Source organism: Cynocephalus volans, chromosome 11, assembly GCF_027409185.1.
Source record: "Cynocephalus volans isolate mCynVol1 chromosome 11, mCynVol1.pri, whole genome shotgun sequence".
In the NCBI taxonomy this organism is placed as follows: Eukaryota; Metazoa; Chordata; class Mammalia; order Dermoptera; family Cynocephalidae; genus Cynocephalus; species Cynocephalus volans.
Genome location: NC_084470.1, coordinates 62,004,334 through 62,072,708, shown reverse-complemented (window position 1 = coordinate 62,072,708; position 68,375 = coordinate 62,004,334). Strand labels below are relative to the sequence as shown.

General features: G+C 49.5%; 4 protein-coding genes across 6 annotated transcripts; 2 read left to right on the top strand and 2 right to left on the bottom strand.

The window, feature by feature from the left end:
• Positions 1 to 906: 906 nt before the first annotated feature.
• GLYCTK (glycerate kinase) lies at positions 907 to 6,346 on the bottom strand. 2 transcript variants are annotated; one of them, XM_063114758.1, is made up of 6 exons: positions 5,626 to 6,346; positions 5,173 to 5,305; positions 3,687 to 4,102; positions 3,301 to 3,452; positions 2,487 to 2,662; positions 907 to 2,144 (listed from the first exon to the last, which is right to left on the bottom strand). In XM_063114758.1, exons 3-6 carry the CDS (start codon positions 4,061 to 4,063, stop codon positions 1,278 to 1,280), a joined length of 1,572 nt encoding a protein of 523 aa, XP_062970828.1. In that variant the 5' UTR covers positions 4,064 to 4,102; positions 5,173 to 5,305; positions 5,626 to 6,346; the 3' UTR covers positions 907 to 1,277. The 2 variants fall into 2 exon arrangements, with proteins under 2 accessions (XP_062970828.1, XP_062970827.1); XM_063114757.1 differs by having other exon boundaries at positions 6,077 to 6,346.
• A 9,526-nt stretch (positions 6,347 to 15,872) lies between these two features.
• WDR82 (WD repeat domain 82) lies at positions 15,873 to 35,938 on the top strand. Its single transcript, XM_063114802.1, has 9 exons — positions 15,873 to 16,325; positions 21,502 to 21,599; positions 24,576 to 24,642; positions 29,456 to 29,555; positions 30,352 to 30,468; positions 30,710 to 30,865; positions 31,293 to 31,362; positions 31,925 to 32,067; positions 33,116 to 35,938. Exons 1-9 carry the CDS (start codon positions 16,165 to 16,167, stop codon positions 33,143 to 33,145), a joined length of 942 nt encoding a protein of 313 aa, XP_062970872.1. The 5' UTR covers positions 15,873 to 16,164; the 3' UTR covers positions 33,146 to 35,938.
• Positions 35,939 to 37,955: 2,017 nt separating this feature from the next.
• PPM1M (protein phosphatase, Mg2+/Mn2+ dependent 1M) lies at positions 37,956 to 44,471 on the bottom strand. Its single transcript, XM_063114388.1, has 11 exons — positions 44,453 to 44,471; positions 42,503 to 42,918; positions 41,705 to 41,828; positions 41,295 to 41,549; positions 40,747 to 40,859; positions 40,290 to 40,374; positions 40,065 to 40,183; positions 39,830 to 39,893; positions 39,471 to 39,578; positions 39,207 to 39,355; positions 37,956 to 38,854 (listed from the first exon to the last, which is right to left on the bottom strand). The coding sequence occupies exons 2-11, from the start codon at positions 42,781 to 42,783 to the stop codon at positions 38,710 to 38,712; spliced, it is 1,443 nt and encodes a 480-aa protein (XP_062970458.1). The 5' UTR covers positions 42,784 to 42,918; positions 44,453 to 44,471; the 3' UTR covers positions 37,956 to 38,709.
• An 8,795-nt stretch (positions 44,472 to 53,266) lies between these two features.
• LOC134390704 (twinfilin-2) lies at positions 53,267 to 66,689 on the top strand. Of its 2 annotated transcripts, none has more exons than XM_063114382.1 (8): positions 53,267 to 53,471; positions 56,128 to 56,306; positions 56,787 to 56,882; positions 57,089 to 57,193; positions 57,321 to 57,446; positions 58,077 to 58,227; positions 58,321 to 58,442; positions 63,588 to 66,689. In XM_063114382.1, exons 1-8 carry the CDS (start codon positions 53,375 to 53,377, stop codon positions 66,672 to 66,674), a joined length of 3,963 nt encoding a protein of 1,320 aa, XP_062970452.1. In that variant the 5' UTR covers positions 53,267 to 53,374; the 3' UTR covers positions 66,675 to 66,689. The 2 variants fall into 2 exon arrangements, with proteins under 2 accessions (XP_062970452.1, XP_062970453.1); XM_063114383.1 differs by lacking the exon at positions 63,588 to 66,689 and adding an exon at positions 58,894 to 59,490 and having other exon boundaries at positions 53,290 to 53,471.
• The last annotated feature ends 1,686 nt before the right edge of the window (positions 66,690 to 68,375 follow it).

The following is a 68,375-nucleotide window of genomic DNA, read 5'->3' as shown; positions in this document are numbered from 1 at the left end:
TATGGCTTTTTATTCCTATGTGATTCTACTGCTCACTCATATAGGGATTGGAGCCGTGGCGCACGGCGGGGACAGCCAGCAGAAGGCTTTGATACTGAGCAAGGGGGCCCAAATAGAATTGGGATAGTGGTGCCTACCTCTCAATCCAGGCTACTAGCCAGGCCGAGGGAGCCATTCCTCTGCTACTCTCCTCCCCACTCATCTCTCCTTCCACCAGCTGTTAACAGAGAAAGGGGCAGAGGGCTGCTGGACCCCATCACTGCTCTGACCCAACATCCCAACAATGGAAACCCCCACTGAAAGGTTGGCACCAGGGCCTGGACTGCGTCCCTGGAAGAGTGGCTGAGGGAACTGGGAATGTTCAGCCTAGGAAAATGGGTTGGCACAAGGAAACAAGGCCCAGCATTCTGTGTGGGTGGGGATAGTCCTTGAATAAAGAAGACTGGGAGGTGGTACAGATTTCAACTCAACCAAAGGTGAAGTCTGTAACTAAGGGCTGTCCAAAGACGGAAGGGATGTCCTTGGTGGCAGATAGTAAAATCCACCTAACAAGGCACACAGGCAGAGGGCAGGTAGACAGTGGTAAAGTTGCCACAAGGGAGTCATGGTTGAATGGGTGGCCAGTCACTTCTGGACCCACATCTTAAGCCTGTCATCTCTGGGGTCTCTGCTTACGAATATCCAAGCTATCAGGAGCCAGGCTCAATCCTAACAGACTCTAGAGAGACAGGCCCAGGATCCCATTTACATAAAACAAGTCCTGAGTGTGCCCAGCACCCAGAGAGGGGTGTGGGAAACTCCTGTCAAGTCCTGGCACTGTGCCTGCAGCCATACCACACTCTCCTTCTCCAGGGGCTTCCCTGTAAGTCCTTGCTTGGAAGGAAGATGCACCAAGAACCCATAGTGTGCTATTTTTATTTTCAGTCTTTCTTGCTTCACTCCACAGAAAAATCAGGCCGAAGGGCTCAGCAGAGGGGCTGCCTAGGGGAGAACAGGAACAATAAACTGGCCAAGAGGCTTGTCCTGGTCCTCAACGGTATCTGCTGCCATGTCAGAAAGTGGAGGTGGAGGGGAGCCCTCATATGCCAACATGGTTGGGAAGAACAGACATGGACCAGAGAGGCCCTGGGTGGGAGATATGAAGGCCAATGAAGCAGCCAGGGCCAACAAGAAGAGGGGCCCTAAGGCCTGGTGAGGCCCTGGGGACCAACCCTGGTCTGCCCTAGAATTCTGCCCTTATAAGCCTCCTCTGGAGTCCCAAAATGGGACCTATGCCATCACCAAGGTCGCAAGAACAGGAGGTGGGTGTCCATGACGTTGGTACCTGTCAGCCCTGTTCGCAACAGGTGTGTCCCGCCCTGAAGGCGGCAGAAGAAGGTGTGCGAGTCATTGTGGGCTAGGAAAGTGGCCATGTCCAGGCCTTCCGCAGCAGCCTGGCTGGCAAGCTCAGGCGTGACCCAGGCTCCAGCAGCCTCTGTGGGCCCATCCTGCCCATCAGTGCCACCGCTCAAAAACAGCACATCGATGGGCCCCAGTGGCTGTCTTCCCAGCTCTGCCCCGACACGCAGGGCCAGTTCCTGGTTTCGGCCACCCTTGCCCGAGCCCTGCAGCTGCACTGTGGGCTCACCACCAGCCAGCAGGCAGACTGGGACTCTAGCCCCCGCCACAGCCTCCAGAGTCTCCTCTAGCTGCAGGTCTGTGAGCTGGAGCTCAGCTGCCAGCTCATGGAGTTTTGCAGCCTCCTCCTCAGAAGCCCTAGCCATGGATGGGGTGAGGTGGGTTCCAGCCACCCGGGCCAGCAGCCCATAGAACTGGGCCACGCTTTTCACATCACCCTGCACGGCTGCGCTCAGCACCATGGCCCTGTAGCCCAGCGCCTCAGCCTGCCGCTGGGCCTCAGCCAGTGCCAGCACATTGGAGCCAATGATCACATTGAGGACGTGACCACAGGTGTGTGGCCCACGGGGGTCAGAGTCGGCCCGAGCCAGCACAGTCTTCACAGAACGTGGCAGGGCAGCACGAAGGCCATAGTGATTGAGGATATGCAGGCAATCTTGCACGTTGTGGGCACTGGCCACAGTGGGGCCGCTAGCAATCACCTCCACAGGGTCCCCCACCACATCTGACAGGATCAGGCTCACCACCTGTGGAAGGATCACAGGGAAAAGCTCAGTCCCACCTTCTCTTCAGCCTATAGCCCATAAGGACAAACTGCCTCCGGAGTACCCATACACTCTCACACCATCAGGTGCATTTCCTCACCCATTTCTAAGTCCTCTCAGGTGGGATCACAGAACATCTGGCCACACAGACTCAGCCTAACCCTCTCTGGGCACCCCCACCCTTGACATTACCCAGACAGCCTTTTGGTCTCTCATACCAAGCCCCTGCCAATTTCTCTGCTGTTCTAGGCTTTCATCTCTCTGGAACATGTGAGTCTGGCTCCACCAGCCCAAGGAAGACTAGGAAAGAAGCAACTCACGCACCTGAGCAGGGTAGGCAGCTTGAGCCAGTCCCCCACCCTTTAGCTGGGACAGAGCCTTCCGGATAGTGTTCAGCTCCTGGATGGTGGCTCCGCGGGCCGCCAGCAGCTTGGTGAGCATCTGCTTCTCCTCCAGTGTGACAGGTGGGATGGGGGCGGGCAGTAGGGCTGAGCCCCCACCTGCAGAGATAGTGAGGGTGTCAGGCAGAGGAGACATTCCAACCCAGGGAACCAGGCAAGCAGTGGTGGACAAACCCACATTAGGGAAGGAGGGCTAGCGAGGTGGTGTTAGGGTGCCCCCGTGTGGACATGCAGTGTGTGTGCACAGTCACCACACCCAGGCTACCTGAGGTTGTCCCCTGCCTTGGGGTACCCCAGATTCTAGCAGGCAGTAGGAAAATTAATTATTCCTTAAGAGCTTGGAACAGGGGGAAGAGCAGGGGGAGACAGCAGAGGACCTAGGGGAGGGTTCCATGAAGTCTGAAGACCTGGGTTCTAGCTGTGGGTGACACTTATGCAGGCAGCTGCAACAGCAGTGATATTTTCTGAGGGTTTTGCTGATACACAAAGCCCTGCATTAAGTGCTCCCCATGCACCCTCTCACTGTCACCCAACAAGGTCAGTTCGGGGGGAGGACCCCACAGCTCAAGGAAGGCCAGACAACTGGCTCAAGACCATCCCAGGGGTCACCATCCAGGTTTCTCACTGCCTCCCTTGCTCCCAATTTTACTTTGTGGGGCTCAGACCTAATGTCTTGAAGACCTGATATTTGAAGCATCCCCCCTGCCAACTGTCTTGAGCCAGTCTAGCACTCTCACCTGAGATGAGGACGAGCAGCAAGTCATCGGCTGTGAGTCCCTCAGCCAGCTGCCGGATGGCCAGTGCAGCCCGCAGCGCATCACGGTCTGGCAGGTTGTCCTCTGCACCCTCGAATACCTGGACACGGCTGTGTGGCTTCAGCAGCATCTCCCTGAGAAGGGAGAGAACAGATAGGAAAAGATGGGGTAGGCTCCTCTCCTCCCACCTAATTTCTTAGCTGCAGAGGTGGAGGTGACATGAATGAGGATGCCCACTGACCCCCATGCTGGAGCCAGGCCAGATCCAGGAGAAAAGGGAAGCTGGTGAGGGAGGGAGGTCCTGATTCAGCCTGGGTCTGGGCTCAGGTTTCCCTCCAGATGGACAGCAGTCCCCCGTGGCTCCTTACCACTTGCTGGCGTGCTCCATGGCAGCACGAATCCCCTTGGGAATGCTGATCACACCTTGCACGAGGTGCTGGCCCAGTAACTCCTCGGCTGCAGCTGCCATACCCAGCACAGCCTTGCCAAAGCCCACGAGGTAGAGGTTTTGCCGCAGGTGAAAGCTCCGGTCCCGCACCTTCAGCTGTCTGCCACCAGGGTCCAAGGACAGTGCCCGGTGTAGCATGGGGCCCGGCAGCACAGCTCCCACAGCACTCTGAAACAACTGCTGTGCCTGTTCTGCCAAGGCCATGCCACTGGCCAGCCGGACCACTGGGCGCCCCCAGAGAGGTGGACGCAAGGGGGCTCGGATCAAGCAGGGCAGGACCTGCAGGGCTGCAGCCATGCCCCACTGCTCTCAGCACCACCTGGCACCCATGGCTGCCTACAGGGGAGAAAGCATGAGTGAGGCCGCTGCAAGGCCAAGGATAGGAGACCCCACACAGCGACCCCTCTGAGGGCTCAGGACTGGGGAACACCACAGCTGCTGCTTCAAGAATAAGCCATCTGATAAACCAAGGAGACTTCCTGAAGCCCACGGCTGCTTGATCTCACTCCAGTCCTTGGAGCCCAGCCCTGCCACCCAGCCACGTCCTCCTCTTCTGCAGACCACAAGCTGGCCCACTAGACACTCTGCTCCAAGTCCAAAGTTCTTGTTAGCTGAGCCCTCCTCCTAGGTCACCCCCTACGGCTGGGAGTTAATGATTCACATAGGTAGTAACTTATATCAGTGGGCTCCCACCCCACCCCTTTCCCACCTCCTGCACTTCTGAGCTCTCACCCGGTGGCAACGCCCCTTTCTGGCACTCCCTCCTTGCCTCTTTACCCCCTCTGCTGCTAGGAGGCTGTTGGCTATACCACTAGCTGACCCCCAGCCTGCTCTATTTCATTATCTTGTGGGACTCGGCTGGGGAGCCTGGGAACACTGGGTCTGTGTGGAGAGGCTGCAGGCTCACCAGGGCACTGACAGGCTAGGCCCAGAACACATCCACAGGGCATATGCCTGAGGAATCCCAGAACTCTGGGCCAGTCCAGCAAGAGGTTCAGCTTAAAATCAGGAGTGGCAGCGAAGTCTGGCTCATGGTGGAACCTTAGGGAAATCCCCAGACACCAATTGAGGCCTGGTGCCATGGGGTCTAATCTATAAGATAAAAAAGGATGCCCTTCCACCAACACAGCGGGCAAGACCCACTCCTGCCCAGAACACCCCTTCTGGCTCCAAGATAACAAAACAAGCCCTGGGTCACACCACCCACACTAGTGAGAGCCCAGTGGCTGGAGCAGGCCAAAGGCCAGGCTCACATAGCTGAGCCCAAATAATCATTTTCCTCACTGGGCAGAGTAAAAACTAGAAAATCCTTGAGGTGAAGGTCAGGAAGCTGTAGAGAAGTTTAGGAACAATAAATCTCTAAAGAGTTCATCTGTTAAAAGGAATCGACTTTAATAAATGCCTACCATAAATACTGCAAGATGACTGCATCAGCAAGTGTGGATCCAGCAGGGGAAGGAAACTGGTAATTGGGGTTTCAGCTCTACCACAGGTTTTCTGAGCGGCAGGGATACCTCCATTTCTCTTACTGGGCCTCATCTGCAAAATGAGAGGTGGGGTGAGATTAAGATTACTGCTCTCCCCTTGACATCTCAGGCTCTCTGATACCTTCCGCTGTAACACAGAAAACCCCAAATGCCAATGGGTATCCCACACCCAAATAACATGGCAACTTCTAGACCTTGGCCATTTAGTCTATCCGGTTCTCAGCTTCCCATTAAGAGATTAGCCCTGCCTGTCTCCTATTGTGAAAGAGAACAGAGGTCACCACCATGGAGACTCTGAAAATAAGCCCAGCTCTTGCCAGGGATACCCCTGAGGCTTGCCCATTAGGCCTGGAGCTAAAAGAGTCTCAGTACCTGAAACAGCTGATTCTTATAGCCTGGGTGAACTTTGTTTCCATTTCCCAGACAGACAAAGGCCTACAGGATCCCAGCCTTGCTAGCAGATACCAGGGCCCAGATGGGAGGCCACTCAAAGCTAAGGTTGCCAGATACTTACAGGACGTCCAGTTAAATTTGAATTTCAGTGCTGGCCGGCTAGCTCGGCTTGAGTACAGCATTGTAATACCAAGCAAGGTCAACGGTTTGTGTTCCACACACACACACACGTGAATTTCATGTACACAAGTAACTTTTCAGTATAAGTATGTCCCATACAATATTTAGGATATACCTACACTAAAAATTACTTGTCATTTATATGAAATTCAAATTGGACTGGTCGCCCTGTAGTTTTATTTGCTAAATCCTCCAACTCTACTTAGGACACTGTCTCTCCTAAACTTCGGAACGCAAAACGCAGAAATACCACGAAAATCTGTCTTGACCCCTGCCAAGCACCAAGCAGGGCCGGCGCTATTTCCGTTTTCCTCCGGTCCGCTTCCAGGAAGTGACGTCATCATCAGGCCGGGGCTCCGGCCTTCGCGAGGAAATGGCTGACGCTTAATGCACAGTGACTTGAGAAATAAGTGCCTGCTGCCGCCAGGGCCCGCCGTCACCCGGCCCAAGGACTGCTTCCGAAGGCTATGCGGGCTCCTGCGGCGCGGACTGTGCCCCACAGCTCCGAGCGTGGCTTCCAAAGCTATAGACCGGAAGTACTCACGGGTGGGCGGAGCGGAATCCGGAAGTGTGGGATGGATGCCAGGTGCGAGCTCTGGCGGGAGGGGCCGCCGGGGAAGCCGGAGACCGTATTAGGTCGCTGCATCTCCGCTGCCCACCGAGCGACCTGGAAGGAGTTACCTTCAGGCCTGTTTTTTCATCTCTACAACGGGGGTAATAATTCTCGCCTCACCGGATTGCAATAATCAATCCCCTTCTTTATCCTGTACGATCCAGTCAGTCACCAAATACACCCCGAGCTCCTGTTAGGTGCCAGGCACTGGGCTGCACAAATGGACTGAGAGTCACTGCTTCCCCACCACCCACCCCTTCTGGAGCCAGATGAAGTCTCCTCGCTCCTTCCGATGGCTATAATCCCACAATAGCTCATTGGTATTCCTCCCTCTTGCCCATGGGCCACCATATACAGTTTTGGCTCAGCAAGAGAGTTCTTTCCCGTGATCCTCTAACACAGAAGTTGCGTGTAAACACGAATGACACACTGGGCTTTCTTCGCTGTCTCTGCTCTCACCCTGTGCCCGCTGGGCTTGATGCCTTCCCACATTCATAAGACAAGTCCTGACCAGACTCCAAAATCAGAAGAGTACACCGTTTTTACTGATGTATTTTGGGAGAGATGGGGAAGGGAGTTGCATCATAGATCACACGGCAGACTTACTAAAAGTCTTTTAAAAACATTTCTGGCCGACCCTGTGGCTCACTCGGGAGAGTGCGGCGCTGGGAGCACAGCAGCGCTCCTGCCGCGGGTTCGGATCCTATATAGGGATGGCCATATCGCTCACTGGCTGGGCGCGGACCCAAAAAAGGACAAAAATAAAATAAAATTCAAAGAATTAAAAAAAAAAAAAAAACATTTCTGCCCACCCACTCCCTTTGGCAGTTGCTGCATTCTCTCCATGATCTCCAAACCACGCTCTGCCCTTGTCATGCACTACTCCCTGCCACGTACTTCCAGCTCTCCCTGGATTTTTCTTTCCCTTTATAATAGAGGACCTTTTATTCCCTCTCCCAAATGATTTCCCACTCCATCAAAACAAAGGCATCTTGTGGAGGATCTGCCGCCTTTAATGTGGAGAAGATTGTAAACACCTAGAATTTCATAGTTTTTCTTTGCATATATTAAGCTGTCTTCAACCATTCATGCATTTATCTATTCCTGCATCATTCAACAGACATTTCCTGAGTGCCTTCTATGTGAACCAAATGCTGTTGCTGCTGGGATGAGTAAGAAGTGGTACTTTAGGTTAGGAAACTTAATCTGCTTTTCTGATTACCATTCTACACTGCTATTGGGAGTGTAAATTTGATTACCTCTCTCATTGTTTACTGACAAACTCTCATAAACAGACACCATTTACTGTCCCAGGAGACTAATTGTACCCATTTTTTAATCCCCCATTGCTACTCACGAGATGCATTTAAGAATAGCAAGGTTTAGATGCCCACTGGACTGTGAACTCCTGGAAGGTGGTGACTTGGTCTAACTCATATTTGTATTTCTACTTCCCTGCATATGATCAGGCACAAATAGAAGCTGGAATTTCTTTTTCCTTTTCTTTATAAATAAATTAACAGGAGAACAGTGAAGTGCTGAACTGCAAAGTACTACAGACCCTAGGTGGAAAGGATTTCACTAAAGGAAAAGAGTGGTGGTGAGTAGAAGGAGAAGGCTTCGTGAAGCAGTGGAATTTAGGTCTGCAAAAATAATTAGGCTTCTCAGAATGCTTACACATTCCTTGATAGTGGGAATAAATATATGTCTACAGTCTTTTTAGAGTACGCTTGGCAATAAGTATATCAATATCAAAAATTTGACAGGCAATTTCACTCCAATTAAATAAATCAGCCTATGGATACAGACAGTGTAGAGCAGGGAAAACTTTTTCCTCTACCCTCTTAGGTTCAGTGGCTGGGGCCCTATAAATTAAACTCACAAGATAGATAAACTGGAGAAGCTTTATTTCATATGCATATGGAGGGCCTTACAGAAAGGAAGTGAACCCCAAAGAAGTGAAAGCTTATATGCCATTTTAACAGGGAGTGATAAATTGTGGAGACCTAATAAGTCAAAAAGGGGGTTGAGCTTCTAGGGGCAATTAATTGTGGGAAAGTAAATATATGGGGGATACTGTTGGAAGATAAGGGTTGTTTTAGTAAGGTAGGGTAGGTGTGTTAGTCCATTTCTGTTGCTTATAACAAAATACTTGGAACTGGGTAATTTATAAGAAAATGAAATTTATTGCTTACAGTTTCAGAGGCTGAGAAGTCCACAGTGCAGGGAACACATCTGGTGAAGGTGGTGGTGGTGGCGACAGTGAGGCAGGGTATCACATTGCAAAATGGCATGGCAGAGCAGAGAGAGCAAGAGAGACTAACCTCATGCACTCTCTTTTTAAAGCCCTCAGAACCATCTCATGACCACCATTTTTAATCCATTCATTACGGCATGGACCTCTTCAAGGCCCCACCTTTCAATTACCATAATAGGATTTCCCACCCTCTTCACACTGTCACAGTGGTGGTCAAGTTTTGTGGGGACACTCAACCCAAGGGAGTAGATTTGTACAGATTGATCTCACCTGGGTGATTCTCTGTCTCCAGTGATAAGAATGTATTCCTCTTCCTGGTACAGGGAGGCCACCTTTCTCAAGGAAAATTTATGTCCTGCTTTTAGGTTGAAAGGGGGAGGGCAGGGAGTCCTTCCTGCATCTGCTTTTTCCTGAATGCTTTCAGCTCAAAATAACTTTTCTACCAATGTAGCATATTTTGGAGTGGCATACTATGATCCCCTTCAATTGACATGAAGAAATATACAGCCTAGAGATTTTATGAGTGTAAAGCAACCTAAATATCCATTGATAAGAATTTATATAAGGAAATAATATTTCTTTCTTTCTTTCTTTTTTTTTTTTTTTTAAAGATGACCGGTAAGGGGATCTTAACCCTTGACTTGGTGTTGTGAGCACCACGCTCAGCCAGTGAGCAAACCGGCCATCCCTATATGGGATCCGAACCCGGGGCCTTCGTGTTATCAGCACCGCACTCTCCCGAGTGAGCCACGGGCCAGCCCAGGAAATAATATTTCTAAACAGACATTTAAAATATTACTAATACTGGGCCAGCCTGTGGCTCACTCGGGAGAGTGTGGTGCTGATAACACCAAGGCCACGGGTTCGGATCCCACATAGGGATGGCCGGTTGCTCATTGGGTGAGTGTGGTGCTGACAACACCAAGTCAAGGGTTAAGATCCCCTTACTGGTCATCTTTTTAAAAAAAAAAAAAAAAAAAAAATTACTAATACTGTTAAGGCAACATACATGTTACTTTTTTTAGGTGCTATTTTATGAGTAAAAAACTGTCGAAAAGGCTATTTAATTAAATGTAGAATATAAGCTTTCCCTGTTATTCAAGCAAGCTGAAGGAAAGAAAGTGATGGGGGTGGAGGAGAGTTTACTGAATGTATTCATTCAAGTTAAACTTTACTTTGAACATTCCCTTTGCCTGTTATAGCAAAGAGGAGGTGGTTCCTGGATGCCACCTTAAAATCTACAGTAAAAATAAAGCAGGGATTTGATTGTTTATGCAAAACTTGAGATAACTCAGAGGGTGTCAATCATCAACTCCAGACTCAATGCAGCTGTCCCTCAGGAGGTGCTCCTGGTCTCTGGCCTCCCTCCACTTGTCATTGACATCTTGAACCTTGGAGTTAAGAGCTCTTTGCTCAGCCTCCTCTTCCTTACCATTCATCCCCTAATGCCTCATAGCGTTTGCACCAGCTTGTGCAGCACCGGCCACAAAGGGTTTCAAAGTGCTAAGGGGTGGAAGAGCTCCTTTGGAGGGCTTCCAGGGTCAGTTCTGCAGTGAGCTTTCAGCAAAGTCCCCCCACCACCACCCAGCCTTTGGCTGTGAAGTCTTGGATATTTCTCCAGGGCAGCTCTAGTGCTAGGATGGAGTCATGCAGGATTGCACAGTGGCAGGGTAGAGTCGAGGTGTGTCTGTAAGCAAAGGCTCTAAAACAAAGCTATTTTTCTTGGAAGCAGTGGTAGAGCAGAGTATAAACAACTCACCCAAAGACAGCTCAGCTATGACCAGACAAATAACTGATGAGGAAGGAACACAAAAGTAGTGTATGTTGGAATGTGGGAAAAGGTTTTTAAGCATTTGGAAATAGTTCTACTGTTTTAGAGATAGGCCCTTGGGCTGTAGGCAGTTCCTCCTGGCTCCAGGCAATCAAGGCTTATCTGGAAGTTCTCATCCCCTCCTTCCAGAACAAGAAGGCATTGTTTACCAACAATGGACTTTGTTCAGTGTGAATGGTTATTTGCTACTTGCCCTGGAAACAGCTGGAGCTTTCCAGTAGGGAAACTGTGTGAATCCAGACTCTAGCACTTGCTTACTGGCTATGTGACCTTGAGAAAGTTACTTAAGCACTCAGAACCTTAGAATCTTCATTAAAATGGAGTTAAGAGCATTGAATAACATGTTACAAGTGCATGCAGAAAGGCTCAAAGTTGTGGCTGTACTATTCCTGGGCTGGGCTAGCTTCACAGGTGTGTGATCTGTGCAGTCACACAGGAAACCATGGTAACAAGGGCCCAGCACTTGGTTTAATATTCTGTTATTGCCATCTTGAGATTCTTAACAATTTTTCAACAAGGGAAAGATTTTTTAAATTTTGTACCGGGCCCCACAAATATGTAGTTGGTCTTGCTATCAGGGCAAGATGCCTTCCTTTCATCCAGGTCCCCTATTCCTGGAGTCTCAGGATCTCTCTGAAGGATTCCAGTAAGTGGATATATGTCAGCAGTGCCAGTGCTACACACTGGGGGAGGGGGAGGTGGCACTCTGGTTCCCAGGAGGCTGTAATGATTAAGTCTGAGCTCCCTTGCTATGACAGGTATGTCCTCAGCCAGGTGGCCAGGAGAAACTGCCTAAGCAGTTCCTTCTAAGCAAGTAGCTTAGAAACCCCAGGCTCAGCTCATTCAATAGCACCCCTGGAAGGCCACTTTGAGTCTTCCACAGTTGACCCTTGGGGGAAACTGCACAGTTTGTAATTCAGAACTAGTAGAAGCTCCAGGAATTGATAATGAAATCATCCACTAGTTCTTTGCCATATTAAAAATCAAATGTTCTGATCTTTTAAAATGCTTTTAAGCATATATTAATTTGATCATCAGGGGGAAAAAAAAAAGAAACCAATAGAAAATATGTTTAAATGAATAAAACCATTGCTGAGGTTGCCTTTAACTCCGTAAAAGATGTGGTAATTTCAATTTGATGTAAAATATTACCTCCACTCAGGGCCTTCACAGAGCATTTATTTCCTGTTGGTGGTCAGTGAAATGAAGCATTCATTTAGTAAATCAAGCAATTTGTCAGGTATGAAGTGGTTATGTGTGAACTGCCTATGACAACTGAAACATGCTATACAAAATTACCACGGGTTGCAATTATGTTCCAACATTCTTGCTTTTCCTCTTTGGCAATTATGCTCACACACACATTCTTCCCAAAGAAGAGCGTCACCTGATTCTAGTTATTCTGAGGACTCCTGTAAGAAGTTAATCAAGCTCTAGGGAAGCCCCACTGCACCGCACTCTAGTTCAGAAATTTATCTGAAAGAATTAGAATTTGTAAGGAGCTCTGTTTTGAAAAAAAGGATAGATTATGACAGGTTCCATTTAAAATTGTATGTCATGAAATATAAACATTTAATAAATGGGCCAATCAAATATCTGGAGTCCTTGGTTAAATTCATTTTTTCAATTAATATATATTGAGCTCTGGCTGGGCTGTGGATAAAATGGAAAGCAAAATTGCTTTACAACCACAATGGAATAGTATATAGCCATTCAAAATGATTGTATAGATCTATATTTATTTACATGGAAGATGTTCTTCATAGTATTATATGAAAAGGATAGGTTATAAATAATGTATTACGAACCCATTAAAATATTTAAGGGAAAAAATATGAAAAGTTCTACATCAGAATGGTAAATTTGGGGGAAGGGGGAGAGAGAGGAAGGAAAGGAGGAATTGGTAAAGGGACATGAAAATCAACTACATTGTATATTGATAAATTAAATTTTAAAAAGACAAAAAGAGGGCCGCCCATGGCTCACTTGGGAGAGTGCGGTGCTGACAACACCAAGTCAAGGGTTAAGATCCTCTTACCGGTCATCTTTAAAAAAAAAAAAAAAAAGACAAAAAAGTAAATTTCATGTTACATATATTTCACTAAAATTTAAAAAAATGTAATGGTGCCGACCTCTGGACGCTGTAATTTATTATTCTTGCTGTTTTTTACTTTTTCTGCAATGGATATGTGAAAACTAAGTAAATAAATGAAATGGTGATTAAAAACAAAAGGCAAAATTAAAAATTAAGTCTGATGCTCTTTTTAAGGCAATCTGATTCACTCCCAACTACAGCCTTTCCTTCATCCACCCATTACTGGAGCAAGCCTTTTTGGGTCACTTTTTAAAGTCCATTCTTTAAGGCAGCGATGCTGTTGGACTGGAAGCCAGGAGAGCCCCTGTAATAGGGCAGGGAGCCAGGCTAGGAATGTGAAACAGGGTGAGCATTTCAGGACACTCATAAAATATGAAAAAATGCCTTTTTGCATTCCAAAAATAATGTAGGAAGTCAAGGCTTGGGAAGCTTTGGTCTTAACAGTGAAATTTAGGGGCCGGCCCGTGGCTCACTCGGGAGAGTGCGGTGCTGATAACACCAAGGCCCCGGGTTCGGATCCCATATACGGATGGCCGGTTCGCTCACTGGCTGAGCGTGGTGCTGACAACACCAAGTCAAGGGTTAAGATCCCCTTACCGGTCATCTTTAAAAAAAAAAAAAAAAAAAAAAAAAAAAAAAAAAAACAGTGAAATTTAGAAAAGGTACAGGGAGTACAATACTTGAAAGATACCCTGCAAAGATTTCTTTTGGCTGACACATTCAGTAGATTATGGCTATTTCTGTGGTTATTTTTATAGGTTAACATGGACCAGAAAATGGCATCTCGGGCCGGCCCATGGCTCACTCAGGAGAATGTGGTGCTGATAACACCAAGGCCATGGGTTCGGATCCCATATAGGGATGGCTGGTTAGCTCACTGGGTGAGCATGGTGCTGACAACACCAAGTCAAGGGTTAAGATCCCCTCACCGGTCATCTTAAAAAAAAAAAAATGGCATCTCACTGGGCATTCACTTCCCAACAGTTCCAGGACATGGCACCAGATCTGTCTTTGTTGCCATCTAATGATTCAAAGCAGACTCTCATCAGTCCTTCTAGCCTCTGAAATAAAGACATAGGAATTACAGGGAAGTAAGTGAGTGATCTGGGGCACAGAGGGCTTTTCTTCCATTGCTTTGCAGTTTGGAAAGCTGCCATCCATTCAGGTTTCACTCATATTGGCTTGCTTTCTGCAGACCCCAGAACAAATTGTTGCCAGAAGTTCTGCTCTTTGTCAGGAAGCTGTTGCAAGCCAGACTTAGCCACGATCTTGCCCTCTTCCCTTAGAGAACATCATCTTTTACGTGTAGGGATTCTGGCTCTCCTTTTACCCAGGGGTGTGGGACACAGCTCCTAGTTCTTTCCAGAAAGAGACCCAACTGTCCCAGGGCTTCCATTGCCCAGATTATATCTGATTTGCTGGATATCACATCTTCCTAAAGCCAGTGACTGAGATGCCTCCCAGTCTTTCCTGGTTTTTCTCCCTCTTTCACTAAACAAAGCAAAATAAATAGGCCCTGTCTCCATTGTTGAAGACCCCCGGCAATTAACCTTTTGAGGAGCTGCACACAAGTTAGAGATCTAAGATCCTGCATGGGTTGCACCAGTTTAACCCCTTGCACAGAAAGTTAAAGCCATAGGGCTAGCTGGTTAGTTCAGTTGATTAAAGTGTGGTGCTGATAACACCAAGGTCCAGGTTTTGATCCCTGTACCAGCCAGCTGCAAAAAAAAAAAAAAAGTTAAAGCCTTAAAGCATGGCTTCTATTTTGTGATCAGATATTGCTTTCCTTTGCCAGAGATCAACTTTCCTTCCTTTTAAGGCAAAGAATCCCTTTATAGGATAGAACCATTAAAACAATACTGTTGACTACAAAGAAGGTAATGCAACTAACTGTTCTATATTTTGAATGTCGTGGTCATTGCACAACTGTATATGGGTGTCAAAACATGAAACTGTCCACTGAAAAGGCTGATTTTTACTGTGTGTGAATTATACCTCCATTAATAAGACCAACAACAGTCTGGTTTACTAACATGAAAAGATGTGTAAGATATAACACTAAAGCGGGGAAAAAAGGGGAAAAACATCTATAAAGTTTATGTGTATGTATGAATGAGAGGGAGAATATCGGAATTTACAACTGTAATCTGTTGAATAAGGAGATAACTTTTCCTTTTAAACATTTCTTTTTAATTGATGCTATGAGTTTTGGTTTTGGAGCTGCAAGTACTTTTTTTTTTTTTTTTTTTCTAAAAGATGACCGGTAAGGGGATCTTAACCCTTGACTTGGTGTTGTTAGCACCATGCTCAGCCAGTGAGCTAACCGGCCATCCCTATATGGGATCCGAACCCGTGGCCTTGGCGTTATCAGCACCACACTCTCCCGAGTGAGCCACGGGCTGGCCCCAGCTGCAAGTACTTTTTAAAACTTACAGATGAGTGTTTGTTAAAATGTATTTGTAAAAATGTATGGAGCTGTACACTTAAAATTAGTTCGCTTTATACACTTTATGTTATATCCCAATTAAAAAGTTTTTATATTTATTTATTTTTAAAGGATGACCGGTAAGGGGACCTTAACCCTTGGCTTGGTGTTGTCAGCACCGCTCTCAACCAGTGAGCGAACCAGCCATCCCTATATGGGATCCGAACCCGTGGCCTTGGTGTTATCAGCACCGCACTCTCCCGAGTGAGCCACGGGCCAGGTCTGCCCCCACTTAAAAAGTTCTTAAAGAAAGCTTAAAGTTCTGGATAGTGGTCACAAGGGTGTATATCCAAGTAAAAAAAATTCATCCACTTAAAATCTGTCCGTCTACTGTATATTATACCTCAATAAAATAATAAATCGAAGCTCTCTAAGCGAGCATTGTGGCGGACGTGGTCAAGCCGCCCGCGCTAGGTTCACCTGATTCACCCCCAGGACAGGCCTCCAGGGGCGTACCGGACCACACAGTATCCGCTCCCACGCGGCCTGCTGTCGGGGCGCCTGCAGGGGGCACCCTAGTCCCTCTGGGATTGCGATCCCGCACAAAAGCCCTCGGCTACCGGGCTCCCGAGGGCCCTATGGGCAAGGTCGTGGGCGTCTCGTACCGTCCCGCCCAGCAGCGCGCCAGGGAACTGGGGCCTTAAGCCACTCTGCCACAACACTCTTCAGCTGCCGCGCTGATGTCACCACCCCGCCTCCCCGGCTCGCGGTACGGTTCCCGCCCCGCCCCCTTTCCCGGCGTGCGCCGCGGCTGAGGCTCCTCGCCCTCGGTTTCTGCTGTCGCCCCAAGATGGCGGACACAATGAGCCGGCGCCGCGCCGGTTGGCCCTGAGGCGACTGTGAGGAGAAACGGTCGGCGAGGCCCCACAGTCCAGGCAGAAGAGCGTTGCCCGAGCAGGAGGGAGAAGAAGAGGCGATCTGACTGTCGGCCGCCCTCCCTTTCGCCACCGACGAGGCTCCCGCCCCGCCCGGATTGGCCCCTCGGCAACCCGCCTGCTCGCCCGCCGCCGGGCCCCGCCCCGGCCCTGCTCCGCCGCTGCCTTTAGCAGCCGCCGCCATGAAGCTGACCGACAGCGTGTTGCGGAGCTTCCGCGTCGCCAAGGTGTTCCGCGAGAACTCGGACAAAATTAACTGCTTCGATTTCAGCCCTAACGGCGAGACGGTCATCTCGAGCAGCGACGACGACTCCATCGTGCTCTATGACTGCCAGGAGGGCAAGTGAGTGCGGCGGTGGCTCTGGGCCCGGGGCTGAGTTTCTCCCTCCGGTGGCCCAGCACTGGCTCCGCGGCCCGCCCTTCGTCCTGACTGCGGCCCCCAGGCAATTTTGCACCCGCTTCAGCCGGGGCCATCTCCACCCCGCAGCCGTCCAGAAGGCCTTTTTAAAAAATAATAGTAATAGTCATAATGATAATAGTAATATTATTTGGTACGTCTTCGCTCTCCTCAGAGCGCTTCTGCATCGTTTGCCAGCCCTCACTTTGACCTTGACCTTTAAACGCCCTGTCCGCCCACCCGGGGCCCCGGGTAGCTTTTTCCACTCCTCGGGCAGTCAGAGGTGCTGGTCGGCTCTGGCCTCGATGCAGAACTGCAGGGTCTGCTCTCCTGCCTCCTGCAACAGCGTCAGCTCTCTCTTCCTGCCCTCTCCGCGGTGACCTCGATTCAGCCCTGGCACTCCGCCCATCTCCTGCCCCTCAGCTTCCCGCGCGGCCTTTCTACCGTCAGGCCGCGTGGGTTGCAGTTCTTAGCTGTCAGGATTTATTTGTTATGCCTCTTCGAGCCCCCCCTTTTTTTCTGTTCCAAGCCTTTCTCTTAGTCCCTCAGACTCGGTGCCTACCTTTGTAGTGAACTTTTTAACAACATCTAAAACTTTTCCTTTTTGCCAGACACAAACGAACTTGGCTGTCTCATCCCGACCTGAATGTTTGCTCCTGTTAGAACAAAGAAAGCACCGCAGAACAATTTCGTACTTCCACTTATACTTTTGCGGGGGTGGGAGGGTGGTGGAGGGCGGCTGGCCCATATTGGGATCTCTTATAGTTTTTTGGGTTTTTTTTTTATTACACTTTATGGTCTACTTGGAATTATCAAAATTCCAAGTCTGACTGTGAAGCTTTTATGTTGCCCCAAGTTATCTGTAGACCCACCACACACACACACCTGCATCTCTTTGCATTATTTTATAAGCACAGCACTTTACTTTTTTTCCTGGGAGCCTTGTCAGTCTCACCTCACCCCTGTGGACTTGGTTCAAGTCCTTGCTAAGTAGTGAGCTCCTTTGAAACAATAACTGGTTTAGGCTAAATTTGTTTTTGTTTTTGTTTTTTCCTATATAGGGATCTGAACCCATGGCGTTGGTGTTATCAGCACCACACTCTCCCAAGTGAGCCATGGGCCAGCCCTGGTTTAGGCTAAATTTGATTTACCCTCAGCCACGTTCCCCAAGCACGTTTGCTAATGTTTGGTTTAATTCGGTGGCTACTGGTTTTGTCAGACTTCATTTTGTTACTTAGTTCCAGATCTTATTTTTGAAATCTTGGATTTTTCTCTACCTTTTCCATGTGTTTCTTTTGCTTTTTTTATTTTTTTTTTATTTATTTATTTTTTTTTTAGTAACTTATAGTCTTTGTTTTGGAACTTGTCTCTTCATTTGTGAATTTGATTATCTAAGGAGATGCTGTTTTGATCTTAGCTATTATCGTATCTCCAATTTTCTCCCATTGGGGTTATGAGAAAGTATTATGTAACTGGCTCTGTATCTGCCTGTAGTATGTGGAAGAGTGGCCAGCAGAGGTGATCCTGGGGGAGAAGGAATTGTTAGCTGGACGGATGAAGTCCTGAAGCTAGAAGTAGTTTGAAGCTAGCTTGCTTGAAATGTTTAGTGCTTGTGCACAGATTAGAACCTGTCCCCAGAACCTGAGGATAGAGATGCATATTCTCGTTCAAAGGAAATGAAAGTTGTCATAGCATTTCTTTAGTTCGTCTCTAAATGTGGCATAATTTCGTCTGGTTGGGAAGGATGACAGTGACATGAAGTCCTCTTTTTAAAAGTAAAATGCTAATTTTATGTAATAGTGCAATTTATTTACTCCATAGCATTATTACATAATTACAAACTTACAGAAAGTTACAATAGTGTTTCAAATAACTCCCATATGATCCAACAACTGGTTACATTTTGCTGCATTTGCCTTAGCACTCCGTAGGTAAATATTTCTTTCTGTGTATGCATTTTTTACTCCTGAACCTTTAGAGAGTAAGTTGGAGGTGTCAAACCCCTTTATCCCGAAACACTTCAACATGGGTTTCCTAAGCACAAAGACCTTTCTTACATAACCAGGCACAATTATCCAAATTAGAAAATTTAATATCGGGCCGGCCCCTGGCTCACTCGGGAGAGTGTGGTGCTGATAACACCAAGACCACGGGTTCAGATCCCATATAGGGATGGCTTGTTAGTTCACTGGCTGAGCATGGTGCTGACAACACCAAGTCAAGGGTTAAGATCCCCTTACTGGTCATCAAAAAAAAAAAAAAGAAAATTTAATATTGATACTATAGGGCACGCTCTTTTGAATTTCCTGTGATCAGTTGTGACCTTGATTCATTGTGATCTGTGGTGAGGGTGTGGCCTGGTAGTTAGGAGACCTGGGTTCTAGTTTGGCCTTGTGACCAGATATGTGGCATTGATCAAATCACTTCTCTGGATATTAGACAGCCTCTGTAGCCACCATTATTCTAAGTGATAATGTGAAAGAAAATTTTGCTGCTAGTGTACGTCAGACCAACATTGGAAGAAAAGTAGTGTTTCCTTGGACGCATAGTATTTTTACTAGATGGTACTGATGTTAGAATTTGAGAGTTTCACACTGAAATGTGAGAATGAGAGGCTCTGGAATTATAAGATTTTTGTTTCATGAGCACAATATTGCATCATTAACATTTTTTAAGGTATGGGGCTGGCCAGTTAATTCACTTGGTTAGAACACAGCCTTGGGGCCGGCCCGTGGCTCACTCGGGAGAGTGCGGTGCTGATAACACCAAGGCCCCGGGTACGGATCCCATATACGGATGGCCGGTTCGCTCACTGGCTGAGCGTGGTGCTGCCAACACCAAGTCAAGGGTTAAGATCCCCTTACCGGTCATCTTTAAAAAAAAAAAAAAAAAAAAAAGAACACAGCCTTGTAACATCAAGATGCAGCCTTATAACATCAAGGTCACAGGATCTTGGATCCCTGTACTGGCCAGCCGCCAAAAAACCCCATTTTTTTTTAAGTTATGGATTTTTACACCAATTAATTTATTACATGTTTTAAAATAAGCATTTTTCACCCTAACTTTTATATATTTGCAAATGTCAAAACCAAGTTTTAACACCTAAAAAAAAAATTTGAGAGCTTGAAAATGCCTAAAACATTATTTATTTTATGCTTAGTATTTTCCAGTTTTAGAGTTTGTTTAAATTTTCTTTATGGGCCGGCCCGTGGCTCACTCGGGAGAGTGCAGTGCTGATAACACCAAGGCCCCGGGTTCGGATCCCATATACGGATGGCCGGTTCGCTCACTGGCTGAGCGTGGTGCTCACAACACCAAGTCAAGGGTTAAGATCCCCTTACCGGTCATCTTTAAAAAAAAAAAAATTTTTTTCTTTATAATGGACTTATCCATTGAGTGGTAGTCAGCTTGGAAGAGTATAAAGGATATTGTTTGAGATAAGTGGTGCAAATTAATCAAAGAGAAGGCTTTAATGTTATTTTCTTTGTTCGTACGTGATCACCAGAATAATAGTTTGAGGAAAGAAGCTTACCAAAATATTTGGAAAAATACTGTGCATGGACTTCGTAAAAACCCCTGAAGTGGATGCGTTATATTAGGATCTTGCTTTCAAACTAAGAAATGAAATGAGGTAATACATTTCTGTTATTAGGCACAAATCTCAGGTTAGTGTTTTTGACAAATTTGAGACAAATAGGTCTTATTTAAATGGCACCAAAAGTTGTTCATACATCACACCCTTTAACATTGGCTGTTCAAGTTCTGTCTTTACTGTGATAGACAGGCTGAAATACTTGGGTACACTTCTTCCATTTGTAGAAGCAAAATCAACTATCATTAGAGAGCAAGCACACATACACTCAGGCACAATTACTCACTCATTGGTCATCACACAGTAACCCCACAGCACAACCCCAGACAGTGGACTGGACAGGGTAGCCTTTGTTGATCTTTTCAGGGATTAGATGTTACTCTGGTAAAGATAATAATGTGGAAAATCCAGTGCATTTGTATTGAGAAGTCTTTTTTGGAAATAGTTTTTACATAGGGAAGCTTCATTGACATTGAAAAAAAATTGAAAGTGAAATGACTTCTCAAGGCTACCTGCATTATCTGATTGGTTAGCATCCAGATTCCAAGAGGATTTTACTTTGAGAGGGTGAACTTTCATTTTCATAAATTGGAACTTTTGGTAAACATTGGTACAGGATTTATGAAATCCTCCTTAAGACCTAAATATAGACATTAGAGGCTTTCTTGTTTTCTGACTTGGTTCATATTGGGGAGTTGTTTTGGCATTTGAATCTAGTTTTACATAGATATTTGGGGGTAAAAATTTTTTTGCCTAATGTAAGCTATATGTAACAAAGTTTTGGGTTAAAGGTTTTGCTGAGATCAGTTTTAGCTTTCTCTTCAAGGTTCTGTAGAGGAAGGCGTTTAAGCTTCTTCACCAAAAGAATTGGTAACCTCTAGCTTAGAAATGTGATTTTTACATTAAAGTAAAAACAAAAGACCCATTAACTAGTTTTGCTAAGGTGAGTTAGGCTTGCTTTCTGAAAGGCTAAGCCATGCTTTGGACCTGTACGATAGGGAAGATGGAAATCTTCAGCAAGAGCAGGTTATATTAGGAAAGACAAGCAGTTTTGCATCTGGTTTCAGTTTTGATAAATCACTGCCTTGAAGAAAGAGCTTTTCTAAGTGAATGGCTTAAGAAGAAAATTCTGGCCTCTCTAGTTTGACGTATTTTCATATCCCTCTTTGTTGTAAGTTATGACTTGTTATTTTGTGTGCCTTTCTTCCTTCTTAAATAGATATGCTTTTCTTTTTCTCAAAGTTTACTTTTGAACAATGTATTAAAGACTGAATTGAATTTCCAGATTTACTTCTGCTTCCTGCCTAACCTTGGCACCAGGTATTCAGAAGTGAAAGGCTTCTTTAGATGGCCGTTGAGTTTGCTTGATTGTTGTTTCCTCCTTTTTGGAAGAAATTTTGTTACTTTCCAGTGTTAAAACTTACCAAGAATCCTCACCTTTGCCACATCATTCAAGTGCTTCTCTTTATATAGAAATCCAACATTTTGGTGATGGAGGATTTTGATGGTTTTCTTTCTGTTTCTCATTAGACCAAAGAGAACCCTGTACAGTAAGAAATATGGCGTGGACCTCATCAGATACACTCATGCGGCAAACACAGTTGTTTACAGCTCTAACAAAATAGATGGTAAGCAAGCCTTCTTTTTAGGAAGTTAAGGTCATGGTTTTTTTTGTTAAATAGCTCACGGGAATCTTTGTGACTTCTGCTTTGATTATAATTAGTTTAAGTGTTTTCCTGTGCTGTTAGTAATGCTAATTACATTGTTATGACTAAAGGAATGCTGGAAGCAAGCCAGTAGCACTTTTGAGGGACTTGGAACTGAGTATGAAAAATCTCCAGTTTAGAGTGGGGAACAGAAAAAAGTAAGCAAATAATTGTATTTATGCTTTGTACTTCTTGAAACTTGAAAGAATACTTTAGAATAAATAAAAGAATACTTGACACACAGCAAGTGGTAAACAACAGGATCTTACCATTCAAAATATATAGATTTGAGGGAAGTTTCCCAAAATGCTTGAGCCATAATAATTTAAGGGAGGTAAGAGTTTTTGGTGTATGCCCAGCCTTTTCTGGTCTGTGCCATAAAGAACACTGTACTGACCTTAGTCATGTTTAATTCCAGAGACTTTTTTAAAATTTGAATTTGATCCCCTTTTCTTTTTTACTTTTATTTTATTATTTTTCGGTAGCTGGTTGGTATGGGGATCCAAACCTGTGACCTTGGTATTATAAGGTTGCACACTAGCCAACTGAGCTAACTGGCCAGCCCCTGTTTACTTTTAAATAAAACTTAACATCTTTGAAGAGTAAAGGGTTAGTTTTAGAAATTAAACATGTGAATTTCTTTCTGTAAAATGGTCTCTGTTTTTGCCTGCATTTCCCCTGGGATAAGTCCTTCTGAGTTGACAAATCATCTGGGTAATTGAGCTATAACATTTTCACATTAGGATTTTTTCTTTCCTTTTCTTCTTTTTTTTTTTTTTTTTAGCTTATCTCACTGGTTTATTGATTGTTTCACTTTTTGCAGCAAGATTTTTCTAATGTCATTCAACAAGGATTGCTTAGATTGCTATTTTGGCTGTGCCTGTCAGAGCAGATCAGCAGAAGTCTTTTTTTAAAGACTTTTCTGCCTGTACTTAAGTTTTAGTAAAAGTATATCATTTCTACTTTTCATGCTTCTATTTCAGAAGTGGTTTTCCATGTTAGCAGTGCAGTTAATGCTTTTGGACAAGAATAAAAAACATTAGCATCCCGAGGAAACATGTTAATGTGATCATCTGAATGACTGGTATATTTCTTCTGTTGGGCTGTTTTTCTGGGTGATTAAATGAGAATTCTCCAAATGTGGTACAAGATGAGGCAAATGTGTAGCACTTGCAGCTTTGCTGCCAGTCCTCTGCTGTAAGGATGTTGCCTTTCCTGTCTCAAGTGCATCCTGAAGAGTTCCTCCAACGCTCCGTTTCCTTTTGCCTGATTCCAGGCTGAGGTAGTAGTTTGTACAGTTTGAGGGTCTATGATACCACCCGGTACAGGAGATAACTGTACAGGCCACTGCCTTGCCAGGAACAGCGCGCCAGCTACTGAGTGGGGCGGAGAGGATGGCGACGCCCTGCTCATCTCTGGGAAACCAGGTAATGGGGAGGAAGTCTTTTTCTTCTTAGGGCAGGTGAGTAGTTCTTAGCACTAGAACAACCAGGAATACTTTATAGTTGTCATTTGAGAAGTTTGAAAATGTTTTCGAGGAAAACCATGTAGAGTTCAGTTATGGAGCATACAAAGAGTGCTCATTTTCCCCTCCCAGGTTAAATGCCCTCTTGTTAGAAAGTACCCTTGTGAACCATTGAGATGACTTGGTGCTTTCAACTCTTTATTTCTGTGCTCTGTTTGCGTCCAGAATGTTCTTTCTGTGCTTTCTTTTCTGCGTTTTGGCACCATTTCCTATTAACTGTTTTTCAACAACAGTTTTTCCTTATTCCCTGTCTTTTTAGGGGCACAGTACTTTTCTACTTTCCAATTCTATTCTTTATGGCACTTCATTTCCCTACCACTACCATCTTTTTTGTTTGTTTACTTTTTTAGTGGAATCATTGGGTTTTTGAGTATTTGTCTTATTTTCCCCAAGCACAGATCTCTATGATTATTGATTTCTTTGATATTGTCAAAATCTCACTGCTATGACTTGTTGGTATATTTCACGAGTTTGATTTTTAAATGTCTTAAGATCTTTTTCTCCCATATCTTGACATTACTTCTCTTTCCATTCTGTTTAATTTTAATGTAAATTGTGTATCCAGTTGAACATTCACATGGGTCAGGATTGGGTCAACACACTGCTGGAGAACCTTGGACAAAAATTTGCTGCCAGGGTACAGTCTGATCTTCAGCTAAGCTTGGCTGCCCATCTCCTTGAGCTTGTTTCCTCAGCAGCCAAATGGTTTTTCTTTAAGGTTTGCCTTTCTGTGGGCACTAGCCCAATGCCTAAAACTATTGATTTTCTTTTATTTCTCTTTTTTGGCCAGGATACATTTGTATCCTGGCAAGTTGCATTGTAACTATGAAGAAGCCAAAGACTGGTAGTAAAATAATGATTTTAAACATTGCTCTAGGGCCGAGCCCGTGGCGCACTCAGGAGAGTGCGGCGCTGGAAGTGCAGCAACGCTCCCGCCGCGGGTTCGGATCCTATATAGGAATGACCGGTGCACTCACTGGCTGAGTGCCGGTCACCAAAAAAAAAAAAAAAAAAAAACATTGCTCTATATGCTCTCAACTTAAGAACTCTGCTTTTGAGTTATATGAAATCTACGTGCCCATTCTTCAGCTGTGGAGAAGAATTATCATTACTTATTCATTACTTATTCACACCTTGCTTGGGTTATGGAAAATAATGGGTTCCTTGACCTTGTCTTTTCAAAATGAAAATGCAAAGTAAACTCCTTTTAAAGTAGTACAATATCGGCTGGTCTGGTGCAGTGGTGTTTACAACTCTTAGATCACAACCGGTTACAGATTTCTTTGTTCCTTTTCCACTCCCACTGCTTCTCTTAACTAGTCTTAAAAAAAAAAATAGTACAGTGTCATCATACTTTCTTTATCTTTTTACAGATACTATTCGTTACCTGTCCTTGCATGACAACAAATACATCAGATACTTTCCTGGACATAGCAAAAGGTAAGACTCAAGTGTTGCAGAAGTTCTTTTAACCTGAGATTACCCAGAGAATAGAAGAATGGAGAGATTTTATTAGTGAACTGAAGCTAGTTCCTCATTGCTGTCTGGCATTCCTCTTAGTTTTCTCTTCATAACCCTTCTTAAATAGTCAACTCTTGATTAACTGAGGTTGTGGAAGCAGGGATAGGGCTTCAGAAATAAGCCAAAATCTCAGTTAAAATATAATTAGGAAAAATGTGGATTAAAGATATTCAGTGAAAACCTATGTAGTAAAACTTACATTTAGCGTTTAGGAATCCAAATCTCAGCTATCCCTTAATGAAATGACCATTTGTGTTTATGAGACCTTCCAATGTAGTTGGCCCTCAGGTTCCTACATAAAAATGTTCCATTTGAAGATCTTTTTTTTTTTTTTCTCTCTCTCTCTCTTTTTTGGTGGCTGGCCGGTAAGGGGATCTGAACCTTTGACCTTGGTGTTACAACACTGCGCTCTCACCAACTGAGCTAACCAGCCAGCCCCCATTTGAAGATCTTAATGTAGATGCAAAAGAAATAAAAAAATTATGCTTTGTTACTTTTAAAGTCAAGAAACTTGTCTTCTTATTCTATATTGTAAAACAAGTTGATTCTGTCACCCCAGTTTCCTCATTTTTTTCATCCAGTTTTTTAAGTTTTGGTTGAATGTTAAACACCTTTTCCCTTGGATAATATTTTAATCACTTTGGATATTTCCTCCTGCTTTCATTTACAAATGTATAGTAACCCAGGACAGTTTAGAGCCCTGACAGGAGATGGGCTTGAGAGCCCTTTGTTGTAAGTTGCACTTCTGATTGGGCAGGGCATTTCTTGTTGCTGAAGACAGGAGGTGGCAGCTATTGGTTACTGTGTAGTTCCAGACAAAAGATGGCTTATGACAAGTAGATGTTTTTGCCTGTTGTATTCAAATTAATGTTCATAGAGTACTATTTATAATTAAGAGATGTTGCAGTTGTTTGAAATTATTTCCAACCTTCCCAACTATTCAACTTCTTGACCTCCTGATTGTTAATAGATGACTTTATCCCTCTTTTTTTGTGAAAATCAAGGCCAGCAAGATGAGTTCTTTACAACTTCTATCCCTTCCAACCTAAATTCCTCTCTCTCGGAACACTTTTTTTTTTTTTCCTTTGGTACCCTTTCCTTGAAAAAAAAAAAAAAAAGTAGCCCTTCTTAACAAAACTTGCATCCCTCTTTCACTTGGTATGATTCATCTCCTTTTTTTTTTTTTTTTTTTTTTTTTTAAAGATGACCGGTAAGGGGTCTTAACCCTTGACTTGGTGTTGTCAGCACCACGCTCACCCAGTGAGCTAACCAGCCATCCCTATATGGGATCCGAACCCGTGGCCTTGGTGTTATCAGCACCACACTCTCCCGAGTGAGCCATGGGCCGGCCCTGATTCATCTCCTTAATTGGCATTTTCCTGCTGTCTACAAATTTACTTGGTCTTCCTTATCTTAAATCTACTTATTAACCCTATTACCCACTGCTTTTCACTGTCAAACTTGAAAGAATAATCTGCACTCCTATCTCCACCTCCTCCTACTTGTTCACTATTTAAATCACTTTTGCTCTAGTCCCAGAATTATCTATGGGGCTTTTTCCAAGCCTTTTTCCTTCCCATTTCCTGCTGCCTCTAGTCAAAATCCACTGCTTTTGCTTCTTGGTGCTCAACCTCTCAGTAAAACTTCTTTTCTCTTGGCAGCTGAGTTTTCCCATTTTGGTCCTATTCTTGCTATTCTCAGCCTCTCTGTTTTGACAAACACATATTCTACCCTAACTTTTCCCCCATCTCTTGGTATTTTCTCAACTATCTCCATCACTAATTTCATTCACCTATACTCATATGACTTCCCAAATCAGTATTTTTAGTCCATGTCTGTTACAAATTCGAGACTTATCTTCCACCTGCAGGTTTTATACACATCTATGCAGCTGTCTCTTCTGTGCCCCAACCTGACAGGTTCGATATTTTGTCCGTCATTGTTATATTCCTTGGGCCAGCTCCTCTCTGTCTGCCTCATGTTTCTTCATCTCTGTCTCTTTCTAATTCCTCCGACTCAAAGCATCTTTTGTCAGTTCACTCCCTTTCCCCTGTCTTTACATCCAATGAGTTGTTAAACACTCTTGATTCTACCTAGGTTTAACCTCCTATGTTGCTTTCCAGTATACTCTCTCCTTTGCTTATGCCTTACCTTATTCCCTGTTAAATCCTAATTAATCTCCCCATCCCTCACCATCCTGCTTCAGTACCTCCACAGCCTCCCTCAGGAAACCTTAGTGGGTCTCCACATCTGCTTGTTCCTTTCCCTTTGAGTCATGTTCAACCCTCTCTGGCTCTGACCTGTCTTCTCAGTGTTATCTTCACCACCCCAGTTGAGGTGAACTCTGGGCTGCTTCCTGAACATGGGCCTCATGCCTTCCTGTATGGCACCTTTTGGAAAGGCATCTCCCATTGAAACTCCATCCACCTCAAATGTTGCTTCTTCTAGAAAGCCTCTCTCTAGCTCTCTCTTGGAGTCATGTGAACAAGACAGTTAAGCTTCCTTAGAGTGAGGGTCTTGCTTCTCCTTGTGTTCCCTGTAATAAAAATAGTGATGGAGATAGTTGAGAGAATACCAACAGAGGGGGAAAAAAGTTAGGGTAGAACCTGTGTTTATTTTATAGTCAAAACAGGAAAGGCTGTGAGTAGCAAGAACAGAACCAAAATGAGAAAAGTCAGCATAGAACTTTGTTCCAAGATAGACCACCTCTGAGCTCTTGAGCTGAATACTGTGGCTTAAAATTATATATCCATGTGCATACTGCTCACTGATTTATTGCCACCTCAGCATTCCCAGGAAATTTTGCCTTTTAAGAGTATCTTTTAAAATTTTAAGTTGAAGGTATGGCCCGTGGCTCACTTGGGAGAGTGTGGTGCTGATAACACCAAGGCCAAGAGTTTGGATCACTATATAGGGATTGCCGGTTGGCTCACTTGGGAGAGCGTGGTACTGACAACACCAAGTCAAAGGTTAATATCCCCTTACCGGTCATCTTTTTTAAAAAAAATAAATAATAAATAAAATTTTAAGTTGAGTTCTTTTGGAAGAAATGTTTTTAAGTGAGTGACTCTTGGTGATATACCATAAAAGGTGGCCTGTATCAGGAATATGGTTGTGATTAGTACAGGCCTGTGGTTCTGTTAAGTGTGGTGCCCAGAACAGCAGCCTCACCATCACCTGGGAGCTTGTTAGAAATTAGATTCTCTAGGGGCTAGCCAGTTAGTTCACTTGGTTAGAACACCATGTTGATAACACCAGGGTTAAGGGTTTGGATCCCTGTACTGGTCAGCCACAAAAATAAATAAATAAATAAATAAATAAAAGAAATCAGATTCTCAGACTTCAACCCAGATATACTGGATTAGAAGCTCTGGTAATGGATCCCAGCAATCTGTTTAATCCCACCCTCCAGGTGATGCTGAAACAGCTCAGGTTTGAAACATTGGTATAGTCCACCAACATCTTAAGGAATCATGCTTTTTTTTTTTTTTTTTTTTTTTTCATTGAAATATAGGTCACATACCATAAATTGTCCCTTTAAAAAGCATAATTCAAGGCCGGCCCGTGGCTCACTCGGTAGAGTGTGGTGCTGATAACACCAAGGCCACAGGTTCGGATCCTATATAGGGATGGCCGGTTTGCTCACTGGCTGAGCGTGGTGCTGACAACACCAAGCCAAGGGTTGAGATCCCCTTACCGGTCATCTTTTAAAAAAATAAATAAAAAATAAAAAGCATAATTCAGTGATTTTTAGTATATTCACAGAGTTGGGAAATCATCACCACTAATTCCAGAATATTTTCATCATCCCAAAGAGCAATCCTGTACCCATTAGCAGTCACTCCTCCAGCCCCTGTCAACCACTAATCTACTTTCTGTCTCTATGGATTTGCCTATTCTAGACATTTTGTATAAATGGAATCAGATAATATGTGGCCTTTAGTGTCTGGCTTCTTTAATTTAGCATATTTCTAAGGTTCATCTATGTTGTCACATGAATCAGTACTTCCTTTTCATTGCCAAATAATATTTCATTGTATGGCTGTACCACATTTTGTTTATCCATTCATTAGTTAACAGACATTTGGGTCGTCTCCACTTTTGGGCTATTATAAATAATGCTGCAGTGAACATATGTGTACATTTTTGTGTGGACATATGTTTCTTTTTTTTCTTTTCTTTTTTTTTTTTTGGTGGCTGGCTTGTACAGGGATCGAACCCTAGACCTTGGTGTTATCACCACCACACTAACTAACTGAGCTAACTGGCCAGCTAGACATACATTTCCAATTCTTGTAGATATATACCTAGGAAGAGACTTTCTGGGTCATATAGTAACTCTGCTTTTTGGAAAAACTTTTCCAGAGCAACTGTACCATTTTACATTTCCATCAGAAGTTTATGGGAGTTCCAATTTTTCCATATCCTCACCAACACTTGTTATCTTTTTTTTTTTATAGTATAGCTATGCTAATGGGTGTGAAGTAGAATCTCATTGTAGTTTTGATTTGTTTGGGGATCATACATTTTTATGCTATAGTTTTGCTTTTTCATTATACTAGTTGTCTTTGATTATTCCAGATATGCTTGTGTATGTGTGCTTTAGTGTGTTTCTTAAAATGGCAGTTTTGGTAGAACATAGGTATATATGGGTAGGCAGAGTAGTTTAGAGTTTACATCCAATTTTTGCTAATATTTTGCTTAAATTCCTATTTATCTTGATGCATTGCAGGGTGGTAGCCTTGTCCATGTCACCTGTGGATGACACTTTCATTTCTGGGTCTCTTGATAAGACCATTCGACTCTGGGATCTCCGGTCTCCCAACTGCCAGGTAATGGTACTTCACAGTTACACTTTTTGAGTGTTTTCTATGGTAGGCATTATCATCAACTCTTCCTCTGAGAGAAGGGGAAAAGCAGTGGTTCTATTCTTGGATCCCAGAGTCTTTTTAAACTTTGGGGAAAACCTATTTTACTGGTAGGTAGCTGGTAAGCAAATACCCCAATCTGGTGCAGATTGCATTATACTTTGTGGCTTATTGTTTTTGTTTTTTTTTGTTGTTGTTGTTGTTGTTGTTTTTTTTTGTCCTTTTCGTGACCGGCACTCAGCCAGTGAGTGCACCGGCCATTCCTATATAGGATCCGAACCCACGGCGGGAGCGTCGCTGCGCTCCCAGTGCTGCACTCTCCCGAGTGCGCCACAGGGCCGGCCCTGTGGCTTACTGTTTTAAAAACAGTTTTCTTATAGCATTTGAGCTACAGCCTGAAGGGATTTGTTTTTATTTGAACTTTGTGTGTATAATATTGTGCAGTTAGGGTTGAACAGAAATTTGTTGTGTGGGGTTGGCCAGTTTGCTCAGTTGGTTAGAGCATGGTGTTGATAATACCAAGATCCAGTGTTCGATCCCTGTACCAGCAACCCACCAAAAAGAAAAAAGAAAAGAAATTCTTTGTATGAAGGCTTGTTTTTTAAAAGCTTTATTTTAGTTAGTTTTGTGTTTGCGTTTTCTGTTCTATAGGTAGGCTGGTATGTGTTCATATCCTTTTCCTAGTTTCCATTGGGAAAGTGAATAACATAGTGGTAAGGTCCTGGATTCATTAACTTTTTGTCTTATTCTTGTCTTTTAGGGTCTCATGCATCTACAGGGCAAGCCAGTTTGTTCTTTTGATCCAGAAGGGTTAATTTTCGCTGCAGGTGTCAACTCTGAAATGGTCAAACTTTATGACCTTCGTTCTTTTGATAAGGTAAATCTTTGAATCTTTGAGCCATCTTGATATTATGGAAATTTAAGAGTGAGGTGGACATTTAAGAGCCTTTTCTATGGTAGAGGAGGTATTTGATAAATATTAGAGAGGCAGAGCAGTAGTTCATCCTCCACTTTCCCTAGTCAAAACGGAATCTAAAGGTGTAGAATGGGAGTTGGCTCTGGCAGAAGGAATTATTAATGTGCCTTGGGCCTGGGGCTACTATTCTTCTCTTTTGCAGGGGCCATTTGCGACCTTTAAGATGCAGTACGATCGGACTTGTGAGTGGACAGGACTTAAGTTTAGCAATGACGGAAAGCTTATCCTCATCTCCACCAATGGCAGCTTCATCCGTCTCATTGATGCATTCAAGGGAGTGGTGATGCACACATTTGGGGTGAGCTGACAGCCTTTGAGCATGGCTCTTTCCATGCTCATACTTCCTAGGCCGAGAATTGTGTTAGCTGGTTGGTGGAGACCAGCAGTTATCCTTGACTCACTGATCAAGGAAGGCATGGGCTTGAATCTTCTTTCTGCACATGAACTTGTTTCCTTTGGATTCTCACCAAGTGACCCAGGTTTGGTGTTTAGATGTAAAATAATTCCTAACAATAAACAGTTTTCTTGCCCCCTTGTATATGATGTTGGGAATAGGGGGTGGGTTGTAAAGGGTGGCAGCCACATTTGGAACCTTGGCAGCATTGTGCTTGACAAGGAGAGGGTTTCATGAAAGGAAGGTGATGTGTGTGCTGGGTCAGTGTTTCTAGGCAGTTGTCTGTATTAATGGCCCTGTAACAACAAGAAACTGCTCTGTTTTGTTTTAGGGTTATGCCAACAGCAAAGCTGTCACACTGGAGGCTTCATTTACTCCAGACTCTCAGTTTATTATGATTGGTGAGCTTCCTTTATCCCCCATGGGGTTATTTCTCTGGTACTAAACATTTGTTTGTTTAAATTATTAACAAACTAATTAAGATACTATCTGTTTGGTAGATGTTCTCAGATTTCTGTATAGCACATTATGCCAAGGGTGTAGCGTCTTTAACATGTCCTGACTTTGGAGTTCTTTACTGGGAACTGGCATTAACGTTGGTCTTCCCTGGACCAGCAGTAGAGTTAAACTCTATAAGCACCACTTTATTAGTAATACTAACTTCCTGTTATAACCCTGCATTCAGTTATCTTAGTGGCTAAATGTTGGTAGGGTAATGGTATTTAGCCCCTTTTTTAGATGAGAAAAATGAAATTAGAGGGAAAGTGGCATGCCCGTGAACTAACCAGGGTCAAGATCAATTCCCAAAGTTTTCTTCCTTCACTGTCTCTCCTCCCTCTCAGTTTCTGCTGATGGCTACATCCTGAAGCTTGGTCTCTCTCCAGACTTCAATCCATGTCTCTTTCCCTGTTGTCTTTGTATTATGCCTTGAGCTGTTACATTTTCCTTGATCATTCTCTTTAGGTTCAGAGGATGGCAAGATCCATGTCTGGAATGGAGAGAGTGGTATAAAAGTAGCTGTGCTGGATGGTAAACACACAGGCCCCATTACCTGTTTGCAGTTCAACCCCAAGTTCATGACGTTTGCCAGCGCATGTTCCAACATGGTATGTGAATAACGAGTGATGTCCTCCACCTAGGGGCTCTTTCCAGATGGGGTGGTGGGTGTCTCAAGGATCACAACAAGATGTGTTCTACATAGGTACATTACAGGAACCCAAGTTCACAGTTCTCAACTGGTGGCTTCCTTTTTTCACCTCCTATTATTATTATTTTCCCTTCTGCCTTTATTTATTTACTTTTTTTTTTTTTTCCCCTACCTCCTATTAAGTGAACTCTGGTTGGGCTGGTCTTTCACTTTTGTTATTCTTCCCATGATCTGAGGGTCACCTCTGAGCTCCTAGGAGATCACAGGTTGGTTTTTATTCTGTCCCTGGTTTTGGGCCCAAACTACGTAGGTTATACTTGACAACTTTTTTGCCCCTTAAAATACTCTGAACCAGCCTTTAGCAGCTATGACCTTCAGTTTCCCATTCCTCTTGGTTTATGTTGAATTCCCAGAATTTCTCTTGACCATAACTCACCTCTTAGAATTAACTCCAGACCCTTGTCTCTGTTAATCAAAGGATCAGCCTCTAGTTTCCTTTTGGGATCTCCTAGACCTATCTCGGTATTTGAAGATGAGGCATTTCATTACTAGCCTACCCAGAGCACATTGCTCCCTCCCTTTGTTTTTAACCAAGAAAATAATCTCAGAAGAAATGCAATAAAACCATCCAGTCCAGTCCCTCTCACTTTTTACAGCTCAGGAAGGAGAGGGCCTGGCTGAGGTCACCTGGTGGATTAGCAGTGAGGCCAGGTTACCCAGACACCCACCTCCCTGGCAGCACTCCTTTTTTTCCCCTTACAACACTGGATCACTATGAAGGAAGGTAAACCGTGAGTGTTGGAGGGAAACAAAACCAACTTACTTTCACAAAGAGGGGAGAGTGTCTCCATAGATTGCCAGACTCAGTTGGTCAGGAGAGGGGCTATGCACCATAACTCATCTACCATTGGGGTTGGGCACCTTGATGCTGTGGGATAGGGTATAAAGAACCCTCAGCAGTGAGAAGATGATTGGCTTTTTAAAGTTGACTTATGTTCTCCTTCCAGGCCTTCTGGTTGCCCACCATTGATGACTGACCTTGATGCTACTTGGCTGTTTCTGTACAGTAAGGGCAGCCAGCAGGAAAAAACTCAGAGGGGACTGAGATAATAGTGGGATTGGATCATTTGACTGGGCTGGAGAACATCCTTTCACTTGGCCTTCCCATGGATGTGCTGTACATCTGCTCAAAAGAAAAAAATTACTTTGCTGAGCTTCTTCAAAAGGACTCTTGGTGCGGCAGACTCAATAGGGACTCAGCTTTTCCAGCTGTCACTGCACCAAGCTCCTTCAGAGCAGTGGCCAGACTTATGATTAGAGTATAGTGGGGCTCTCAAGACACCTTCAATTTTGAATGTATTTGCTGCTGAGGAGCCGGTGAAGTCGTCAGTTCTGCACATCCCTTCTCTCACCCCCATAAATGCATGGGAAGTCACAGTTCTGGTTTTGAGATGCTAGGGCAGCTCAGTGCCCTGTGCCCTCACACTGCATGTCTTGTTACTGGGTCTCCATGTGTAATTGTGGCATTATTCCACAACCATCATGTTTTTTTGGTGCCAAACATTTACAGAAATAAGTCTTCATATATCTTGGGGTCAGAGAAAGGGACAAATACAGAAGGACTTTGCTTGCCAGGGAGCCTTGCAGTTAGTGTGTGAGGGTGGGTGGTCTGGGCAGGCTTCAGGCTCTGGGTGTTGGGTGGGAAAAGGCCCAAAAGCCTGAAAGGGAGGGAAGGTGGTAGCAGGTAAGTTCCTAGGGCTGAAAGGTTTAGCAGCAGCCTGGTGCAGTCCTCCATCATCAAGACAAACCTGCAGTTCTCCTGGGTGCCTACCAAGCTTGGTTTGTACGAAAGCAAGGTAGGAGTTTATTTTTGTACATGAGATGCATCACGCTTTCCTGTGGGCCAGTATTGTGGAGTGAGTCTTAGTTGTTTACACTGATGCCTTTCCTGCCCACCACAAATTGTGTATATAGTCTCCAGGTGATACCACCCCTTTCTGCAGCTCCCAACCAAGAGCTGGTTCTAGGCCTGTGTTATATGTTATATTTAGCCTTTTTATATATGACTTTTGCTTTCTATTGTTTGTATCTTAACACAGTGTGTGCACCTTCATTTAAATATATCTGTGCATACATGTATGCACATGTATATGTGTGTGTATGCATCTCTCTCTCTCTCTCTCTCTCTGTCTCATCTTAGTTTCTCAGAGTTCAGCCGAAGGAGATGGAGTCCTACAGCCCTGGAGAAAGACTGCATCCTTGCTAATAGTGTTTGCCACAAGTGTTAGTGAGTCTTCCCTATTACCTTTTTCCCTTTGGGAGACTGAATGAAGCAAAGCTTCTAGTGTTTGCTGTTTCCATGGCAGCTAAGTGAGGGTCTTGGAATGACTCCCTTGTGTTCCTCAAGCTGCACTTTGGGGCCCTCTTTGCAGTATTAGCCCCCTTTTTGCCTGGTGATGCTCTGTCTGCATCTGTGTGTGACAGTCACTCTTGCATGGCTTATGTCTGGTTTGTGGCATTTGGGGAGAGGATGCTAGAACCAGAGCATTTTCAGTTTGTTAGAGGCTTCTTTGTCATTTACAGGTCACTCCCATGTATCTGGTATGTCTGCTTTGTTGCTACTTTTCCTTGCTTTCTCTTGGGAGAGGAAGGGGCTTTAGCCAGGCCCAGGATGAGATGAGCTACAGCTGGTCATGGCTTTTTCTTCCCCTGCATGGCCTTCTTAGAGCGGAGCAAGTGGCATGTTGACTAAACTTCCAAACATACATCTATGCAGGAAGCACTCCCTGCAGATCCAAAAACTGAGGTTCTCAGCAAGGTTATGACTTGCCCAAGAATACATAGCTCCTGGGGGTAAATCAAGCCATCACTGCTTCTATTCAGCAGCAGGACTAGGCTATGAGTTGTTAGCACTTTTTTTTAAAGCAATTACTTTTTGTCTTGTTCCTCAAACTGAAAAGGCAAGAGGCGTACACCTTTCCCAGAGGTAGACTGGAATCTGCAGCTGCCGTGGTACTACCCACTGTGTAGCTCTGCCTTCCCAGAGTGAAGGGAGGTTTAGAAACCAAATGATCTGAGCTGTTAGTGCCCACCCTGTCTTTTCAGGGTAGAAAATTCATGACAGGAATAACTGTTCAGAGAGAGTCGTTGGAACTGAGGGTTGACATGAAAGGCTGGTGCTTTAATATATCTGCAACTAGAGCAGCCACCAAGCATGACTTGCTTGCCCAGCAGCAAGAAAATGATCTGTATTTGAGTTCATGAGTCCAAAGCTGAGGCACTATGTTCTTTGAAAACATGCCACTTCATGGCCTCTATTTCTGGGCCTTGTGGCTGCAGAGCTAGTTGACTCCTGAATTGGGAAGGAAAGGGGAAAGATGCAGTTGGAAGTGACCAGAGATGATGTGGTGGTGGGGTTAAGGCAGAATAAGGGAGAAGAGGCTGAGGGCCAGGGCTGCACATATGTTCCCAGTGGAGCCAGAGGTGCTCAAGCTCTTCTTGGGGGGCGGGGGGTGTCACTTGCCACCCTCTTAGGAGTCAGGGCCAAAGCCACTGATTTATATTTGATAGTGACACTGCACTGCTCAACCAACAACCAGTGGGTTATTTTTTTTTTTAAGTATTCCCCGTTGTAATCATAATTACTGCTTATTAAGGAAAAATTGGGAATTTAAAAAAGATACAGTTTGCCACTCAAATGCTATCACTATTACTCTTTTGGTGTTAAATGTTCCTCTAGACATTTCTGTGCATAGATTTTTGGTGTGTTTACATAGTTGTTATTCTACTGTATATACAATTTTATGTCCCTTTTGTACTTAACATATAAACATTTTTTCCATGTTATCAGTCTTAAACAGAATTTATGGCTGCAGCCTCTTCTGTTGTTTCTGGGCATTGTTTGCCTGGTTCCCGGAGTTGGAGGGAGGGAGGGATAGGTTGTCTCGTGTTCTCCTGGCTCACACTGGGGCTTGCTATAAAGCTGTGTGGATGGATTGCTGGGCTCCTTGACTTCCCCCTGGTAACTGAGGCCTGTGGGCTGGTGGGGGGAACCCCTAGACCCAGCCCTCAACATCAGGCTCTAATAAACAGCTATAGGGGCAGGCAAGCCTGAGCCAACCTTGATCTTCAAATACTGTATCTGGCATATACTTCAGGCTGCCTTGCATTCCCCCAGTTTACCTCAACCCTTGATCAGATTGGTAACCTCCAGCTGGAATAAGTTTTGTCCTGTGAGGCTGGCTTTTGGAGGGCAAGAGTAGCGGGGTCTCTTCTTTGAGGCTTTTGCGCCAGGTCTGGCAGAAGGCCTGGCCAATTGCTTGGCCATTGCCTGCCCGGTGAGTTGCTAACTCCTAGAGCCTGCTACTCTAGCTCAACATCCTCAGAGCTGCAGGACCTGCTTCCTAGTTCTTGCCTGGCCCTCTGAACCAGAGAAGACAACAACCTTGGCCCTACCATTTTGACCATGGTCATTGGAGGTTGGCTAGGGACTGAGAGGCAACAGAAGGAACATCTTGGCTTTGTGGTAGGCCATGTATAGGCAGGCTGTCCTGACACAGACTATTCAAGGAGGAAGAGATCCTTGGAGCGGCCACTCCTGTCTCTGTTTGGCCAACTTGCAGTTGAGACCCACTGCACCCACTCACTGGGGTTTCAGCTTTGTGGTGTGAGGACCAAGAACAGGCAGTAGGTTGGGTCGGATGCAAGGCAAGCAGGCTGTGGGGGCAACCTGGCTCAGCAGTTGAGGTGGGTAAAAGAGGCAGGCGCAGGATGCTGCCCATACTTTGCTCAGGGAAGAGGGGAAGGGCTGTGCCAAGGAAAGAGGAAGTAAAACTGCAGGTTGGTAGGGCAGCACTCCTGCATTTGCCAGCTGCCTATCTGGGAGTCCTAGAGAGATTCCCCAGCACTTCAAGGGCCAACTAGTTTGTCAGGGCCCATCTGTGGACAGTTTTAGGGCTGGAAGCCCTGGACGGTGGAATATAGCTATGTGAAATGTGGGAAATGTCTGACGTGACTTTTGTTATCTTCTGTGGAGAGCATATAGGAAATGAAATCTAAAATGAGTTAATAGGAAAGGGGGTTTGAGAGCCTCAGATGCATTTATATACACATTTTACCAACAGCTCTGGGGCTTGTTGGATCTTCCTGGCTGTAATCTTGCACTATGAGCTGCTTGGTAAGAGAATTCACCTCAATTGTAAACTAAAGTAGGAGTGAGTCAGACAAAGCTGAGGTCATGAAAGTGGTTTGTCTTAAAATTCAACAAATACTTCCTGACCACCAGAGCCTTGGTAAGTTCTAGATAACAGTCTTCTGGGGAAGGTGAAGAACTAAGCTGTTTATCAGACAGCAAGCCCCAGGGCCCCAACTAACTAGTCTCCAAGTCTAGTTTTATAGTAATTTGCATTCAAAAGCAGGTTAAAAGGCTCCACAAGCCCAGAGCTCACAGGTGGTGGTAAAGACCTCCTTTGTGTTCCCTAGGCAACAGTTCTGTCAAGGGTGGGGGCTGGCGGGGGGTGTCTCACCCAAGCTGAGAACTAGAGAAGCTACAGGGAAAACATAGTCCTGATTATATGCAGGCTTGCAAGGTGGAGCTAAAACTAATCCAGTACAGGGCCGAGCCCGTGGCCCACTCGGGAGAGTGCAGCGCTGGGAGCACAGCGACGCTCCTTCCGCAGGTTCGGATCCTATATAGGAATGGCCGGTGCGCTCACTGGCTGAGTGCCGGTCACGAAAAAGACAAAAAACAAACAAACAAACAAAAAAACTAATCCAGTACAAGGTAACAAGAAATAGTAAATGGTGTCCTTAATCCAAGCTGTACAGCAATTCATGACTCACAAGGGGTCTTCTGTACACAAACATTTAATAGGGAGGTTATGGGGAGCAGCAAAGCAAAGGCATTTGTTGGGGCATCAGATTGTGGCAGGGCTGGGGATGGGGAAGCAACCAGTCAAGAGGCCAGGCTAGAGGTAGCGATTGGAGAACACTCCCTGCCCTGCCAACTCTGGAAGCTCCTCTTGCCCCTTTTTGCTCTCCCTCAACTTTAGCCCCAGGGCCTGTTCCTTCCCCCCAGTGACAGGAGAGCAGGGCAGGACCTGAGCTGGCCTCTCCTCAGGAGCAGTCTTCAAGATGGCTGTTCCAAAGGTTTCTACAAGGCACCCTGCATGGACTTTGGGGGTTGCTGAATGGACACTCTGACATTTATGGATTGGAGACCAGGATCCGAACATGGGCTGGGTGCCCTCATGGCATCTTTGGCTAATGTCCTTAGCCCAGGTGACCCTATCTGAGAATATTTTGGGCCACTGAGGATCCTATCTGAGGAGCCTTGCATGGGTTTCCTAAGTTGTGAAGTGCCCCTTCCAGAAGGATGTTATTGAAAAAGACAGAATCTGGTAGGCTGGGCTCTCCACAACCTTCCAACTTTAACTGCATGGTATAAATGTTCCCCTTGAAATAGATGTGAGTTGGGGTGGAAGGCAAGAGCACTGGGCTGTGGCTGGGAACAGGGTAGGCAGGGCCTGCTCTTGGCCACAGTGGAAGGATGCCCAGACTGTACCTGGCCTTGGAGTGGTTCTGGGATGAATTGTGTGAATATTCATTGGCCACTATTCCCTTGGCCCTGTCTGTGCAAGGGAATCACAAACACAGAGACGTCATCGTAAGACACCAGCTCTTCCCCCGTGGGACCGTCGATCTTCCCCTGTGTGCTGTGTATCAGCATTTGGGCCAGCTCCAAGAACCTGTGAAAGACCATCCTGCAGATGTACTTTGGGGACAGCAAAGGGGCAAGTCCAGCCATCCAGAACTCACTGTACAGGTCTGGACACCTGGGGACCCAAGCAATGCAGTCTGGGCCAAGCAAGCAACAATCCTGGAAGGGCCACAGGTTGGACCATGGAGTCTGGACCCAGAGATTTTTGGGGACCACAGTCATCCTCCCTCCTCCCTGGGAAGCTTGAGACAGCCCTGATCCTGGCCACCTGGCCTGAGTTGGGCTCACTGTCAATGCTATCTTCTCAGCCATAACTACTTTTCGGTGTTGGTGCTGGTATCAACCCAGGCCCTGCCAGGTCCCCAGCAGCTATAAAGTACCTGTGTGGGTCTTCTCGGTTCCTAGAGAGGAAGCTCCGCACCAGCCATGCCACCTGCTCATTGGACAGGACATCCCAGAGCCCATCAGTTGCCATGACAACCACATCGTCGTCCTGCAGTTCCAGCTGGTCCATATCCAGCACAGTCACCTGCAAGTTAAGCCTAAGGATCCTTCAGTGCTCTCTTTCTAGCTACCACCAGCCTCATTTTCTACCTTTCTGGGCAGATGTACATAAGCTTCAGTGGACTATATTGCCCCCTCACCTGTGGGATAGAGAGCAAGAAGGGCTTGAGCTGGATGTTTGTGTCCAGGACTCTGAGTTGATGGTCTCCCAGGCTGCGGGAGACAGCCAGTGTTCCCAGTAACCGAGCCTGAGGGCAAGAGAGGTGTGAGATGATGACAGAAAGCTCCAGCAAATGCAGAAGTGCTAGGCCTTAACACTGCAGAGCATGCAGAGAGGTGGACTGTGGCCCTCAGGAGCCCTGGACTGAGGGAGAAACACCCTAGTCTCAGAGCAGACCCCAGGACATCAGTCACGGGCACTAGCAAGGGACAAAGGAGTTCCCATCTTTCCAATGGGCAACTGAAGAATTATTGGAGGCGGGGGGGGACAGACACTGACCTGCTTACCCTGTCCGTGGATCAGTGGGTACTTGAGATCCGATTTCTCCACGAGTTTGTAGCTCCTATCAGGAGCAGACCCAGCATCAACCCAGGCCGTATGCCCCCACTCATCTCCCTCCAACTTGGCCCAGCCATCATGACCTCACAGTGCCCACACTGCCCAGGACTGCCTCAGGTCACAGCTAGGCCTGGATCTCCCTTCCCACCATGTCCCCCAACCCCACCCCTCTCACCAGCCGCTCATGTGATGATCCCTGAACAAAACCTTCTGCCCCAAGTCATCCCCCTTCAGCCGCCGAGGGAACTCCAGTCGGGTGAACTCACCAGCTAGTAGCTCTGGGTAGACAAAAGCCTGGAATGGGGAGGCTATGCTCAGGGCAGATACCTTCCCATGGCCCCTTGTGGCCCTGGATCCAGGAGTTGAGGCTCCACAGGCTCCCCCTGCTAAGGGCACCTACCAGCTGCTGAATCCGCTGCCGCTCTGTCTCTGGGGTGAACTCAGAGCTCAGTGGCCGTATCTCATCTTTTCGCACCAAGATGGCCCTGGATGGGGTTGAGGGGAAAGGGAGGTCTATGAGGTAGCCTTCACCCTCATCTGTGGCCACCCTCCTGCCAGCCCCTCCTCCAGCCACCCGGAGCCATCTCACCCATGCTGATCCCTTGCTCAAAGCCCTCCCTGACTGCCTAGGGCCTGCAGGGTAAAGGGTCAGGTCTTTAGCCTGGCATCCTGCCCTCCCTGACATCCACTGACCACCCTCACAACACATGCCAGGTACATACACGAACAACTCGGCCAGTCAATTCTTCCCATTTCTGTCCCTCCACTTCCAGCTGCTTTTCACTGTCCCCACTGCCTCTGGTGCCCTCCTGTCCACCCCACCCCTGCCCACCCTCCAAGGGGGGCAGCTCACTCACCTGCTATCCCCAGCATTGGCCACGTACAGCTTTCCCTGCAGGGATACAGCCACCAGAGCTGTGCAGCCGCCCACCTGGCCTGAGGCCTCCAGCTCCCGCCCGATCACCTCATCCTGGGGCAAACCAAGGCCACCTTAGCTACTGCCTGTACTGTCAGCATACCACTTTGTCCCCTGATCCCCACTCTACAGTTCATTTCCCATCAATAGGCCTGGCAGTCCCAGCCCAAAGTCCAGCTGTGAGCCCAGGATCCCTGTGGTCAGTAAATCTAGACAAAGGAAGTGCTACTCAAAGCAGAGGAAGAGAAACCATCCCCTGAGCTAAGGACCAACCGGGTATGCAATGAGATGATGCAGGTAAAGAATTAGTGCACGGTAGGCACTGAATAAACGGGAGGGGTTATGATGACAATGATGGCTGTTAGTAATGAAGTAGTCTTGTCTTTCCAGTCGAAGGATGCTGGATGATCTCCATGGTGTGCAGGATGCCCCACTCAAGTCCCTGGGGGCAAAAGCTTCCCTTCTTCCCCAGCCAAAGGCAACACTCACACATTCCTGGAAGGCACTCTCCAGAGCCCCGATCACCAAGTCTTCTGCCCTGATGCCCTTTTCCTCCACAAATTGGGGGTCACTGGGGCAGATGCAGCAGCCACTGAGGTGCATGGGAGGCTGAGTGGCCACCACGCCCTCTACCACAGCCTCCAGCTGCCTGCGTAGGCAGGAGTGCAGGGTGTTGGCAGCCAGGATGGCTGCTGCAGGACCTCCGTGTCCATCAAATAGTGCCCAGTAGTGACCTGTCAGGAACTGCACAGGAAGAGCATGGTGTCAGGCTCTTCCTGGCTTCCCCAGTTGTACCCTGGCCCAGCCTGAACTAGTACATGGGGGAAGCAGGGCAAGAACCTCAGCCTTCACATGCCGGCCTCAGCCTGTAAGAGGGGCTCAGGCAGGACTGCACTTACCTCCTCTGGGCACAGAGTCAGCCACTCTTGGTCCTCTTCAGCCCCAAACTCACATCGCCGGATGCACAGCTTCCCACAGGCAGCTTGATCCTCATTGAACTCAGATTTCTCTGCATTGATGATCCTAAAGCCAGGAAGTGGTCAATAACCCTTCAGGGACAAACCTATGTCCTCGAGGCACAGAGACCTGAGCTGGCCCACAGAGAGGAGAGCCCTCCCTCTAGAGTAACAGCTCCCCCATGCTGTCCCTGACACATACCTGGACAACCATAACAAGCTTACTAACTTTTCTGTGGCCTCTCAGCAAAGGTAAAAGTCAGGGCCCAGCCCCTCTGGAGCCTACCTGCTGACCCTGGGCTGGGAGATCAGGGCGGGCTGTCTGGGGAGATAGATCTGGGACTCCCTTTCCTATACTCTGCCCCATCTCAGCCCTAACCCTTGTCCCATACAGCATAGGCATTAACCCAGGCTGAGATGTGTGGGGGTGGGGGGTGAGCCCCGGATACTGGAACTCTCCCGAGTCTCCCCACCTCATCTTGGAAACCCTTGAGGTGCAGGTCCTTCCCGACCTCTGACCTTCTCTGAGAGGTTGTAGTCCCAAATAAAAGGTTGGAGTGAGATAAGGAGGAGGATGTCAGGGGTAGAGAGATGAGGAACAGTAGGCGTTATCCTCAGGTGGGGTGGTCGGGGTCACTCACTCAGCCTAGCCTGTTTTCTAGGTCAGCACAGACTGGATCAGGTAGGGGTCCCGGAATCGGGGGTCCCGAGATAAGGGTCGCCCGAGGTGGGGGCACTCACTCGGCATAGCCTGCGTTCCACGGCAGCGTGCGTCCCCGAGCTGGGCTGCGCACGGGCCGAGCGTCTGGGCGGCGCGATGCGTCGGCCGCGCCTGAGCTGGAGCCCGAGCCACGCAGGAAGCGGGGCCGCCGGTAGGGCACGGGGCTGGCGCGCGGCCCGGGCGGCCGCGGCGCGGGGAGCGGACCCCCCGGCAGGAAGCGGCGCCGAAACCAGCCGGTGGACATGGCGCTTCGGCAGGGGGTTTCCCGCAGAGCGTAAGCCCAAAGAGTTGGGCCAGACATCAGCCGCCCCTGGGAGGAAGAAGCGGGCTGGGGGCGGGGCCGGGCGGGGCGGCGACGCCCCCAAACCCCAACCTCCGGCCCGGGACTCTGTGCGTTGCTTGTGTGCTGTCGGGCTTGTCGATCCTCCTGACAACCCTAAGAAGCAACAGCTGTTATAAAACCCACTTTACAGGCAAGAAAACTGAGGCCTAAGAGAGGCGAAGTCGCCTGCCCTACGTCACACAGTAACATTTAGCAGGAGTGAATGCCCACCCACATGTGTGGCGCACTAGCCTTTGAGAAGGGAACGTCCCTCCCCTCTACCCAACGGGGCTGTGGAGGGTCATTCAGAGTAGATGCTGGGCTAGTGTCCAGGCAGAGCCTCAAGCCGCCTTCTGCCGGGCGGGGACCTTGCGCAAGGGGAAGATGGGGACAGGATGTCCTTGGAGGCGTCAGAGTGACACATTGAGTAAGAGTCTCAGAGCACAGTGTTCCCTCAGGTGGCTTCCATTATTCACTCACCCTGCCTGACACCCTGCACGCTGAGATGGGGCTTAGTGGTCACCCTGGCCTTCCCCATCCTGAGGGGCTGCTCCCAAATGGCTGCCCCTCCAATCGAGATGTCTTCTCTGGACAGAGAGCAGGATCCTCCCACGAGTGTGACTGACTAATGGACAAGATGAGTCTATGGTAATTTAGAGAGGAATCCGTGGTCCCCCAAAGGCTTCAACTGGTCAGAGTTCAGACCTGGAACTAAGGGAAATGAAAGACTTTCATCTGAGCTGGAGGCAAGATGTTGCAGTCTCTTAACCCTTGGCTAGCTGTCGCCGTGGAGTCAGCGGCAGTGTCTACCTTAAAATCTGCATGTTAACAGAGCCCTTTGTCACACTTCTGTCACTTAAGTCCAACTCCCTGTGCAAGACTCTTATTTCCATTTCATAACGAGGACTCTGAGGTTCACGAAGGGGAAGTCTCCTGACGCCCAGGGCTGTGCTTTTTCCATTATGACAATGCAGCTGAGTCAGACCTCCTCCACACTGGGGATTTCTATTCCCTTTTCCCCCACAAGGAAGCCTGGGCTTTCCAATTCAAAGCCCCTAAGGCTCCCACAGCCCAGTGCCCCCAGGCACGGCTATAGGAGGAGTTCCTACCTTCACCTCCACTCCCACACCCAGGCACATGCTCACTAGGCCCCACTTCCTCCCAGCAGCCAGCCCTGCCCCAATGGGAGTTCCTCTGGCCAAGGGAACTGTGCCCAACAACCTCTCCCTCAAATGACTCAGTTCTAGAGCAGCCTGAGGGCTAATTTACTGAACCCACTCTGTGTGCCAGGCCCACACTGGGTACAGGAGCACAGTGCTAATGGAGACGAACCAGGCACATGCCCACTGAGCTCCCCTGCAGCCATGATAGACGTCCTGGTGGATGGTGATTGATCCAGTTGATGAGGGGGTGAGAACAAAATCAGAGAAAATTTACCAAGGATGCCTGAGCTGAATCCCTAGTCCCACAAAGTCTTCTGTCATTGAGACAGAAATGGACCAGGGACCAAAGGTGGGGCAGGCCCAATTCAGTCTGTGGGGTCACCTTCTAACCCCCACCAGTTGATAGCTCAGAGGCTTTTAAAGTCTAAAATTGGAAGAAGAGAAGCAAACACACTCTATTCCCCAGCCCACTGTCTTGGACTCACCTGGGCATGGTGAAAGTCTTGTCAGCTGAAGCTCTGGGCAGCCAAACATCATAGGCAGTCTGTTGCCCAGCTTAGCCATTTCACATTTTCAGAGCCATGTGGAGCCCTATGTCAATCCCATCCTTCCTCTTCCAAGGTGGCCTGAGTGTTCCTTCAGTGCCACGTAGATTCCTCTGGCTCCCTAGGCTCCCGAGCACCTCTGTTCTTGCCTGCCTCTCTTAGTTTAGTTCCTAGTTTTGCTGAAGCACATCCTCCCACAGCTTTCCAAGAAAAGATGAGTGGGAGGTAATTTCCTGGGTCCTTGCTAGTCTGAAAGGGTTTGTATTCTGCCTTCGCTTTTGACTAATATTTGGGCTCAGAATTTTAACTGCTCTGTTCATTGTCTCTTGTCTGCCACTGCTGCTGCTGAAATCTAGTGCCATTCTCATTCTCAGACCTTTGGATTGGACTGTTTGCCTTTTCCACTCTCCAGAAGCTTCCAAGTTCTTCTGTCTCCAGTGTCTGAAATTACAGGTGAGATTCCTTGGGGTGGGTCTGTGTTCATTCCCGGGCTAGGCCGTCCCTGGGGCCATGCAACCCCTCACTCCCCAGTGACACCCTTCTCCCAACTACTTGAACGAACTCAAGTCCACCCCCTGCTAGCCAGAGGCCTCTCCTCAGCCAACTCAGCCAGCACGTGGCGGGTGGAAGGTGGGGGAGAAACAAGACAAGAAAGAGGAAAAAGGGTTTATCCTACATATTTTTTCCACTCACTATAAAAATAGCTTTTATTGAGTTCCATATCTTTTCTTTAACAAGACTTACTTTAGAATTATTTTATTTTTTTGGCGGCTGGCTGCAATTTTTAAAATTTAATACTTTCATATAACTCAAAATTAAAAGGTGTAAAACTGTATTTAGCAGCAAATATCCCCCACAACCCATCCCCTGGCCACCCAGTTCCCCTTCCCAGAGATATCAAATATTACTAATTTCTTGGGGATGTCAAGAATATTCTATGCAAAGTCAACATCATATATATTAATAGTATATTATCATAATTAATTACATATAATTAATAACATTAACATTTATATTTATATATATATGTATTTTTTTCTTTCCTCCCCCCTTCCTTTACACAAATGATACCATACTCTCCACCATATTCTGCACCTGAAATCTTCATATAAGATCCCCCTATCATTTTGTATTAGTCCTTTAAGAGCTGCCTTGTTCTTTGTCAGGGCTACAGAGCAGTCTCTGTGCAAATGTGTGGACTTCATGTAGCTAGTCTCCCAATGATGAACATTTAGATCGTTTTCAATTTTTTGCTTTGTAACTTTTTTGTGTGTGCACATATTGGTAAGATCAGTTTCTAGTAATGAATTGTTGGGTCAAAGGTATTCATTGTTCATAACAGCACTATTCACAATAGCCAAAAGGTGGAAACAACCCATCAACAGACGAATGGATAAACAAATTGTGGTATATACATTCAATAGAATATTATTCAGCCATAAAAAGGAATGAAGTATTGATACATGCTACAATGTAGATGAACCTTGAAAACATATATGCTAAGAGAAAGAAGCCAGACACAAAAGGACACATATTGTATGCTTCCATTTATATGAAATACCCAGAATAAGTAAACTCACAGGAACAGAAAGCAGATTGGTGGTTGCCAAGGGTTGCGGGTAGGAGAGAATGGGAAGTAACAGTTTATGAGTATTAGGTTTTATTTTGGAGTAAGGAAAAAGTTTTAGAAGTAGAAGTGGTGGGGCCGAGCCCGTGGCGCACTTGGGAGAGTGCTGCGCTGGGAGCGCAGCGACGCTCCCACCGCGGGTTCGGATCCTATATAGGAATGGCCAGTGCACTCACTGGCTGAGTGCTGGTCACGAAAAAGACAAAAAAAAAAAAAAAAAAAAAAAAAAAAAAAGAAGTAGAAGTGGTGGTTGCCAACATAATGTACTGATTAGCTCACTTTAAAATTGTTAATTTTACATGAATTTCACCTCAACTTAAAAAAGGGGGGAAGATACATTCATAATTTTGTAGATATTGTCCTACAAAAAAGTTTCACCAATTTACTCCCCAGTCAGCCTGTTTGACCATCAGTTTTTTATTAAAGTTTTTCATTTTCGCCTACAGGTAAAAAAAAAAAAAAAAAAAATCCAAGTCTAGTTTGATTTTCATTTATCTTAATAAAAGAGGATAAGCAACTTTTAATAGATTTGAGAGACATTATTTGTATATCCTTTTATGTGGATGGTCTGTTTGTATCCTTGCCCAGTTTTCTAGTGGGCCATTGGTCTTTTCCTTGATTTATGAGAACTCTTTATATATAAGGGAAATCAGCTTCTTTATTTTGAAATGAGTTACAAGTATGCTGCTTGTAATGAGTTATAGTTTGTTGTTTGTGTTTTAGCTGTGATGGTGGATTTTTCCATATAGGCTTTTTTTTTTCAGCAAAAATATCACATAGATTTTATATTTTTGATGTAAATTAATTTATTGAGCTTTTCTTGTATAGTTTCTGGGTTTGGTGACATACTCAGAAGGCCTCTTCCACTCCAAGATTCTACAAACTGCTCCCTTGGTTTCTTCAGTATTTTTATAGTTAGCTTTTTAACAGTTATGTCTTTGATCCACCTGGAGTTATAATAATTTCAGTGGTCAACTCTTACATTGAGAAACATCAGAAAGAAAGGGGCAGCTCCTGGTCACTGTGTCCATCCCTGGACTCATTGAAGATGTGTGCAGGCAGCTTTCTCATCTTTCTGCCTGAAAGCAGATCTGAGCTGGAGGTGGAGTCTCTTTTGGTATTCTGCTGGCCCGTGGGCTCCTTGCCCGCATCCCGCATCTCATATCTGAAGCTGAGCAGGACTGGGCTCAAATCCCAGTATCTGAAGAGTTTCCCTTCTCTGATTAAACCCTAATCACTGAGGTGTGAGAGATAGATAGAGGGGATGAAGGCCACTCCCAACAGGACTTCCCCTCCTTTGATTGTTCCAACTTTTTTTTTTTTTTTTTTTTTTTTGGTGGCTGGCCAGTATGGGTATCCAAACCTACGACCTTGGGGTTATAAGTCTTGTTCCAACTTCTTGAGTAAAGGAAACTAAGATTCTTGGGCACACTCACTACCATGTAACCTTGATCAAATCACTTTACCTTTCCAAACCTCAGGGTCCTCATGTGTAAGACAGAGACCATAACACCTACCTCAGGGGCTGTCATGAGAATTAAATAAATGTGCCCAGCATGTAGTAAGTGTGTAGCACAAAGACTCTAATGATTCATTCACACATTTATTTGGTAGTCACCACCTACAAATGTTGAGCACTGTTCTAGGCACTGGGGATACAGCAGGGGCAAAAACTTAACTACTGATGGAGGGAAGACAATAAACAAATAAGGAAATATATGTCAGGTAGTGATAAAAGCAGAGAATGACAAAGGGAGAGGGCTAGCCAGGCAGCAGGGGAGATCTTGCAGTTAAGGTAGTAAGATCGATAATCCTGCCTTGTCACAGTTCATCCAGTGATGGGCATTTCTACAGAGAACATGACCTTATTATTTTTCATTAATCTTGGTTAATTCCTGTTTCCAGGAGGTCAAGGCTCTTATGGTTCTGTTGGACAGTAAACAGGGAGCTCAAGCTGGAGTCAGATACCAGGCAGGCCACACACTCCATCATCATATCTCAGCAACCAACTGCTCCTGTGGAGGTGGCCAGATCTGAGAGCTGCTGTAATCAATAGCTCTGTGTTGCTGGCCCCAAAGAGGCTGTGGCAGGGCTCAGAGTTGGGGGGCGTGGGACTTGTCTATGAACCGTTCTCCCGAGGGCAAGCTGCAGGGCCACACAGCAGTTTTATTTTCCATTGTGAGTGCTGCGGTGACAGTGGTGAGTAGACTACACAGTCCTAGTCCTCAGGGTGTGCAGAGAGATGAGCAAGAAAACCCATCGATTCTACGTGTTGGACTCCCAGGAGATGAGAAACTCGGGGCTTGGAGGGCACAGAGTGGACCTCAATGCCGACCAGTCAGGGTAGGGTGGTCAGACAGTAAACAAGGAGCTCAAGCTGGGGCCAGATACCAGGCAGGCCACACATTCCATCATCATGTCTCAGCAACCCCAGCCCAAAAAGGTGGCCTCCTTTCCAATCGTCCCACCCAGAGTCCCTGAACAGGCTTCTGATCGGACTATGACCCTGTATATCCCTGACTCAATCACAGTGGTCTCCTCACTGGCTGGCAGGAGCAGTCAGGTGCTGATGCCAGGAAGGCAAGGCTGCTGTGTGTGGGGACAGAAGTTCATTAGCAATAGGGAAGTTCCTCAGACTCACAAGACCCTCCTTCAACCTCCGGGCCCTTGCACATGCCCTTCTCTCTTCTCAGAAAACTTTTCCCTGTGCTGAGCTGCCCCATTCTCCCCTCCAGAATTCCACCAAAATTTAGCCTCTTCCTAGCAGCCCCTCACATTCTCTGCGTCGGGCCCTCGCCACCACAGACACTGTTCATCTAATGGCTGCCCGGTTCAAGGTCGGTCTGGGCTCCCACTGAGGGCAAGGCCCGCCGGCCATGACAACCGCGAAGGGCCCAATGCCCCTCGGGAGGCGCTCAGTAAATGTCCCCTGGGGAAGGGATGGCGCACAAACACACGGAAGCCCAACCACACGCAGACACCCTGCCCAGTCCCAAGCGGATACGCGCAGATCCGCCCTACTCGCAAACCCACCTGGCCCGGGGCGCACAGACCAGCGCACGGTACCACCTCACCCACAGACCATCCGGATCTGGGCGCACAGACACACGCGAGTGCAACCACGCACGCCCCGCCGCACGCAGGACCCTTTCCCCGCCACAGTGGCGCGCGCACATGTCGATCAGCCCGCCGCACACCCTCCCCCAACCAAGGTGCACTCTGCGCGCATGCGCGGGCCGAGTCCCCGCCCCTCTCGGCCTCGCCCGTCGGGGGTGGGGCGTCGCTGGGGGCGGGTCTTGCGGCACCGCCCGGGAAGCTGCGCGAGGCTCAGCGGCCGTCGCCACATCCTCCTCCTCCTCCCGGTCCAGGCAAGCGGAGCGGGGCCAGGGCCAAGCGGAGAGCTCCGACGGCGCGGGCGGAGCGGAGCTCCGAGCCATGGCGCACCAGACGGGCATCCACGGTGAGGGCGGATAGCGGGCGGGCAGGGAGCCCGGGGTCTCGGTTCTTGGCTGCGCCCCCTTCCCGGCTCCTGGCCCCTTCCTCCTCCCCGCACCAGCCGGAGGAAGCTTCCTGTTCTCTTTTGCAGCCGCAGGTCGCCTGGGTTGGGCACATCTGGGGGAGTATAGACTTGCTGTGCCTAGCTGGGAGTGGGTGTACGTGTACGTGCACAGCTGGGGTGGAAGTATCTGTGTGCCCATCTGGGAGTGGATGTGCCTGTGTGTACCCATCTGTGTATTTTTGTTCCTTTCTGGGGTTTGGTGTACCTGGATGTGCACTTGTTCTTCTGTGTACAGTCCTGTGTGTGCACATCTGGATATGACTTGCTTGTGCACATCTAGGGTCATTCATGTATATGCACTAGTGGCTATTTGAATGGACACTGTGTAGGTCACATGGGACCATCTTTAGACATCAGCGTTTCATGGCAGTATGCACATGTCTGGGTGTCTGTGTGTGTGCATTTGTTACCATGGATGCATGTATGGGATGTGTTTGTATGACATGTATGGATGGGTTTGTGTGTGTGTCAGGACCTTTGCTTCTCCCAGAACCTTCACACATTCAGGCAGGCTAGGCTGGGGAAAACCTGGGAGAGGGCCCTCTAAGTGGGATGGGAGAGTTGCCAATCTGACCTTGACCTCTGACCTCCCTCCCATTTTCCACTGTGATCTCCTGGGTCTGCTACAGCCAGGGTTGGAAGGCCCCAGCTCCAGGTTGAAGGCAGGGAAAAGGGTCTAGATATGGAGTTTTTGTGGGAGGGTCCTGGCCCTAGAGAATGCAGTCCAGCTCCCGCCCCCACCCCACAGCCCCAGGAAGATTCTCCAGCTCAGAGCATCACACAGACACACACACACCCTCCCCAGGGGCCCCTGTTTGCTCCTTGAACAGGCTGGGAAAGAAGCAATGGCCAGGAGCCAGGTACTCTGACCCTACCTAGGCCTCAGTGTCCCCATCAGTCACTGGGCTGGGAGGGCTGCCTGGCCTATGGGGAAGGCCCAGGCAGTTGGCCCAGACAGCTTGGTTTGGCCAACAGCCATTCCTCCCACCACACCAGGATCCCCAGGCCACCATCCACCTGCCTGACTGCCGGAATCTGGCTTGTGGCTGTGGCCACTTGGTAGCTGGCCGCCCTGAGAGGATTTCCCTGGCTCCGCCTTCACCCCATGCAGGAGAAGGCAGGGGCCCGCGACAGGGCCAGCCTCCCACTAGGTGGGCCAGCCTCTCTCCAGGAGGAGCTGGAGGGGCGGGCCTCATGACTCAGCCCTGCAGGAGGGAACTGCTGCCTGGCCTGTCCCTTCCTTCCCCTTTGTCTGGTCCTAGCTGCTGCCTGTAACTGGGAGGTCATGGGAAGTTGCCTGCCCCCGCTGACAGGTCCTGTGGCCAGGATCCTGCCTCACTCTCTCATTTTCTACACAGTGAGACAGGCCTGCCTAGGAGATCCCTGGGGACTGGGCTGCCCTCCAGTCCTCCTTCTACCTGTGAGCAGCCCACTTCTTCCCATTTCTGGCCTGGGGAGGTGGCAGGAGAGATAGCCCTGGAGGACCAGGTGCCAGCCCTGTCCTGGCCGTTAGTGTGGATCTGCTGACCTCAGAGCGGGGCGGTGGAGGGACCTGTAACCTGAGGCTCATGGAGTTGAGGGGTAGTCAGGGTGGGGCGAGGGGCTCATGAATCTTTGATGATAGAGGCTCAGGTGTCCCAGGCCTTGCCTCTGGATTATTGATGGTGGTTGGGGGGTCATTGCGGGTGGGGTGAGGAGGGGTGTCTCTTCCCCTGCTGGGGTGTCAGTTTTCCCTGGTAACACTAGAAGAGACTTGTCAGTCTTTCCCTTGGGGGAGCTTCCTGGCCTCCCCTCTAGGAAGGTCTGAGCAGGTGGAAGGGGCAGCTTAGCACAGCCTGCACTGCCATCATTACAGTAATAAAAATTAATTGTTATTAATAGAGTCCCCCATTACTGAGCACTTTCTCCCATTTACTCTTCACCATAACCCTCTGGAGTTTGGCCATATAATCTCCATTTTATAGATGAGGTTGAGGTTGGGCCGGCCCGTGGCTCACTCGGGAGAGTGCGGTGTTGAGAACACCAAGGCCCCGGGTTCGGATCCCATATAGGGATGGCCGGTTAGCTCGCTGGCTGAGCGTGGTGCTGACAACACCAAGTCAAGGGTTAAGATCCCCTTACCGGTCATCTTTTAAAAAAAAAAAAAAAAAAAAATAGATGAGGTTGAGGTTCAGAGAGGTCAAGAGTCACACAGCTAAGGGACAGGTGGAGCCCCAGAGACTAGGCTTGGGGCCTCAGGGACCTGCTTGGGGTCTGCTGTTGGAAAGTTCTGTGCTGGCCCAGGGGGGCTATGTCCACCTGCCTGCCATTCCACACCATGCTGCTGTGAGCCCCAAGGGCTTTCTGGGCTCAGTTGGACCTCTGCCCACCCAGTGGCCTCAGAGGGTGGTACACAGCCTGAGGGCTAAGGCTGAGGGTCACTCTGCAAGGGGGGCACCTGAGGACATGATCAGAGTTTGTTTTCTTAAAGGCCCCCCCCCCCCCCGCCCCTGAGCTGCCCAGTCCAGGCCCTATAAATATTCTCTGACCTCAGCCCTCCAGCTGTGTTCCTGCTGGTATTCTCCTGACCCCTGGGCAGCCTGAAGGTCATGCTGGCCTATCCCTGCTCGCTCCAAGATCCTTGGATCCTTGGACCTTGGTTTCCCCATTTACTGATGGATCCACCACTAGTAGATCTGTGACTTCCCGTGGTTTCCTGGCTCTGACCATGATCCTTACCTCTGCACTCAGGTTCTTGGTCACTGCCTATCATCTTCCAGCTCTGCAGCCCAAGGACCAAGATGGAGTCTCTTTTGGGGAGTTCCTGGTAGCACTCTTCCTCCAGGAAGTCTTCCCTACTGCCTGAGGTTGGGGGCTTGCTGCCCCCTGGCAGGGCTTTGCGGGGGCCAGGGGTAGCTCCTCGTGGGCCACTCAGGGATAGGTAGGCAGGCTGGCTGGCTGGCAGGGGCTAGATGTGCATGCATGTGGGTCATGTGTGTCTGTATGTTTCTGTGTATACTTGGTATATCCTCTTGTCTGCACACATGCCTTAGCCAAGCTCTGCAGTTGCCTGCCTGTGTGTTTGTTAGCAACTGGGGACTGTATCTGTGTGTGTGTTTTCATGTTTGAACATGTATGTCCATTTACATTTGACCAGCTGAGTGTGTGTTCATGTATGAGGGTGTTTGCATGTATGCTCCTCGCTCTGTCATATACACATGTTGTTTACATTCACGCATGCTGGACTGAGTACGAGTTGCACGTGCTCTGTGCGTGTGAGTGGACATAGTGGGCAGTGCACAGTGGGGGCATTTGTCTGTGTGTTTTTGTGTCTGTGGATATGACAGTGTTGCGTGTTCCAGGTTAGCCCAGTGCTAGACCTCCCTGGGGGACAGGGGACAGGTGGGAGTCATTCATTCTGTGGCTGGTCTGGCTTGTCCCACCCAGAGCCTGCCCCATCTTTGGGTGGGCTGTCCCATCCTCACCCCGCCCCATCACCAGAGCTATCCCAGCCAGCATGCCACCCGCCTGCCACCTCTGCTGGCTAAATTTGGGAGCTTATGTTCAGTGGCCATCTCAGGTTCCCAGTCACATGGGGGGCCATATTTAACCCAGCTCCCAGCTCAGCCACCAGCCCCTGCAGGACAGAGCAGGCCCCAAAGTCTTCCCTGCCCACTCTGCCTGCTCATCCCCCACCATGTTTCTTGTTCTTGTAGCCACTGAGGAGCTGAAGGAATTCTTTGCCAAGGCACGGGCTGGCTCTATTCGGCTCATCAAAGTCGTCATTGAGGATGGTGAGTGCCCCCCATGGGCTAGGACATAGGTTGGGGCTGTACCCAGCTGCCTCTGGGGTGGGGGAAGGTGTGTGTTGGTTTCTGGTCCCCTCAGGACCTCAGTTTCTCCATCTGGGAATAGGGGTGAGGACACTCACAAAGAGGAGCCTCATAGGGGGGTGTTGGAGGTGGGCATGCTTATCACCCCTATTATGCAGAGCAGGAAACAAGCTGGGGTAGCAAAGAGAGCCCCATCCTGGGGTCCTGCATAGCCCCCACTGAAGCTGCATGGGCATTGAGGTGGACCTTGTCAGGGCACTGGGCTGGGCTGGGCAGGGGATAAGTGAGTCCAGGCACTGCCCCATGTGGCTAGTGCCACCCGTTTCTATATGTTTGTGGTCAGCAGGCCTGGTTTGGCTCAGCTGCCAGCCATGAGGAGATATAAGGAGACGCTGGGGCCCTTGCCTTGGGACGTGTCCCTATAATGGGGAACAGAGATGTGTCCAGCTCATTCTGAGAGCAGGATAAGAGGATTCCAGGCTTGGCTGGGCCTTGGCCTGAATCCTGGGGACCTGGTGGTTGCATAAGGGGCTGTGTTGGGGGTGCAGAGACTTGAGCTGAGGCTTGAAGTGGGGAGGGTTTGAGAAGGCAGAGGATTAGACTGAGGCTGGGTGGGGGGTTGGGGGTGGAGAACTCCCCCCTTCCCTCCATGCCAAGGGATGTTCCTGGAGCTGAGGGGTACAGACTCTGGGACTGGAAGTGGACCAAGGCCCCTGTAGGTCCTTACAGCCCTTCTTAATAGCCATGCTGTAGTGGGCCCTTTGGGGGCGTTCCTAGAATGGGCTTGGTGCCTAGCTGACTTTTTACATATGAGTTGGCTCAAAATAGGGTATACTCAGACCCAGAATTTACCTCAGCCTTTAGGGCCACAGTTATGCTGGGCTTTGTCCAGGGTCCCGAAATTCTGATGTCCTCAGAGGCTGGATAGGGGTCATTGTGGTAGGTCATGAGTAAAGGCCATAGCCTCCCCACTTTTAAAGAGGCAGTTGCACTCACTGGCCCAAGTCCTCAGCCCTCCCTTTCACCTCTCAGGAAAGACGTCCCTGCAAATTTTAAGTGGGAGGAATCTCTAGGTGGGCTTTCATCCCATCTGCATTCAACAGTTCAACAGTTGTTGGGGTACCTGGGAGTGCCCAGGAAGGTCCAGGCTCCCTGCCAGGCAGCTACTACCCATCTCCAACTGAGCATGGCCCCAGAGTGGCCAGAGGGCTTGATTTTTCTAGAGAAGCTATGAATTCCACTTCTATTTTTTTTTTTTTTTGAATTCCACTTCTTATGTAAAATGTCCTGGTTTGAGAATGTTGGCAATGAATTCAACAATGTTGGCAATGCTGTTGGAGCCAACTCAGCCCATGACTGCTCCCTCTACACATCCCCGGCACGCACACACACCCGCGCACAGGTCACCCAACACAAACACATGGCAACACGCAGCAGTGTGCCCTCAGCCACCAGCAATGTGGCCCCTCATGGACACCCACACACTGGGTGTCACTCTGACTCCAGCCTACCTGCACAGCTCCTCAGGGCACAGTCCCCACTATGCCACCTCCTGCTCCCCTAGGGCTCCTGTATGTGACTGCTGGTTTTCAACCCTGATCCCGCTTGAGTTCTGGGTGGGCAGGTGAGAAGGCTGAGGCCCACAGAGAGGTGGCTGGACTGATGGGCCTGGTAATATTGGGGCTCTTGGGCAGCTGGGCCTCTTGCCCCTATCAGGAGGGCCTGGTGGGCAGGTGCCAGACTCCCTGGCCAGGTTGTGATTGCTATTTTGCCTCAGTTTTTCCTCCAGCCTAGGTGTGCATGCCCAGGCTGGTGTTTGGTGCCCAGCCGAGGCCCCAGCCCACAGCCCACAGGTACAGCCTGATAGGCCCATTGTATGTCCAGCCTGATGTCTCCAATCACCCACTCTGCACCAGCCAGGGAGGTGACAGTCTTGTTAGGCCCAGGCCCTGGCTGCTTTTGGTTTATGACTTTTGGGGGAGGGGACCACAGCTGGTGAGAGTGGCAGCAGAATACCTGTTTATACAGCGTCTAGTAGGAACCCCTGCCTTCCTCTCTTCCAGATGCTTTTGCTCCTGCAGTTCCCTGGTGCCTGAGGCTGTGACACCACCTCCATCTGTGCATTTGTCCAGAGAGGGGTGTGCTGGGGTTCCACTGGAGCCCCAGGCTAAGGGAGGAGGGGAGCAGGAGGTGGCATGGTGGGGACTGTGCACTGAGTAACTGTGCCGGTAGGGTGGAGTCAGAGTGACACTCAGTATGTGGGTGTCCATGAGGGACCATGTTGTTGGTGGCTGTGGTCACACGACTGCGTGTGGTCATGTGCTTGTTTGTGTTGGGTGATCTGCACGTGCGTGTGAGCACATGCATGTGTGTGCTGGGGATGTGTAGAGGGAGCAACCCCCGGCTGGCAGATTTGTGCCCTTGTCCGTTGGCTCACTCACTTGCTGGTTCAGTCAAACAGCCTCATACTTTAAGGACTTGGGGATGCCAGGGAAGTGGGTAGGGTGGTCAGCGGGTCTGAGCCAACTTGGAAAGCCACAAGCAGAGGACAGAGGTCCACAGTCAGAGGGGAGGAGGGAGGTGGCAACTCTTTGGCTCACCCGGCCTCTGCCCCCAGAGCAGCTCGTGCTGGGTGCCTCACAGGAGCCGGTGGGCCGCTGGGACCAGGACTATGACAGGGCTGTGCTGCCACTGCTGGATGTCCAGCAGCCCTGCTACCTGCTCTACCGCCTCGACTCACAGAATGCTCAGGGCTTTGAGTGGCTCTTCCTTGCCTGGTCGCCTGATAATTCTCCCGTGAGTCCTTGGGACCCCTGCTCAGCACCAGGCTCAGGGCCAGTGGGGGAGTGGAGAGGGGAGCTGGGTCTGAGTGGGGTAACAGAGCCCTACCTCAGGAAGCTAAGGGGAGATACAGGTCTGCCCCAGGGAGGCTGAGTTTGGGGGACACAGGGCTGCCCTGGGGAGGCTGAGTTTGGGAGACACAGGCTGAGGGAAGAGATGTCAGGTCAGCCCCAGAGAGTCAGAGAGGGACAAGGCCCTGTGTTTGGAGCCCAGGGTCTTTAGAGGCCTCCCAGTGGCATCAGCCTGTCTCCTGGAGGCTGAGGATTGGGCTGGGCAAGGGCTCCCCCTGCTGGTGGGAGCCGTCCTGCTGCATCGTCACCTTCCCCTGGTGTGTACACAATGAGGTGACCGGGTCCTTTCCTGGAGGCTCCCACCTGTTCCTCTGGAGAGGCAGCACTGCCCAGAAAGGTCTCATGGTTTGGACCTGTCCTCCAGGTACGGCTGAAGATGCTGTATGCGGCCACACGGGCTACTGTGAAAAAGGAGTTTGGGGGCGGTCACATCAAGGATGAGCTCTTCGGAACTGTGAAGGTAGCCCCCCAGGCCACGACCCACCAGGCCAGGAACACGGGCCCAGAGGGTGGGACATTGTGTGGTGTCACAGAGCAAACCAGTGCCAGGCTTGGGGGTAAGATGGGAGGTCTGGGGAAGTCTGGGGTCTGCAAGCTGGGGTTCTCAGTGGACTTCCTCCAGCCTAGACTGAGGTGCCCATTTATTCTCTGCCTTTGCCCCCGCAGGATGACCTCTCCTTTGCTGGTTACCAGAAGCACCTGTCGTCCTGTGCGGCACCTGCCCCATTGACCTCAGCTGAGAGAGAGCTTCAGCAGATCCGTATCAATGAGGTGGGCGTGCCACGTAGGGTATGCAGAAGGCCACATCAGGCCCAGCTGGTGGAGCCTGTGCTCCCCAGTGGGCCACATCCTGGTTTGGGTATGTGAGAGCTCCCCTCACTGTTCCCCTGCCCCTCAGGTGAAGACAGAGATCAGTGTGGAAAGCAAGCACCAGACCCTGCAGGGCCTCGCCTTCCCCCTGCAGCCTCAGGCCCAGCGGGCGCTTCAGCAGCTTAAACAGAAGATAATCAACTACATCCAGCTGGTGGGTGCCCGTTTTCCTAATACATACACGTTTTTCTGGCACATACACATGGGGGGCACACATGCCCCCACCACTACTTCCACTCATGCACATGTGCAAATATGCATAGTGCCCCCCTCCCACCAGCCTGCAGCCTGTCCACTTCAACTCATCCATGTGCTCATGGGAACACACTGTCCACCCCCCTGTCCCCCATGTGTACATGGATGCACTCTGTCCACCTGCCGCCCCAGGCCCTGCTCACACACAGGTAGCCCTGTGAGCACACTGCCCCATTCCGCTCTCTACACATACTCACCCTGAGTTCACACTGACCCCTCCACCCTGAGCCTCTTCCTGTCCCAGTGGCAATGCCTCTCTGAGGATGAGACCCTCCACACTGAACCGTCCCCTGCCCTTGGTGGGAGTTCCTTCTCTAGAGGAGCCTTCAAAGGGGCAGAGTTAGGGCTGAGCTCTGGAATGGCCTCTTCAGAGGGATCTCCATAGAAAGACAGCCATCGGGGAGGGGAGTCCTGGAATCACAAGGAGGCTCCTGTCTACCAGTCAGTCCTACTTTGGGCATCTTATTTGGTAGTGTGGGCCTGGGCCTCCTCTACCTGGTCCCTCATGTCTCCTCCTGCCCCTTGGCAGAAGCTGGATCTGGAGCGGGAGACCATCGAGCTGGTACACACAGAGCCCACAGATGTGTCCCAGCTGCCCTCACGAGTGCCCCGAGATGCTGCCCGCTACCACTTCTTCCTCTACAAGCACACCCATGAGGGTGACCCCCTCGAGTCTGTGGGTGAGTGGCCACAGTGGACCCCCAAGCTGTGGGAGGCAAAGGTCAGTGGGTTTCCCAGGCCTGCCAGGCTCACCTCCCCATCCCCACCCCCAGTGTTCATCTACTCGATGCCGGGCTACAAGTGCAGCATCAGGGAGCGCATGCTCTACTCCAGCTGCAAGAGCCGCCTCCTTGACTCTGTAGAGCAGGACTTCCACCTGGAGGTCTCCAAGAAGGTGGGTGCCCATCCCCAGGGCCTTATCTCCCAGGGCCCTGTCACCCCACCCTCTGTGTGGGTCAATGGAGGCCTGAGACGACAACAGAGCAAGGATCACTGCTGCTGTGTTGGGTGGACGGGGAACCTGTGGCCCAAGGGGCGACACGCATTGCCCAAGGCTGCCAGCCAGTTGGTGGCACAGAGCCCCCAAGCCCTGGCCACCACATCTTCTTCTTTCCTTGGGTCTGGAGAGTGGGGAGGGGGTGACCCAGGCAAGCAGAGTCCAAAATATACAGGACAGCAGGCTCTAGGCTCTGTGTCCCTGGAGGTGGCATTCTAGCTGGGGATCTGAGAGGAGACCCCAGGTTTGGGGTGTGGGAAATCAAAGGGGTGCTCCAGGAGTGGGGTTACTAGGATGGTATGTGTTTGGGCTCCCACCACTGTGTTGACCACTGCCTTGCCCCATGCAGATTGAGATTGGCGATGGGGCGGAGCTGACAGCTGAATTCCTCTACGACGAGGTGCACCCCAAGCAGCATGCCTTCAAACAGGCCTTTGCCAAGCCCAAGGGCCCAGGAGGCAAGCGAGGCCACAAGCGCCTCATCCGTGGCCCTGGCGAGAATGGAGATGACAGCTAGGTGTCTGGGCTCGTGCCGGGCAGTGTGTGGACTATGGGGCTGCCCACCCCACTGCTCCCTGCCACCTCTCTCCTTCCCAGCCTGGGCTCCAGGGAAGCGCTTCCTGTGGGATAGGAGGGCTGGTGGCTGAACACACTCACAGCTTCCGAGGGCCATCGAGCTGGCATTTGTGACCCTTACCCATTGCTGTCCCTGACTCTCATCTGTGTGCCCAGGTCAGCTTGGGGCCCTGCCTGGCTGGCTGAAGAGGGCTGGATGGGGCTTCTGGCATGAACCTGGCCTCCAGGGGAATTGAGACTAGGGGTCTCAGCGCAGCCCAGAAGCCTTTGGCCACAAGGGGTGGGGTCAGTCATGGCTGGGGCAGGGGTTACTGCAGGACAGAATGGTTGAATGCTGTATTTTCTAAAGAATAAAATATTTTTAAATCAAGATCTAAGCCTGGCTCTGAGAGATCACAAATGGCCCTGTACATACAATGCCCTCTCCCAACTCAGAAGAGGACTGGCCCTGCTAGGTGGAGCCCCAGCACTCCCCATCGTGGGTGTATGGGGAGGCTGTGTCTGTGTGGGAGGGCACAGGCCTTACGCAGGCCCTCTGGTTGACAAGAGCCCTACCCAAAAGGCAGGCAAACTTCCACTGTGATATGGGGGATCTTTGTGTATTTATTTCCTCTGGCTGCTGTAACAAATTACCACAAACCTAGTGGCTTAAAAAACCAGAACTTTATTCTGTCACAACTCTAGAGGCCAGAAGTCTGGAATGAATCTTACAGGGCTAAAGTCAAGGAGTTGGCAGGGCTGGTTCCTTCTGGAGGCCTCAGGAGAACCCATTTCCTTATCCTTTCCTGCTGCTAGAGACTGCCTGCATTCCTTGGCTTGTGGCCCCTTCCTCCATCTTCAAAGCCAGAGCAGAGGCATCTTCTCCGATTCTGTTTCCCTCTACTTCTGTGGTCACATGGCCTTCTGTGGCTCGATCTCCCTCTGTCTCCATTCTATAAGGGACACTTGTGATTACATTCATCCTCCTCCCACCCCTGCCTATAATCCAGGATGACCTCCCCATCTCAATATCCTTAACTTAATCACATCTGCAAAGTCCCCTTTACCATGTAAGGTAATGTGCTCCCCAGGTCAAGGGATTAGGACATGGACCTCCGTGAGAGACATCATTCTGTCTACCACACTGGATAAGGGTTCTTCTCATGGAGTTTCCCAGCACCCTGGACAGATGTTTCTGTGGTCATCTGTAGCTTGCTGTCTGCAGTCTGTATGTGTCCTCGAGTGTGTGTGTACAGCCTTCTCTGTCACTTCATGGTCTTTCTCCAGCACCTGCTTTCCTGCCCCTAAGGGAGGCAGGGTGGCTATGGAAGGGATGGTGGGCTGGATCCCTTGTCCTAACTAGAGACTCTGGGAAAATATTCCTGGGGCTTGGTGTTCAGCAGGAGCCAGAGCAGTATTCTATAGCTCTGGGAAGTAGGTGGAAGGCTCCTCCCATCCCAGGTGGGCAGGGCCAGAGGCATGGGATTGACAGCTGCGATTCAGCGGCTCAGTGGACTGGCTCAGGGCAGTGTCCCATTCTAGGGCCTTTCTCAGTACCTGTTAACGCGCCTAGGATTGCAGTGGGGAGAGCTGGGACTGTAGCTAGAAGAGGTTATGTAGACCCAGAAGAGGCTTGTCCTTGCCCATCTAAACACTGGTTCCCAGGCAGGCAGGAAGACGACGCCACCACCCCATGCTGCTGAGCTAGCTGGATGCCTGGCACCTCAGAGCCTGCCTGCGATGACACCCACCCAGAAGTGTGCCTGGGAGGAGCGGGTGGTAGATGAGCAACCCTGCCTCCTCCCAGCAGAAGCCCCATGGGTTCTTTTGTTCATTCATTCATTCATTAGCCTTCACTCAGAGACACCCTCTCTGTGCCTCAGGCCTCCAGAAGGAACCAGCCCTGCCAACTCCTTGACTTTAGCCCTGTAAGACTCACTTCAGACTTCTGGCCTCTAGAACTGTGACAGAGTAAAGTTCTGGTTTTTTAAGCTACTAGTTTGTGGTAATTTGTTACAGCAGCCAGAGGAAATAAATACACCCAGATCCCCTATATCACAGTGCTGGAGACCCATAGATTCAGCAAATGTTGAGCACCTACTATGTGCTGGGCACTGTACAAACAGAAGATCCCTACATCAAGAAGCTGATATTCAGCAGGGAGTAATACAACATACCATGAAAACTCAGTGACACAGTGTGTTAGCAGTTGAAAAAATGTTTTGACAAGGAGAAAAATGGAGCAGGCAAAGGGGCTCAGGAGTGTCAGATCTGGGGTGGGAGGTTTATAAGAAAGTCAAGGAAGGCCTCATTGAGGGGGTGACATGTTAGCAGAGACTGAAAGGAGGCAAAGGAAGAACCACATGAGAATCTGGGAAAAGAGCTTCCATGCAGAGGGAACACCACGTTCAAAGGCCCTGAGGCAGGGGAGTGCAAGTGTGTTCAGCAACAGCAAGGAGGCCAGCGTGGCTGGAGAGGGGCCAGGGCGGCAGTGAGAGGGCAGGTCCTATAGGATGTTGTTGACTATTATGGGGACTGTGGCTTAGACTCCAGGGACAGCCATGGAGGGGTCTGAGCAGAGGAGGGGCCCAATGTGACTTAGGTTTGCACCGGTCTCTCAGGGACCCATTGTGGGCTGTGAGAGCGGAAGCAGACAACCAGGAAGGTGGCAGTGCCTGCACTGGCCTAGGCAAGAGATGATGGCGGCTCAGACCAGGCTCACGGGCAGGTGCCGGGTGGCAGGCAGATTCTGAAGGTGGAGTCAGCAGGACGTGCTGAGGGCTCCCGGGTTACCCCGAGGCTTTGGGCCTGAGTAGTGTGAGGTATAATCACCTGGATTAGAAGGAGCCAGCTGCGTGCCTGCCCTCAAGGAGCCCCAGCTGGAGTGATGTGGTTTGTTCTCTGGTGGGACACAAGAGGCACTGGGGATGTGGAAGAGGAGGCCCCATTACTGGAAGAGGTCGCTGCAGAGAAGGCAGGTGCAGTCCCAGCTTCCTGCTCATGCTGCCCCACCCCGGGGCATGCAAGGCCCCACAGAGCTCTGGGGACAGGGCCAGCAAGGGCAGGAAAGGACAGGTCGGGGATCTCTGTCCTGGGAGTACTGACTGTGGAGCAGGAGCTGAGGTGTGAGGGTGAAAGAGTCTTCCTGCGACATGGGAGGGGCCTGGCACAGGTGTCAGCGCCTGGCCCAGGTCTGCTGCTATCTGGAATTCCCATCTCTCATGACCTGAGACTGGGCTCTGGGCCTTCCTCCTCCCCACAACTCCCAGAGGACAGGTGTGAGGGAGGCCCATGTGGGACACAGGCTGCCTGAGGGGGGAGTGGAAAGAGGAAGGGCTGAAGGGGCTGTCTGCCATGCAAATGGCCTCTGACTCACTGCACCCTCACTCTCTGTGCCCGCCACCTGTGGGGGTGAGGGAGGGACTTACTAGGCTGTTGTGAAATTCTCACTTCCTCTGTTCTCTGAGCCCTGGGAAGGGGCCCTGAGTGCAGAGCATCCTTCCTGCAGCTGCTGCCTGGTCTGCCAGCCAGACCCGCTGGAAAAGCCCTCACTCCTCATCATGGTAGGACAGCAGCTCTCAGCCCCCTGGGGAAGGGGACAGCCTGGGAAGGGGTGGGAAAGAGGCAGGTTTGGCAGCTGCAGGAAACAGCAAAAGGGGCAGTCACCTATGTGGCCCTGGGATACTCACTGAACCCTGAAGACATCAGAGAAGAAGCTCTTTTCTGAGCAGTGCGATCCAAACCCACTGGGTGGATGAAGACGCTCAGGTCTGGGGCCTCAGTCTGTGGTGGAGCTGGGCTGCAAGCCCAGGTTTGGATGCTCAGGGCTGCGCTCTGTCTGACACTTGCAGCCCACCCCTCCCTCAGATCTGCTCTGACCCATAGAGGTTGAGGGCTCTCAGGATGGGCGAGGCAGGTAGAGGGTGAAAGAGCTTGGCAGTGCCAGCCTCGCTAGGGTTCCTGGTGGAGACTCTTATTCCTACCTGGGTCTTGGTCAAAGGGAGAGGAGGGATGAGGGGAGGCTGGTGGAGGGCAGAGAGGGGACTTCAGGGTGGCTGGAGGGAAGGAAGCCAGCTGCCACATTGCCTGGGGGAAGGAGAAATAACCTCTGAGGAGAGGAAGGGGAAAGTTAGGGAGAGGTCCAGCAGGCCCATGGCCACTTTGCCTGTCCTTCCTATCTAGCTGGGATTTGGTTATGAGTGAAAGTCCCAAATCATGAGTCCAGATTCCAGGTTTCAGTCCTGGTTCTGAGTCCACATTCTGAGTCAGAGGCTGAGTCTGACTTCCCTCAAGTTCAGGCTTCTTCTCAGCCTTGGAGGGGTGAGGAGGGGGCTCACAGCCAGGGAGGAAGGCACGTCAGCAGCCTCTGTGGGGAGGGCTTGGAGAGAGGGGGTTGGAAGCCCTGCTTGGAAGACCCTCATGAAGTGGAGTGGGTAGAGGTGGAGTTGGGGGCTGGACACTCACACAGCCCCCCCCCCCAACCTCCAGGGCCCCTGCCGCAGAGCCCTGCATCCCCCATCTCTCCTGGTGCAGGCTGCAACACTGGCTGTGGCCCTGGCCCTCGGCACCCTGCCTGCCTTCCTGCCCTGTGAGCTCCAGCCACACGGCCAGGTGAGCTGCAACTGGCTGTTCCTGAAGTCCGTGCCCCGTTTCTCTGCTGCGGCGCCCTGTAGCAACGTCACCAGTCTTTCCTTGCTCTCCAACCGCATCCACCACCTCCACGACTCTGACTTCACCCATCTGTCCAGCCTGCGGAGGCTCAACCTCAAGTGGAACTGCCCACCGGCCAGCCTCAGCCCCATGCATTTCCCCTGCCACATGACCATCGAGCCCAACACCTTCCTGGCCGTGCCCACCCTGGAGGAGCTGAACCTCAGCTACAATGGCATCACGACTGTGCCTGCCCTGCCCAAATCCCTTGTGTCCCTATCCCTGAGCCGCACCAACATCCTGATGCTAGACCCCTCCAGTCTTGCTGGCCTGAATGCCCTGCGTTTCCTATTCATGGATGGCAACTGCTACTACAAGAATCCCTGTGGGCGGGCAGTGGAGGTGGCCCCAGGCGCCCTCCTTGGCCTGAGCAACCTCACCCACCTGTCGCTCAAGTACAACAACCTCACAGTGGTGCCCCGCAACCTGCCCCCCAGTCTGGAGCACCTACTGTTGTCCTACAACCACATTGTCAAACTGGCACCTGGAGACCTGGCCAGTCTGACCGCCCTGCGTGTGCTTGACGTGGGTGGGAACTGCCGACGCTGTGACCATGCCCGCAACCCCTGTGTGGAGTGTCCTTATCATTCCCTCCAGCTACACCCCGATACTTTCAGCCACCTGGGCCATCTCGAAGGCCTGGTGTTGAAGGACAGTTCTCTCTACAGTCTGGACTCCAGATGGTTTCGTGGTCTGGGCAACCTCACAGTGCTGGACCTGAGTGAGAACTTCCTCTATGACTGCATCACCTATACCATGGCCTTCCAGGGCCTGGCACAGTTGCGCAAGCTCAACCTGTCTTTCAATTACCAGAAGAGGGTGTCTTTTGCCCACCTGCATTTGGCACCCTCCTTTGGGAGCCTGATCTCACTGCGGGAGCTGGACATGCATGGCATCTTCTTCCGCTCACTCAGTGAGACCACACTCCGACCGCTGGTCCACCTGCCCATGCTCCAGAATCTGCATCTGCAGATGAACTTCATCAACCAGGCCCAGCTTAGCATTTTCGGGGCCTTCCCCAGCTTGCGCTGCGTGGACCTGTCAGACAACCGAATCAGCGGAGCTTCAAAGCTGGTGGCCACCACAGGGAAGGCAGATGGCAGGGAGAAGATCTGGCTGCGGTCTGGGGATCTTGCTTTAGCCCCACTGGACACTCCCAGCTCTGAGGACTTCATGCCCAGCTGCAAGACCCTTGATTTCACCTTGGACCTGTCACGGAACAACCTGGTGACAGTCCAGCCAGGGATGTTTGCCCAGCTCTCACACCTCCAGTGCCTGCGCCTGAGCCACAACAGCATTGCGCAGGCTGTCAATGGCTCGCAGTTCCTGCCACTAACCAGACTGAGGGTGCTGGACCTGTCCCATAACAAGCTGGACCTGTACCATGGGCGCTCGTTCACGGAGCTGCCACGACTGGAGGCCCTGGACCTCAGCTACAACAGCCAGCCCTTCAGCATGCAGGGTATAGGCCACAACCTCAGCTTTGTGGCCCAGTTGCCCACCCTGCGCTACCTCAGCCTGGCGCACAATGACATCCACAGCCGTGTGTCCCAGCAGCTCTGCAGCACTTCCCTGAGGGCCCTGGACTTCAGCGGCAATGACCTGAACCGTATGTGGGCCGAAGGAGACCTCTACCTTCACTTCTTCCAAGGCCTGAAAGGTTTGGTCCGGTTGGACCTGTCCCAGAATCACCTGCACACCCTCCTTCCCCGCAACCTGGACAACCTCCCCAAGAGCCTGCAGCTGCTGCATCTCCGTGACAATTACCTGGCCTTCTTTAACTGGAGCAGCCTGGCCCTCCTACCCAACTTGGAAGCCCTAGACCTGGCAGGAAATCAGCTGAAGGCTCTGACCAATGGCAGCCTGCCCGCTGGCATGCGGCTGAAGAGGCTGGACCTCAGCAGCAACAGCATCAGCTTCGTGGCCTCTGGCTTCTTTGCCCTGGCTGTGGAGCTGCGAGAGCTCAACCTCAGTGACAATGCCCTCAAGACGGTGGAGGCCTCCTGGTTTGGGCCCCTGGTGGGTGCCCTGAAAATACTAGACGTGAGTGCCAACCCTCTGCACTGTGCCTGTGGGGCGGCCTTTGTGGACTTCCTGCTGGAGGTGCAGGCTGCCGTGCCGGGTCTGCCCAGCCACGTGAAGTGTGGCAGTCCAGGCCAGCTCCAGGGCCACAGCATCTTCGCGCAGGACCTGCGCCTCTGCCTGGATGAGGCCCTCTCCTGGGACTGTTTTGGCCTCTCGCTGCTGGTGGTGGCTCTGGGCCTGGCTGTGCCTCTGCTGCACCACCTTTGCGGCTGGGACCTCTGGTACTGCTTCTACCTGTGCCTCGCCTGGCTTCCCCGGCAGGGGCAGCGGGGCAAGGACGCCCTTCCCTATGATGCCTTCGTGGTCTTCGACAAGGCGCAGAGCGCGGTGGCTGACTGGGTGTACAATGAGCTGCGGGGGCGGCTGGAGGAGCGTCGTGGGCGCCGGGCGCTCCGCCTGTGTCTGGAGGAGCGCGACTGGCTTCCCGGCAAGACGCTCTTCGAGAACCTGTGGGCCTCGGTCTATGGCAGCCACAAGACACTGTTCGTGTTGGCCCACACGGACCGGGTCAGTGGCCTCTTGCGTGCCAGCTTCCTGCTGGCACAGCAGCGCCTGCTGGAGGACCGCAAGGACGTCGTGGTGCTGGTGATCTTGCGCCCTGACGCCCGCCGCTCCCGCTACGTGCAGCTGCGCCAGCGCCTCTGCCGCCGGAGTGTCCTCTTCTGGCCCCACCAGCCCAGTGGACAGAGCAGCTTCTGGGCCCAGCTGGGCACGGCCCTGACCAGGGACAATCGTCACTTCTATAACCGAAACTTCTGCCGGGGACCCATGGCCGAATAGCCCAGAGCAACAGTCCTGCACGGCCCCACTTCTACCCTCACCTGCTTCTCTGCCTGCAGTGCCCTATCCTCCTTCCCTCTGCAGTTCCACTGCTCTCTGCCTTCCCCACCCCTCACACCTCAATAAATGCTACTGGAGACCAGACGGCTAACCCTGAGGCTAGGGTTAACCTGGAGGTGTGGGTGGGGGATGGAAGGGAGGATTGTCCAGGCCTTCATAAAGAGGGATGAGATAGTTTGGGGGAAATTGCCATAGAAAAGGATAGGACAAAAGTCTGCAGGACAGGGAAACTGTTAAGGGCAGTTTAGTTCATGGACATGTTTCCAAATCTGATTACGGTCACTGAATGTGGTCTTGGTTCTTCCCAGAGAGCAGGGTAGGTCTCCTGCCCCTTTCAGCTACACCCCAAATGCCTTACCCTACCCTTCTCAGGCAGACCAGGTAGCCCCCTGCCAGACTTGGGTCAGTGCCCCTCTGTTGTGTATTGGTCTCGGGTATATGCCTCCCTCACCTACTGGACTGAAAGTGCCTAGAGGGCAAAAACCTCGCAGGCCTGGTTCATTTCTGGCCCTCAGCAAAGACCGGAGAGGCAGCAGCCGAGGGGGGGAACAAAGTGTAAGGGACAAGAGGAATTTGTGGCAAATTCAGAGGGATGATTGCGCCCTCTGGTGGCCATACCTGTGCTGGGCGAAGAAGGCTGGCCCAGACTGGGGAGAGGAAGGCTTGTGGGTGTATCCCTGTGGCAGGGAGCTGGGAGCCACAGAAGATTCTAGGGTGAGCTCACAATCCATCCTTTTCTGTTTCCACCTAGAGATACATGCTGGGTCTCTCTGTTCTGATATCAAAGGGACACCTAGGTGAGCTGCCACCTGGCTACAGTGATGAACTGATTTCACTTATGTGGGAGACTCAGCCACATCTGACCAGGATGGAGAATGTGTGCATGTTTCTATTTTTGATATACAGTGTACATTTCAGGGTACAGCTGGGAACCACGAGACCAGTGTTTGGAGACAGCCTGTTTAGGGTCTGTACACAGCAAGTGTGTGTGGAGTCGTGGGTAGTGTCAGGCCTGGAGCCTTTGAGAAGCCTTGTCCTGGGCTGGCTGCCTACACCATCACCACAAACAAACCTGCTTGTTGAGGAGCAGGGGAGAAACTTGCAGCCTGACAGTCAGAACCTGGGCCTGAGGTTGAACCAGTTTGGCTGGCCCAGGCCAGTTTGGGATCTGCTCAACCACTCAGGGCCTTTGTGGGGAGGTTGGAGCTAGCTGCAGACAGCTGATTTTGCAGCCTGATTGTGGGCAGCCCTTAGGGAGGGGAGTGGTTTTCTTTCTCCTCCCTCCAGGGCATAGCTGTGAGGGAAGTAGAGGCCACCTTCCTTTTTCTGATTTGGGCATCAGAGCTCCTGTGTGTGCCAGAGTTCCCTTTTATCTGCTCAACTGAAAGACAGAAGGAGGGCCTACCAACTGGAAGCCCTGCATGGGCTCTGACCTGTGTACCTCTTTGGCCTGGTGCCTGGGGAGAAAAAAAAACCAGTGAAGTCTTTTCCCCCAGGCTGGAGACAGGGGGAGTCCCCTGTTGAGTGGCTCTGAAAGTATCCTGGCCACAACCAGGAGCAGGAGCAGGAAGCAGGGCCCTGTCCAGAGCACCATATTTTGCATGTAGGAAGTACGGCCTGCCTATCTTTCAGGATAGCCAA

What these genes read in the sequence shown, in the direction of transcription:
- GLYCTK (XM_063114758.1), bottom strand. Translation starts at nt 4,063, where the DNA reads ATGGCTGCAGCCCTGCAGGTCCTGCCCTGCTTGATCCGAGCCCCCTTG. An exon ending in ATGGAGCACGCCAGCAAGTG is followed by an intron (nt 3,453 to 3,686) that starts GTAAGGAGCCAC and finishes CTCCCTTCTCAG; the next exon opens with GGAGATGCTGCTGAAGCCAC. An exon ending in GCTGCTCGTCCTCATCTCAG is followed by an intron (nt 2,663 to 3,300) that starts GTGAGAGTGCTA and finishes CTATCTCTGCAG; the next exon opens with GTGGGGGCTCAGCCCTACTG.
- WDR82 (XM_063114802.1), top strand. Translation starts at nt 16,165, where the DNA reads ATGAAGCTGACCGACAGCGTGTTGCGGAGCTTCCGCGTCGCCAAGGTG. An exon ending in CAGCTCTAACAAAATAGATG is followed by an intron (nt 21,600 to 24,575) that starts GTAAGCAAGCCT and finishes ATCTTTTTACAG; the next exon opens with ATACTATTCGTTACCTGTCC. An exon ending in ACCTTCGTTCTTTTGATAAG is followed by an intron (nt 30,469 to 30,709) that starts GTAAATCTTTGA and finishes TCTCTTTTGCAG; the next exon opens with GGGCCATTTGCGACCTTTAA.
- PPM1M (XM_063114388.1), bottom strand. Translation starts at nt 42,783, where the DNA reads ATGTCTGGCCCAACTCTTTGGGCTTACGCTCTGCGGGAAACCCCCTGC. An exon ending in TGGAACGCAGGCTATGCCGA is followed by an intron (nt 41,829 to 42,502) that starts GTGAGTGCCCCC and finishes TCCTGGCTTTAG; the next exon opens with GATCATCAATGCAGAGAAAT. An exon ending in GGCAGCGGATTCAGCAGCTG is followed by an intron (nt 40,184 to 40,289) that starts GTAGGTGCCCTT and finishes TCCCCATTCCAG; the next exon opens with GCTTTTGTCTACCCAGAGCT.
- LOC134390704 (XM_063114382.1), top strand. Translation starts at nt 53,375, where the DNA reads ATGTTTCTTGTTCTTGTAGCCACTGAGGAGCTGAAGGAATTCTTTGCC. An exon ending in CAAAGTCGTCATTGAGGATG is followed by an intron (nt 53,472 to 56,127) that starts GTGAGTGCCCCC and finishes CTCTGCCCCCAG; the next exon opens with AGCAGCTCGTGCTGGGTGCC. An exon ending in AGCAGATCCGTATCAATGAG is followed by an intron (nt 57,194 to 57,320) that starts GTGGGCGTGCCA and finishes CCTGCCCCTCAG; the next exon opens with GTGAAGACAGAGATCAGTGT.